Source organism: Semicossyphus pulcher, unplaced genomic scaffold, assembly GCF_022749685.1.
Source record: "Semicossyphus pulcher isolate SPU_LCO1_2020_fin unplaced genomic scaffold, fSemPul1.0.p SCAF_37, whole genome shotgun sequence".
NCBI classification, from domain to species: domain Eukaryota; kingdom Metazoa; phylum Chordata; class Actinopteri; order Labriformes; family Labridae; genus Semicossyphus; species Semicossyphus pulcher.
This window is the reverse complement of record NW_027211712.1, coordinates 249791-321049: the sequence shown is the minus strand read 5'-3', so window position 1 is coordinate 321049 and position 71259 is coordinate 249791. Positions and strand designations below refer to the sequence as shown.

General features: G+C 46.1%; 4 protein-coding genes and 1 gene segment (V, D, J or C); 3 read left to right on the top strand and 2 right to left on the bottom strand.

The window, feature by feature from the left end:
* Positions 1 to 4595, top strand: part of LOC138606789 (E3 SUMO-protein ligase ZBED1-like) — a 5099-nt gene extending 504 nt beyond the window's left edge. For both annotated transcript variants that reach the window (XM_069679239.1, XM_069679238.1), the window contains exon 3: positions 2850 to 4595. In XM_069679239.1, the coding sequence (XP_069535340.1) occupies positions 2850 to 4243 (1394 nt within the window). In that variant the 3' untranslated portion in view covers positions 4244 to 4595. The remainder of the gene's footprint in view (positions 1 to 2849) is intronic.
* Positions 4596 to 13457: 8862 nt separating this feature from the next.
* Positions 13458 to 19466, bottom strand: fam174c (family with sequence similarity 174 member C). Its single transcript, XM_069679221.1, has 3 exons — positions 18986 to 19466; positions 17372 to 17494; positions 13458 to 14772 (listed from the first exon to the last, which is right to left on the bottom strand). Exons 1-3 carry the CDS (start codon positions 19264 to 19266, stop codon positions 14769 to 14771), a joined length of 408 nt encoding a protein of 135 aa, XP_069535322.1. The 5' UTR covers positions 19267 to 19466; the 3' UTR covers positions 13458 to 14768.
* A 2502-nt stretch (positions 19467 to 21968) lies between these two features.
* LOC138606752 (calcium/calmodulin-dependent protein kinase type IV-like) lies at positions 21969 to 42646 on the top strand. The gene is made up of 11 exons (XM_069679182.1): positions 21969 to 22779; positions 26313 to 26391; positions 26997 to 27059; positions 27891 to 27973; positions 28971 to 29043; positions 31991 to 32081; positions 32766 to 32840; positions 34176 to 34251; positions 34702 to 34828; positions 38844 to 38996; positions 39249 to 42646. Exons 1-11 carry the CDS (start codon positions 22673 to 22675, stop codon positions 39750 to 39752), a joined length of 1431 nt encoding a protein of 476 aa, XP_069535283.1. The 5' UTR covers positions 21969 to 22672; the 3' UTR covers positions 39753 to 42646.
* Positions 42647 to 46396: 3750 nt separating this feature from the next.
* LOC138606792 (Ig kappa chain V region K29-213-like) lies at positions 46397 to 47497 on the bottom strand. The segment is given in 2 exon segments: positions 46397 to 46958; positions 47450 to 47497. Coding segments are annotated over 2 exon segments (456 nt in total).
* Positions 47498 to 51905: 4408 nt separating this feature from the next.
* Positions 51906 to 67404, top strand: LOC138606793 (IgA receptor). Its single transcript, XM_069679241.1, has 4 exons — positions 51906 to 52374; positions 59558 to 59654; positions 63331 to 63484; positions 64382 to 67404. The coding sequence occupies exons 1-4, from the start codon at positions 52048 to 52050 to the stop codon at positions 64572 to 64574; spliced, it is 771 nt and encodes a 256-aa protein (XP_069535342.1). The 5' UTR covers positions 51906 to 52047; the 3' UTR covers positions 64575 to 67404.
* The last annotated feature ends 3855 nt before the right edge of the window (positions 67405 to 71259 follow it).

Here is a 71259-nt window from a genome sequence, read left to right as displayed (position 1 = left end):
CTGCATACAGGATGACACAGAGAGAACACAGAGCAGCATTTATTCATTGTAACATATAATGAACATGAAGTCAGGCCGCGCTGTGAGGGATCATTGTTCAAGTAAAGCCTCATTAATCAGACTTCATACTTAACGCACATGTCTCAGTGAATACGCTTTCTGTAAATGTAGTTATATGACTACGATGTCTATCTAGGCGTTCCCTGAATATTGGTACAGAGGGTGTGACAGGTTAAAGGTCAGCAGTCCCTGATGTCTGTTCAGACTGACGCTGTCGATCAATAGTTGTTGCCATTATAATTTTCTCTCTCTCCTGTGGCTGTTTTCAACACGTCAGGTTTCAGCAGGCACACATACACTGTATGTTTGACTTGATGGCGGTTGCCATCTTGGTTTTGTGGAGCCAGAAGTGATTAAATAAATCAGTCGTCTCTTCTCGTTCCAAAGTCGAGGCTTAAAACTAAAGGTGATCGAGGCTCGCAGTGACATCTTTTATGTCTCATCTTAAAACTCACTTTTATAGACTTGCTTTATGTGAGGTCGTCTTCTGATTGGCTTTTATTTATCGTTGAAACATTTTCATTTCACTTTATTCTCTTTTCATCATCTTTTGTATTTGCTTTTAGTTCTTTTATTGTTTTATCTTTATTTTGTTGCTTTGCAGCTCTTATTTCTCTTTTTGCTTCATTTCCTCTTTTTAGAATGTTTGGTTTTATTTCTTTTTATTGTTTCTACTTCGTGTTGCTTTGTGCCCTCGGTCTCAGGCCTGGCCATGCTGTGTGGGTTCTCCTGTTGTTGGGTTTCCCTGTTGTTGGGTTCTCCTGTCGTGTGGGTTCTCCTGTCGTTGGGTTCTCCTGTTGTTGGGTTCCCCTGTCGTTGGGTTCTCCTGTCGTGTGGGTTCTCCTGTCGTTGGGTTCTCCTGTCGTTGGGTTCTCCTGTTGTTGGGTTCCCCTGTCGTTGGGTTCTCCTGTCGTTGGGTTCTGTGCTTTGCTTGTTTTATGATTTGCTTGTTTTCCTGTTGCTTTGCTTCGTTGTCAAAGCACTTTGTAAACTCTTGTGCTATATAAATAAAGTTATTATTATTATTATTATTCTCTGCGGTCCTGAGTCCCAGTGTCAGTGAGACAGCCTCCAGTGGACACTCGAGGAACTGCAGTTTATGGGACTTCGATGTTGCCCTTGTTTTTAATGTGCATCCCGTCAATCCGTCAACAGTTGACACGAGAGTAAAGGGACATGATGAGTGAAGTTATAGATCTGTCTAGAACTTAAAGTCACTCTAATGAAGGTACTCCTCCTGTGTGAAGTCATGTGACGGTACGACCTCTACAAAACTATGAAACATGTTGTAATGACCTGGGCGGCGTTCAGTCTTCTAAAACATAGCTTAACTTTAACTCAGCGAGAGCTGGGGTCCGTTTCAGAAAGCGGGTTCAGTGAAACCCCGAGTTTGTTAACCCTGAAATGAGGGAAACCTCGGGTTTTTGCCGTTTCAGAAAGAGAGGTAACTTTAACTCTGAGTTGGTTACTATGGTAACTGAGTCTGTGAACCTCACCTGGTCGCGAGCAGGTTTTCACTCAGAGTTTCGCTCTGTCTCCTCCCTCTAGAATATAAAACCCTCATTACTTCCTCATTCATTCAGCCCGTCTCACGCGTGTTTGAGCGGTTACCGAATTAAAAGAAGAAACGTTGCGTCTCTGTGCTGCTCTGACCGCTTTGCAAAAGTCTTTTATAATTATGATAAAAAAATCAAAAGACAAATCTGTGTCAAAGTCATCATTTTTAGATTTTCCACCACCACTGCCGAGAGCGCTCAGATAAGACGCCGTAAGTTATTGGATTTTTTTTTTAAACTAACACATTCAGTTTAATCAACATGAATTATAATGTATGTGAAGTCAGCATCATGTTAGGGATAAAGCTGATGCACATTAAAACAGCCACTGAATGATATTTAATCTGTTTCATATTTAAAATATGATGAAGTGAGGTTCAGCCGTGAGCCTGTTCTGCCTGAGCCGCACCTTTCAATGATGTTCTGCTGTTTTATTTTTAGCTGCTTCCATGTATGTTTTTTCTCCCGCTGCATTGCTCCTAAATTAATATACATTTTAGCTTCCGGTCGTGATGAAGTATTAAATAAACAGACCAGTTCAAACTGACGCGTTCACTCGAGCCGCTTCTCTCTCTTTTGCAGCTGCAGCCGTGTTACTTTATGTTTCTAAAAACATGCTCGTATTCGCTGAACGTCCGCGTGAGGATTTCGAGCTCCGCTGGTGTGACGTAGGAGGACCTCTTTTTGTGTACCGTTGCCATGGTGACTCTTGGTGTCGGGGCTCCATTAATGCTGGCTTTTTATAGTCAGCGTGCACGCACTTAACTCTGGCTGAACCTACTCAGAGTTGATTGAACTAACTCTGATCAGCTGTTCTGGAACCGAAAACTCAGAGTTTCTTATCTCAGAGTAGATCGACTCAGAGTTCAGGGTTAGACTCAGAGTTTGTTGAACCTGCTTTGTGAAACGGACCCCTGGTGGTGCGCTGAAAACCCTATATGTGACACAAGCTTGGTGCCTGTACGGCTGAGTTAACACGGATATCCCTGATATTTGGTTGAAACCTCTGACACACCTACCGACAGAAAGCGTACCTCAGGGCCCAGGTCAGGACACATTTGTTTGACCCAGAAACTGGTTCAAAGAACGATGTGTTCAGGATGAACGTGCCCCTGGTCATGGTAACAGTCGACATACGTACTAATATGTAGAGGTGAAGAGCCTCCAGTGATGGACCTTTTTAAAAATGACCTTAAAATGTATCATGGACTCTTTATCGTTTCCCTTCCACAGCCGGGAACCAGGAGATGTTAACAACTAAAAGACGCCTGCTGAAGATGATCGTATCGACTCCACAACGCCTGGAATCGACAGAAAGTAAAAGCTTTCGGGAGTTTGTGACAGAGCTATCGCCCTCTCTTGAAATTCCAACCAAGTCAGTGATCCGCTCACAGTTACTCAGCGTCTACAATGAAAAGGAAAAGGAGCTGCGATCCACCCTGGCCTCTGCTGATGACATCGTGCTGACATGTGAGGCTTTCAGAGCTGAAGAATCCTTCCTGGCGGTGGGCTGCCATTTTGTGGACAACCGAGGGAATCTGAAATCCTACATGCTCAACACTTCATGCCTCTTTGGAGACGAATCCGCAGCCAACATTCAAAAACAGCTCTGCGCTGTCATGGAGGCGTGGGGCCTGAAGGGAAAGGTCCACAGTGTCGTCAGAGCTGGCTTGCCACAACTGAAAAGAGTTAGAACTAAATGGACTGACATGCCTTGCTTTGCCGACACCTTAAACGTGGTGTTTAAGGATCTGATGAGTAAGGATGAGCTGTCCAGTGTTTTCAGAAAGTGTCAGAACATCGTCAGGTTCTTCAAGCTTGATTTTGATGCTGAGCAGAAGCTCAGAGAGATTCAAAACAAGCTGAAAATGGAACAAGACGAGCTGATCCTGTACCGCGGGGAGAAATGGCTTCTCTGGCTGGACATGCTTGAAGGACTGATTCAGCAGCACGAGGCCATGGTGATGGTCTTTGTCCAGAAAAAGAAGACAGATTTAATTCTGGACGAAAACGAAACAGAGAAAATCAAGAAAATCATATCGGCTCTGAAACCTCTGAAGAAAGCCACGTCCATGATGAGAACAGAAGGATTCCAGACCATTTCAGTCATGCTGCCACTGCTGAAGACACTCATGGACGGTCTTAGAGAAGAGAGACAGAAAGGGAACGATGTTGCCAACATATTACTGTTAAAATGTAAAGAGGAGTTTGGAGACGTCAACAACCATCCATTGGCTCTCATCACATTCCTCGACCCGAGATGCAAAGACAAGCTGGGGGAGCAAAACAAAAGATTGGCGATCAGTAAAGTAAAGCAGGAGCTCGCTGCAGACCCAGCATCCTGCTCTGCTGCTGAGCTGGATGTCCTCCTGAACAAGTACCTGGCCTACACACCAACTTCAGAGAGGTCCAACCCATTTGCCTGGTGGAGGCACACAGGTATGACCATGTTTCGTGAACTGAGCAAACTCGCTCTGAAGAAGCTCGGGGTTGTCTCCACTGCTGTGCCCTTAGAGAGAGCTTTCTCCAGTGCAGGTGATCGGTTCTGCAGCCAAAGGAGCTCCATCGAGCCTGAAAATCTCAACATGGTTCTGTTCCTCAACAGCAACTGGCCCATAATATCTTAGATACAAATCTGTTGGCCTCTTTGAGCTGATGAAAACACACACTGAAACTTGAGTTAGCTGGGGAATATATTGCAAATGAAATATGACAAATCCGAATTTTCAGAGTGTGCACAGCTCCATTTAAATTTATCATGACAGAAAATGTGCTCAAAAGTACAAATTAAAGGATGTTGGTGGATGCAAATGTATAACTCAGGGAAAAGGACTAAAAATTAGCAGGATGTTCAAAACTGTACAAAGTGCAAGTTAGCAAAGAGAGTTCTGCTCGAAGGTCTGACACACCGCAAACGTTTACAGCAATTTAGTAAACACCAACACATGTGCTCATTTTGGTCCCTGATCGCTCTGCGCTCATTTTGGTCCCTGATCTCTCTGCGCTCATTTTAGTCCCTGATCGTGCTTCGCTCATTTTAGTCCCTGATCACTCTGCGCTCATTTTAGTCCCTGATCGTGCTTCGCTCATTTTAGTCCCTGATCACTCTGCGCTCATTTTAGTCCCTGATCGTGCTTCGCTCATTTTAGTCCCTGATCACTCTGTGCTCATTTTGGTCCCTGATCACTCTGCGCTCATTTTGGTTCCTGATCAATCTGTGCTCGTTTTGGTCCCTGATCGCTCTGCGCTCATTTTGGTCCCTGATCGCTCTGCGCTCATTGTGGTCCCTGATCACTCTGCGCTCATTTTAGTACCTGATCGTGCTTCGCTCATTTTGGTCCCTGATCGCTCTGCGCTCATCTTGGTCTCTGATCGCTCTGCGCTCATATTAGTCCCTGGTCACTCTGCGCTCATTTTGGTCCCTGATCCTTCTGCGCTCATTTTGGTCCCTGATCGCTCTGCGCTCATATTAGTCCCTGATCACTCTGCGCTCATTTTGGTCCCTGATCCTTCTGCGCTCATTTTGGTCCCTGATCGTGCTTCACTCATTTTGGTCCCTGATCGCTCCGCGTTCATTTTGGTCCCTGATCACTCTGCGCTCATTTTGGTCCCTGATCGCTCTGTGCTCATTTTGGTCCCTGATCACTCTGCGCTCATTTTAGTCCCTGATCGTGCTTCGCTCATTTTGGTCCCTGATCGCTCTGTGCTCATTTTGGTCCCTGATCACTCTGCGCTCATTTTAGTCCCTGATCGTGCTTCGCTCATTTTGGTCCCTGATCGTGCTTCGCTCATTTTGGTCCCTGATCACTCTGCGCTCATTTTGGTCCCTGATCGCTCTGCGCTCATATTAGTCCCTGATCACTCTGCGCTCATTTTGGTCCCTGATCACTCTGCGCTCATTTTGGTCCCTGATCGCTCCGCGTTCATTTTGGTCCCTGATCGTGCTCTGTGCTCATTTTGGTCCCTGATCGCTCTGCGCTAATTTTGGTCCCTGATCACTCTGCGCTCATTTTGGTCCCTGATCGCTCTGCGCTCATTTTGGTCCCTAATCGCTCTGCGCTCATTTTGGTCCCTGATCACTCTGCAATCATTTTAGTCCCTGATCACTCTGCGCTCATTTTAGTCCCTGATTGCTCTGCGCTCATTTTGGTCCCTGATCGTGCTTCGCTCATTTTAGTCCCTGATCACTCTGCATTCATTTTGGTCCCTGATCACTCTGCGCTCATTTTGGTCCCTGATCACTCTGCATTCATTTTGGTCCCTGATCACTCTGCGCTCATTTTGGTCCCTGATCGCTCTGCGCTCATTTTGGTCCCTGATCGTGCTTCGCTCATTTTAGTCCCTGATCACTCTGCATTCATTTTGGTCCCTGATCACTCTGCGCTCATTTTGGTCCCTGATCACTCTGCATTCATTTTGGTCCCTGATCACTCTGCGATCATTTTATTTTAGTCCCTGATCACTCTGCGCTCATTTTGGTCCCTGATCACTCTGCATTCATTTTGGTCCCTGATCACTCTGCGATCATTTTATTTTGGTCCCTGATCACTCTGCGCTCATTTTGGTCCCTGATCACTCTGCGCTCATTTTAGTCCCTGATTGCTCTGCGCTCATTTTGGTCCCTGATCGTGCTTCGCTCATTTTAGTCCCTGATCACTCTGCATTCATTTTGGTCCCTGATCACTCTGCGCTCATTTTGGTCCCTGATCACTCTGCATTCATTTTGGTCCCTGATCACTCTGCGCTCATTTTGGTCCCTGATCGCTCTGCGCTCATTTTGGTCCCTGATCGTGCTTCGCTCATTTTAGTCCCTGATCACTCTGCATTCATTTTGGTCCCTGATCACTCTGCGCTCATTTTGGTCCCTGATCACTCTGCATTCATTTTGGTCCCTGATCACTCTGCGATCATTTTATTTTAGTCCCTGATCACTCTGCGCTCATTTTGGTCCCTGGTCGCTCTGCGCTCATGTTGGTCCCTGATCGCTCTGCATTCATTTTGGTCCCTGATCACTCTGCGATCATTTTATTTTAGTCCCTGATCACTCTGCGATCATTTTATTTTAGTCCCTGATCACTCTGCGCTCATTTTGGTCCCTGGTCGCTCTGCGCTCATGTTGGTCCCTGATCGCTCTGCGCTCATGTTGGTCCCTGATCGCTCTGTGCTCATGTTGGTCCCTGATCGCTCTGCATTCATTTTGGTCCCTGATCACTCTGCGATCATTTTATTTTAGTCCCTGATCACTCTGCATTCATTTTAGTCCCTGATCACTCTGCGCTCATTTTGGTCCCTGATCACTCTGCATTCATTTTGGTCCCTGATCACTCTGCGATCATTTTATTTTAGTCCCTGATCACTCTGCGCTCATTTTGGTCCCTGGTCGCTCTGCGCTCAAGTTGGTCCCTGATCGCTCTGTGCTCATGTTGGTCCCTGATCGCTCTGCGCTCATTTTGGTCCCTGATCGCTCTGCGCTCATTTTGGTCCCTGATCACTCTGCGCTCATTTTAGTCCCTGATCACTCTGCATTCATTTTGGTCCCTGATCACTCTGCGCTCATTTTGGTCCCTGATCACTCTGCGCTCATTTTGGTCCCTGATCGCTCTGCGCTCATTTTAGTCCCTGATCACTCTGCATTCATTTTGGTCCCTGATCACTCTGCGCTCATTTTGGTCCCTGATCACTCTGCGCTCATTTTGGTCCCTGATCGCTCTACGATCATTTTATTTTAGTCCCTGATCACTCTGTGCTCATTTTGGTCCCTGATCGCTCTGTGCTCATTTTGGTCCCTGATCGCTCTGTGCTCATGTTGGTCCCTGATCGCTCTGCGCTCATGTTGGTCCCTGATCGCTCTGTGCTCATTTTGGTCCCTGATCGCTCTGCGCTCATTTTGGTCCCTGATCGCTCTGCGCTCATTTTAGTCCCTGATCACTCTGCATTCATTTTGGTCCCTGATCACTCTGCGCTCATTTTGGTCCCTGATCGCTCTGCGCTCATTTTAGTCCCTGATCACTCTGCATTCATTTTGGTCCCTGATCACTCTGCGCTCATTTTGGTCCCTGATCGCTCTGCGATCATTTTATTTTAGTCCCTGATCACTCTGTGCTCATGTTGGTCCCTGATCGCTCTGTGCTCATGTTGGTCCCTGATCGCTCTGTGCTCATGTTGGTCCCTGATCGCTCTGCGCTCATTTTGGTCCCTGATCGCTCTGCGCTCATTTTAGTCCCTGATCACTCTGCATTCATTTTGGTCCCTGATCACTCTGCGCTCATTTTGGTCCCTGATCACTCTGCGCTCATTTTGGTCCCTGATCGCTCTGCGCTCATTTTAGTCCCTGATCACTCTGCATTCATTTTGGTCCCTGATCACTCTGCGCTCATTTTGGTCCCTGATCACTCTGCGCTCATTTTGGTCCCTGATCGCTCTACGATCATTTTATTTTAGTCCCTGATCACTCTGTGCTCATTTTGGTCCCTGATCACTCTGTGCTCATTTTGGTCCCTGATCGCTCTGTGCTCATCTTGGTCCCTGATCACTCTGCGCTCATTTTGGTCCCTGATCGCTCTGCGCTCATGTTGGTCCCTGATCCTTCTGCGCTCATTTTGGTCCCTGGGAAAGGACGATGAAAACGAGCCTTTTCATTGTCCTTTCCTTTTCAAGTACAAGTAATCAAATGGGGATCTGATGAAAAGTTTCTAGTTAGCAGTTAGCAGAAGCAGGGAAGGAGCAGTTTGTCCTGCAGCCAGCAGGGGGCGACACCCCAACACAGAGCTGCAGAAGTGTGCTCAGTGATTTAACTACTGATTGTTAAACATTTTAAAACTTTTTTAAACTTGAATTCTAAAACAGACGGATCTATTATTAAAGGCTGAACACAGAACGAGCAGCTGTTTAAACGCATGTAATTATGTTTTATTTCTCTCTCTTTTTTGATGTGAAGCATCTTTTCACTTTGGTTTTGAAAGCTGCTAAACACAGAAATGTTTATAAAAATTAAAAGGACTGTTTAAGTGTAAAAAATATTCTGCTGCCACCAAAGTGCTGTATTCCAAATAAATTCATCAAAGTCTTATTAATAAAAGTTAAAGTACAGATTCGCCCTGCCGCTGTAATTCTTCAGATAATGTATATTTTGTATTTAATGTGCTGCTGTTGAGTTTTGTCTGATAAAAACTGAAGTCAGATTTCTGGAAAAGGAGGATAAAGTTGAATAAAAGAAAATGCTCAGGTGATGGACAGGTGTGTTCAAACGTTCCATCAGTCACTCTTTTACAGATATACTCCACAGCTTCTCTTCAAGAAATTCAAATACATTTATATGAATATTATTTATATATTAATGTTATATATAAATATTTACATTGTATTTATATTTCTGATTACCTTCAGTAAAAGAATAAAATACATTTGAGAAACCTTTCACACTCCTGTGAACACTCCATAAAGCCCGCCTCCTCCATGTTAACAGATGGAACATGAGTCAAACTATAAAATCAAAATACACGTCAAACATGGTTTCTGTCATTATAGTTAGTTTTTATCCTGCTGATTTATGTCACAGTGTTCATTTTTCTCACGTTTACTTTTAATTAGTTGATGCTATAAAAAGGGGGTGTGGCCTCATGATTGACAGCTCTGTGGACAAATGGGGCTCCTTCGGCGTTCTGTTCCCGAGTAGCAGCTCGTCAGACTGATGAGATGAACGACAGGTGCAGAGAGGAAGACGTACATAACGAGGAGGATGAAGGCAGGAGGAGGATTTCCCGACACATAAGCACTGAACCAAAAAGAGTTCGCCATGCTACAACACACACACACACACACACACACACACACACACAAACACACAAACACACAAACACACACACACACGCACACGCACACGCACACGCACACGCACACAAACACACACACACACACACACACGCACAAACACACACACGCACACGCACACGCGCACACAAACACACACACACACACACACACACGCACACGCACAGATCACCAGTGATCACCAGAGATCATCAGAGATCACCAGTGATCACCAGAGATCATCAGAGATCACCAGAGATCACCTGTGATCACCAGAGATCATCAGTGATCACCAGAGATCATCAGTGATCACCAGAGATGATCGAAGATAATCAAAGATCACCAGAGAAAGTAATCAGAGCAACAAGCAGTTTTATTAAACTTCAAAATAAAGTTCAAACATTAAAAACACCAACAGTTCCTTTAACATCAAAGAAACTGAATCTGGTTACTGATTCTTCTGCTGACGGGCAGAACTTCTTGTCACACTCACACTCACACACACACACACACACACACACACACACACTCACACACACACACACACACTCACACACACACACACACACACACACACACACACACACACACACACACACACACACACACACACACACACACACACACACACACGTGTCTACTGCTACACTAAAGATGTCACATCTTCTTCTTCTCTAACATATAAAAACACGTCACTTCTTCTTCTATGAGAAAAAATAAAACATCAGCTGAATAAACTTCATACATTCATAACTTGTGTAATAAGTCATTAATGAACACTAAATGCTCTGTGTGAATATCACATGAACTCTGAGTCTCGTCCCAAACGTCAACATGTGTTTTTAAAGGACCAAACTGCTGTTTTCACTTTGACTGAAGGACGTCACGGGAACGCTGCCGACATGTCACGGGAACGCTGCCGACATGTCACGGGAACGCTGCAGACACGTCACGGGAACGCTGCAGACACGTCACGGGAACGCTGCCGACACGTCACGGGAACGCTGCAGACACGTCACGGGAACGCTGCCGACACGTCACGGGAACGCTGCAGACACGTCACATCAGGAAACACTGATGCTGGCTCTGACTGGGCTGGGTGTGTGTCAGGTGGAGGTGGTGCAGAGGGCCTCCACAGTCCTGCTCCTCCCCCTGCCCGTCTAAGTCTCCGTCAGCTGAACTCTCACAGCTGGAGTTTGGTGACAGCGTCCCCTGTAGCCCATCCTCCAGCTCCACACTCCCGGCTCGGCCCCTGGGAGCCCCTCTGAGGTCCTGGTCCGTCAGCACCCCGTCCAGGAAGTTGATGTACCTGAGGGCGAGGCGCAGGATCTCGTTTTTGCTGAGCTTCCTGTCGGGGGGATGCGTGGGGATGAGACGCCGCAGCTCAGCGAACGCTCCGTTCACGTTCTGCTGCCGCCAGCGTTCACGACTGTTGGTGGAGACTCGATGGATGACCTGGGGACGAGGACCTGGGGGGCGATGAGAGAGAGGAGAGGGGTCAGCTGGAGGGAGGAGAACCAGGTCATACAGGAACAGGAAGTACAAACACAGCATCTCTGGCTGAGCTCTAAAAACTGTTCAATCAGTGTTTTTTTCTGTGGGGTTTGGTCAGAAGGATTATACAAGGATTATTACAAGTCCTGTAGGGTCAGAGCGCCCCCTGCTGCTCTGTGGAATTTAACTGACCCATCCCTGATCTAATTAATAGCATTAACATAAAAACATAACACGTAAAGGAGTCTCTATCATCATGAAGGGTGACGTGATCATGTGATCCACACTGACTCAAGAAACTGGAATAAAAAGTTTTACAAATATTATTAAATCTATTTCACAATTTATTATTCCTTCATATTTTTCACAAACTGACGATCAGACGTTTGTAGCTTTAAAAACTGTTGAAACGTTTTCATTGGTTCCTAACAGCCGACTGACTTTAGACTCTTTGTTTCTCTGAATGTCTCGAATAAAAATCAACTCGTCGTACCGTCACCGAGCTTCATCGCAGTCCATCTTTGTGTCATCATCACACAGCCATCTGGATCACTGCAGACGGGCAGACAGACGGGCAGACAGACAGACAGACAGGTTAGTCAGTGTCAGAAGAGTTCCTGCAGCAGGTGGGTCTCTGTCTCTCTCTTCAGATCACTTCATCAAAACAGAGTCATTAATTTTTCACATGAAGAACAAACCAGGTGAACTACAGTATGTGACGTTTTACTGCCTCACTGCTCCAGAAAAGGTCAAAGGTCATAACATCTAATGAATGAAATTAAAGAGTTCTCAGAGAGGAGTCATTACTTAAATAAATCATATCAATATTATTGATCAGCTATCAAAAGTGACAGAATGAGTGAAAGAGGAAGTCGTAACAGGAAGTATGACTCATATTCAGCGATTGTTCCTTTAAATTATAATTAAGATAATTAATCGATCGCGCTGTGACAGTAAACACGAACCATTTGAGTTTTTCTGACTTTAACTAAATAAATGTGACGAAATACACCGTGAAAAACAGGCAGATAATCGGAGATAGTTTCTCTCACCTGTTGAAGGTGTGGAGGTGACGCGCGGCCTCGTGCAACATGTCTCGTGCAGGCGACAGAGGTCTCAGCTGGATCTTCCGCGTTCGGCTCCGGGGCACAGACAGGCGGTGGTCCGGTGGTGTGTTCACGGTCCGTCTCTGCCTCTTCTTTTATACCTGCCCGCGTGCCTCTCCCCCCACATGTCGTGACGCCTCGTTTCCATGGAGCCCGCGTTAACAATGACAGTCCTATTACAGTCAGCCGGGGTTGGGGGGTGTCCCAGGAAGCTGCACCCCAGGGACCTGCAGGGTCCAGGGCCGCCGCCCCCCGTTGTAGGAGTCGTGTTTTCCGGCGTCTCATCCCCCGTCACGACCCTCTAACGCCTGCCCCCGCCGCACACACACACACACACACACACACACACACACACACACACACACACACACACACACACCCCACCTCCCGGTCCGTTAAGAGCTCTGTTCATCTCCTTCGTTTACTTTCGGAGGCTTCTTGTAATACATGTTATAATGAGGCAGAATGTAACATGTACGTGTTTAAAGTTACTTGGATCTGTCTGTGCTCATCTATCACGTGTTTGACAGGTTACAGTTTCACTGTGTCTGCTGTTTTTAAATTAACATCTTATATCTATTAGCTACTACTATACAAGCACTCTGACCAATCAGATCACTGGAAACAGGGTCTGCCTCTCAGAGTCTCATTTCATGGACTCATCCCTCCTACAGGATCCTGACAGGGACAAAAGAGTTTAGTAACAACAGATGTTGACGCGTCTTTAAAACAGAATTTAACAAACTGTCAGAGTTTAAATAATAATAATAAAAACAATTAAAGCTGCATTCTAATAAACAGTCTTTGGTTGGTGTCTGAGTCGATGCAGATATTCAGGTAAGCAGCTGAGAGATTTACTGACGTGATGCTCCTGTGGGATCAATTACTCTGATCTGTGCTGGAGGTTCAGAGCTCAGATCAGATAAACCTGCAGACAGAGGTGAGAACTGAAGCTGCAGCATGATCACACACACACACACACACACACACACACACACACACACACACTCTCTCTCTCTAATTGAAACACGCCCCTCTCTCTCCTCTGGGACCAGTTGCTGTTGTTGTCGTCTGATTGGCTGAGATGTTTATCAGTCATCAGCTCCACGCCCACTCATCATTGGCTTGTTACAGTGACAGGCCACGCCCCCTTCTGACCTCATAACCTCCTATCAGTGTTCATGAGTGATATCAGTGATTGTGACAGACTGAACTGTGGGAAAAACACCCGGAGGACTCTCACACAGGACGAGTTACATTCATGCTTTTAATTTGAAAGGTGTCCGCCCCTTTGATGGTTGGCACTGATGTTGTTTATTTTTATGATCATCTTTTGAACTTCTTTAACTCTTGCACCAACATGAAGAGAAGCTTTTTGTTTTTCATCATTTTATTGAGAATTTTTTAAAGAGATTAACTCAAAATCATCGTCTTCATTCATCATAAAATATCAAAGTACTGAAACGCTTATAATACATTTCTTCAAACATTTAATTTAAATGTGAACGTATCTGAAGTCTTGTGGTCGGTGAAGCAGGAAAACAGCTTTCAAATAAAACAGCATCACCATGGATCAGAGAAGTGTGAACTCCGCCTGCTGGGCCCCGGGGAAACTTATTTCTGGTGTTTTTAAACCTGGACATGTTTTGGTTCTAAATGTCTTTTAGGTTAAACAGTGTGTGAGTGTGTTCAGTAGATGTGTTCATCCTGCAGCAGTGAAACAGGCTGTAATGGCTGCAACATAATCCTTGATGGGTCAAAGGTCGTCCAGTAAAAGTTCTTGTTGTTTCCACTGACAGGCTCAGATTGTTATTCTAAGTGTGTGACAACATGACAGAAAGGATCCCTACAGAGATAGACCTTTTTGTTACAGAGGAAGATGATTGTTTTAACCACACACAGACGTTACATCGCTCTCTGCACACACACCAGACTCCATTCAGAAAAACACTGATTTAAGCTCACAGGAGCTGCTGCTCTGCTGCCTCTGCCTGTTTCTGTTAGCCTGTCTTTGGTGTTCAAAGTTGGTTACTTCAGAGCTGATGCAATATTTGTGTAACACAACAACTCAAACTAATAGATCGATGACGATATTTTTGTCAATGGAATTTGGTATTTAGACCCTGAACATACAAGTAATATTACATTCCCCAGGTGTACAGAGTCCTAATTAAATTAAAGATTAACTGAAAGGAAATTTCTGCCCACTCCTCTTTCCATGAATGAGGCACAAAGTCAGAAGAGTGTTTGAGAAATACTGCAGGCTGAAGACAGCTGTAGCTTTCCTTTAAACACCATGTTTCAGCTTGGAAAGAGACTTCATAAGAGTACAGGAAGTGACACGGGCACAGAGGGGGCTGCAGGTCTGTGCCGTGTGGAGGGTCAGAGTCCTGCTCAGAAAGATCTCTGCTGCAGCTCGATCAGCTGCTCTGGAGTCAGTCTGCAGTAGTTTAGGCACACACATTGGAAAGACAAGAAGAAGAAAGTCTCTGAAATAACAAGAATAATAATACAGAGAGGAAATGACCCGCAGAAGTGTCACGTCTGCTTCTATCATCCAATACCACCTTAAAAAAATAAAGATTATCCTGCTCAGGGTCTCGAGCAGCTTTGGCTTCTCTTCAACAACCGTTTGGTCCATTTTCTCCCAGCAGTCATTGATCAGTCCTCTCTCTCCGATCCATCATCAATATCAGCTGGTATCCCCGTCTGATCCGTCAGGAGGAGACGACGCAGGCACGACTCATCTGAAGACAGAAAACACCAATCAGACCAATCAGCTGACCAATCAGGTGATCACAACACGATGACCAGTGACATCATGAGAGCAGAGGTCAGGATGAGGCAGAGACTGTAGGTCTGTTTCTGTAAGCTCCCTGCTGATCGGAGTCACAGGAGGGCCAAAACAATGTTCGTACGGAGTCACAGGAGGGCCAAAACAATGTTCGTACGGAGTCACAGGAGGGCCAAAACAATGTTTGTACGGAGTCACAGGAGGGCCAAAACAATGTTCGTACAGAGTCACAGGAGGGCCAAAACAATGTTCGTACGGAGTCACAGGAGGGCCAAAACAATGTTCGTACGGAGTCACAGGAGGGCCAAAAAAAGGACAGAATAAGGAAATGAATGTGGAAACATTAAGGGGAATAAATAATTAGAAAAACAGAAATGTCATTTGTGGATCTATTTCTGTTAACATTCATACAAAATAAACAAATGAACAGTGCATATGTTTTTGATTATTTTAATTTATTTATTCTATTATCTGTTTTTTATTTATATTTGTCATTTTGCTTTTGCCATTCTCTGAGGGGCCAAGCTGTCAGTCGACCGGCGTTGAGCGAGTCTTTTAAATCATTTTAAATTGATTAAAAAAAAATCTAAATAAAATATCCAGAAAAAAAGTCCTATTTGCATGCATAGAATAATTTAATCTATATTCAATATGCACATGTGACATTGTTTAGTTTGTCTTTATATTTCCACATTTATTTTGTTAATATTTTACAGGTTATTCTTTGGCCCTCCTGTGACTCCATCGCTCCGTTTAAGCCTCGACCAAATAAACCAGGAGACTGTCACAGGTTTTAATGACACATCTATTATCATCTTTCTAATTAGAGTTATGACGTATTCGGTAACTTACATTTTACATTAAGGGTACAACTTATATACCGAAGTAATGCTGAAGTAATGCATGACTCATGATGATTTAATGCACGAATTAATCAAGCGGCAACCTCCGGTGTTGAAAAATGAAGCCAATGCCGAAGTGCAAAAAACTGCAGTTCCTCGAGTGGCCACTTGAGGCTCCAGAAAACAAGAATTAACATTACAGCAGAAATAAACATGTTTACAGCCTGGTATGTAAAACGGTTTTGTTATAAATAGCTAATTTTATTGTTCAAGATAACTGTACGGGGGTGAATTTTTTTGCCCATCTCTGGATTAGCCGGCTCTGGCATTTCCAATATGGCGTCCCCCAGCGCCGGCGCAATTCGGGCTTCAAAAGACTTCAGAAACCAGTGGGTGACGTCACTGAGACCATTATTCATACAGTCTATGGAATCAATGCAGGATGTGTCATGAATTCCTGTTGCTCACCATTAACAAATTATGAAGTCACTGTCTAACATGCTATGCAATGTTAGCATGTAAAGCTAGCTAACGTCAACACACTATAAGCTTTAATGAAGTGTCCACCACAAATACGACACACATGACACAACACATAAGCTAACCCAGCAAAGCTAATCTGTACTGGGTTAACGTTAGCTAGCTTTACATGCTAACATTGGATAGCATGTTAGAAAACAAACTTAGCGAGTTCTGTCTGTGGTGGATGCTGTTGCATTGCTCAAAGCCTGAATTAAAGCCGAACGACCCTTCCAGTGTTTGGGCTGATTGAGGAGCGCACGGAGTACCCTTACTGCAAAGTGTTAGCACATATTCAAATATTACGTATGGCTCTTTTTTAAATTGTCTTGAACTTTAGTGAAGTTAAAATTGTTATATTCATGTTAGATTAAATGATGGGATAATCAGCATGTTCTGGAAATGTTCCAACAGTCTGGTGGTGTAAACAGGAAGTAGAATGTTCCCAGTCTCTGTGTCTCAATTTATTCATTTTTAAGATGATTTTTTGGGGCTTTTTGCCTTTTTTATACCAGACAGCTGAAGAGAGACGGGAAATATAGGGAGCAGAGAGAGGGGGAAGACATGCACCCTCTGCATCATCTGTGACCAGCTCCTGCTAGCATCATCTGTTAGCAGCTCCTGCTAGCTGCGTGATGTAGAGGATGTTTCAGTGGATCACTTTGAAACTGAAGGAAACTTAAAAACATGCAGACTCTCGGGCAGGTTCTGAAGCGTGCTTGTTCTCTGATTTCTAAGATGATTTTATTCTGGATGAACTTCAGAGGTGCAGGTATGCTGGGAAGAGGAAGTCACACTGGATCTAAAGGCAGGTGTTTCATGTGTTCAGACTCCATGATACGAGAAGGACGGTGGCTTTGGTGGGAAGTATTTTAATCAGCTCACAGTTTGAAATCCTAATTCACAAAGAACAACAATAAGATTTAAGACTTGTTAATGCTTCTCGTGACCCTTTGCGGGTTCTGGTGACCCACACTGAAATCTTTCCTGTCAGCTGAGTTTTGTTAAAAGTTTGGAGATTTTTTCTCCATCATGATTTAGTTTGTTGTTCTTTTACACTTTTAAACCTACATTCCCAACAGCTTTAGAATACCTTTACACTTAAACGTAAAATAAAAGCCCGTCTCTGAGAGAAATAATAGCCCCACAGTAACATGCAGGATCATGGGTTATTGTCTGTTGACCTCTGACCTGCGGAGGCTGCGAGCTTCATACAGCGTGTCGTCCTCCTCGCTCTCCATCCCGTCCATCTCCACAGAGTCGTCGTAGTTGGACAGCAGACCGTACTTCTTCCTCTGGGCCGGCCTCTTCAGCCTGAAAGTGATGTTTGGTGGGTCAGATACAAGCTGAACTCAAGAGTGAAAAACCACCCGAGTCACATTTTACAGTTCATGCACAGCTGCTGATAGATGATAAGGTGTTAAGTTGTGAGAGTTATGCACGGAGTTTGGTGTGGCAGATGTTTACGTGCAGGAGAAGCATCAGGGCTGTTTTTATGGTGTTGTTAGGAATAACAGATAAACTGAAATAATAAACCTTCCCTGCATTAAACTTGACGTATAAATCAATAATAACAATATGTGTTTGTTGGGCTGAACTCAGTCATAAATATGAAATCTTTAATAGGATTAGCAGAAGCAGAACTAAAGAGAGAAGCTAGCAGCTTTAGAAAAACACATGACTCATATTTTACACACTGCGTGTGCCATTTCGAATGTGGGACTGAGCATGACACTCAGGAATTCTAAATGGAATTTGGTTTGATATCTGTCCACATGCAGGAGAAACTCTGCTATTATGCTGACATTATATGCACAGCACTTAACTGTATGTTTGGGGAAGACAGTGTAACTGGTCGCTGACAGGTGGAAGAGGTATGAGTGTCTGCTAAAGCTTTACTAAAGTGCATTAACATAATATTGCAGCTTACTTATCTTGGTTGTAAAAGAGGAAGTATTAAATTGATAGATATATGAATGGGGTTTAGTTTGACAAAAGTTATTCTATAATTCGGTTTGAAGAATCTCATTGTTCAACAGTAATCCAAATATGTCCGTGGTTCTGTTCCTCCTCAAACAAACTGCCGAACATAACCCTCACAACAAACCTTCATCCTTCTATTCATTTGTATGAGGAGTGAAGCATTTACTTCTTTATTAATTGCTTGCATTTAAAAATGATGTTTGCTGTGGTGGGAGTCCATTTGAGGAAGCTGTGCTGTCAAAACGAAAATAGGATACTGGTTTTTGTCCCGGTACATGAAGCAGAGGCAGAGATCTCGCACTAACTGCTACACAACTTTAGTTGGAGTTAGTGGGTCAATCATTTCAGTATGAGATTAATGCCGAATAGAAGAGTGGACTCTAAAAATGTATGAGGCCAGAATACATTTTATAGCACACAAACATCTGCTGATACTCCAGGAAATATTAAACTTCTGGATTTTAGAATGAAGTTTGGCATGGTATCAATTAATCTATCATACTCTTGGCTCAATTTAATATCTTATTGCTTAAGCGTCCTTCCCTCTGTAGTTTTGTCCCTAACTTTATCCAACATAATCCAAGCATGCCCTTGTAACCATCTCACATCACACTGATTCTGATTCAGACATTACACCAAACTCCAAACAGAAATACAGTGATTTGATGCTTCTGTTCTTATCAGCAGTTAATAATACTTTGTAAAAATATACCGCAGAAAAGTTTTAAAGAAGGCATATTGTGTTTTGTTGATGTGTTACTTATACGCTCAGTGACTCACTTAAATCCCCGTATACCTGACTGGAGTTTGGTGTGAACTCACCGCACAGCTCGGATGAGGAAGTAGAGGACTCCGATCATGGTGATGCCGATCAGGACGTACAGGGCCCGCTGGATCATGGAGCTGTCCACGTTGAGGCTGTTGAACGGCCCTCTGGAGCTGCTTCCGCCGCTCTGAGTCGAGTTCACCCCGCTGGAGTTCGTCACCGCGGGTCTCGGCGCCGCGGTGCTGCCGTTGGCGGGTTGGGACACATCCTGCGCCACGGACACCAACAGCCAGCAGACCGGAACCAGAACCGCCGAGAGAACTCCGTGAAAAGTCATTTTAGCATTCACAAACACTTTAATGGGAACAAAAGAAGAAACAGAGGCGGGAAAGTCTCTGCTTTACAGACCTACGTCGCGTTAGCTGAACTCTGCTGCTCTGTTGACATAAAGTGAGTCTGAACTAGGAAGTTCATATCCATCTACTGCTGACGTCAGAGATTCTTATGGGGAAATATGTCCCTAAATTTGACTCGCAGGATTTCAGGTAGAGCCTGCCAACCAATCACACCGAATCCAGACACCTGCAAGACATACAGAGGGGTTAACTAAACCTCTGACTGGATAATGCATTCCTGTGACTCCAAAGTGAATCACTTAATGACTCATTGTGTAGGCAAACAAAACAACATACATCACAATCAGTAATTTAATTTCCTTGAAACATTTATTTCTTGGCAGCAGAACTGATGAGCTGTTCCTGCATATTCAGAAAAACACACCAATCACATGTGGGAAAGTCTGAATACCTTCTGATACTAGAGTAATCATTAAATTGTGACATTTTTGAATGTAATTTGGTGCCTTGTCTGTCCTTGACGTACAGGATAGAATGTCCAGCAGTTCAGAAGGTGATGTTTGTTTTAGTCACAGTTTATGGGGAGCTACAGAACTATTATAATATTACGATACTGAAATACTGAACTTTTATATATTTACATATTTATTAAATCAATATGTTTGCGATACAGTAAGTATAGGGTATGCTAAATGCAGCCATAAATGTGTTAGACAATGCAAAAGTAAAAAGTAAAAAAGTAATTTCTAGATTTAACATTTCTGGTGTGTATTTGTTTGTATGGTTAATAGAGAATTAATCAATATATGCTTGAAAATGTGATTTAAGGTTTCATTAAGTTCTCTTCAGCATGTGCACTTGTTTTTCTTTATTAAAGATGACAGTTTATTGATCCCTGGAGTAAAATCCAGCTGTTAGAGCGGCACGGAGACGCGCACAGAGGTAAGAGAACAGGTGAATAACCGTTTGACTTCACACTTATACACACACATACAGTTATTGACAAATTAGTCATACGTGTCTGACCTGTAAGACTCTGAGAGAAGTTTTATTGATCAAACAATCAAGCCAAAGTCATGTGACTCCAGTCCTCACCAAAGGTCAAAGTTCACCAACATGTAAAAGCTTGTCCCATCTAAACACCACAGACACTGGTGCCTTTAATGTAAATATCTGATTTTATCTATTGAAATGTGAAACAAACAAATGAAACAAAAAAGAAATCACAGTTGATCGTGTGTTTTACAGTCGGACAGGGGACCTTAGAGAAGGCATCCTACCTGTGAGGCCATCCTCAGGGTTACCTGCTCCCCGGATATGTTCGTTTTTAGTTTCTCACTAAATGAAGCTGCTGTTGATTCAAACCAACCACCAAAAGTTGAGCATTTTATAAGCTAATTAGAGTGTTTTAATGTCAATTTGACACATTTAAGATCAGTAAAATCATGAATAAAAACATGTTAGGTTGTAAAAGTGTAGATGTGTCAGGTCACAGCTGGATTCAGGTCTCTGAGGGAACACCTGGACAGGTGTACAGGTCCTCATGTTTGTATCTGCTGGTGATTTCTCTGTCAGCTGTGATCCTGCAGCCGCCTGAAACTTCCTGACTGATGAGCACTGAGCGTGCTCACATCTGGACCGATGACATCACTCAGTGAAGATGTTTCGTAAGTCTATTTTTGCAGACGTGGTTCACAACAAAGTTTTCCTTTTTGGACACTTAAATGTAAATTTAATCTAAAACTGAATTGAGTTGATTCTGATCAGAAACTGGTTCAGTTAACTGTCAGCAGAGCTTTTGTCCACAGGGGGCGCTGTTGTGTCTCCTTCAGTATTTATGATGAGGGTCTAAATCCCTGCAGCTGCTTTACTGACATTGTGTCAGATATATTCTTTATATTCTGATATATTTCATTTTTTCATAATTTTCAGATATTTTACTAAATAGTGTAAAAAAAAAACAGTTTTGAAATATGAATCTTGTACAGTGTGTGATACTTTTCTGATCTTTTGAGGACATCATATTCATATTTTGGGTATTTCACTGATATTTTTACTATATTGGAATATTTTTAGAGATATTTCATTTGTTTCAGGAAAGATTTACTTTTTTCTGATATGTCATGAGAATTTTAGAAAAAGCTCATAATATAAATAATATATTTTACTGATATAATTTAGAATATTTTAATAATATGTTAAATATTTCTTCATATTTCTCTTGGTGTCTGTGTGTCAGTATGAACCCTCCTCTCATCATTAAACCTGCTGTGTTTGTTTCTTTAGAAATCTCTGAGTAAACATCCGCAGCCTGTTCGGAGTCAATGTCATGAAGAATTAATGTGATGAAGAAATAGGCTGAAATGACGTTTAACGTGCACAGTCACGTGTCACAGAGGTGTGATTCTGAGGAGTATGGCACGTGTGTCGGTGTCGGAGTTGCGGGTTTGAATCCCGCAGGATCAAAGCCTCCAGATGTCACGCTAATGTACATTTATGTATTTAGGTTATTTCTGTATTTAGGTTGCTGACAGAGCTGCAGTGACTGAGAGGACCACCGACCAATGAGAGCGCGGCTTGTCTCCTGTGCAGGGCTATGATTGGTCGCCTTGGTGACAGGGGGCGGGACTGTGAGATTACAGCAGCATCTCTCTCTGCAGATCCAGCGGACATCTGGAGCAGCCCTGCCCGGGAATCAAACCTCCGAGCTCCGAGCTCCGACACCCCGCACCGAGCCGGCCGGGCTCCGCTCTCTGCTACCCGGTGACACGCTGCCGGGCACCGGGGCTGTTGTCGCGGCTCTCCGGGCTGCATCTCCCCGCAGGGAGCCAGCTGCGCTCCGGGAGACGGACGGACCGTTTCTGCCGGCAAAAACACGGAAATACGAATAAAACCCTGGAGGGATGATGGACTGAAGTGATCCGACATCTGAGAGGGTTTAGGGCCTGATGGAAGCTGCGACACATCCGGACCTGGTGTGTCTGGGTCCCGGCTCCGGCTGTAGTCTGGATTAGAGAGCCTGTCTGTCTGGGTTTTAACACATCTGCTCCTCTCCGAGTTTTCCGTCTTTATCTCTGAAACACGGTCCTGATTGAGAGTTTGAGGGCGCAGGCGGATCCTCCTCCTCCTCCGCCTCCTCCTCCGCCTCCTCCTCCTCCTTCTGCTGGTCTGGATTAAAGCCCATCAGGATCATGAATCATCCCCCCTCCGCTCCTCTAATCTGGGTTTTACCGAGCTGGATTTAAATCTGAGATCTGATCTGGATTACTCCGCTCCTGGTTCTGATCGGGTCACATCTGACCCGGTCTGAACCGGTCCCGGTCCTGCTGTGGTCTTGGACTCGGTCCTTGTCCCGTTGGTCCTGGTTTGAGGAGTTCTGCTGTCGTCATGCCGACGTCCCGGCCCGGTTCGGAGCCGGTGGAGTTCTGGGTGGATGGGTCGAGGCGGGATGGGGCGGTGGAGGAGTTCTACAACCTGAGCTCCGAGCTGGGCAGGTCTGGACCTCATTCATAGTTCACATTAGTTCACATGAGTTCACATGGATCCCCATTGGGCCAGAGCCGCCTACATGAGGGTCCGTGCAACCCTGTTCAGGTTCTGGATTTTCTTTATAATACAAACAGAACGCACATAAACATTAGTGAACCCTCAGCAGAGTGTCATGGAAGTCTTTAGACAGGTTCACAGTCTGACTTCATGTGTTCACACTCCACACAGCAGGGGGCGCTGCGGTCGATCGGCACTACACACAGATGGATTTAAAGACCTGGGCATCTTATCTCAGTTTTTGCATCCTTGATTCCTTTCCTCGCCTCCTGTCCTCGCACATGTGTTGTTTTATGACCTCTGTCCGATGAGCACAACTTTCTTTACATTTTTGTAGATATTTAGTGCACATGTGCCGACCGCGCGTGCAGCCTGTTACAGTTGCTCCTGTTCGTTTCTTTAGCCGAATTTCAGATTCTGATGCTGAGATATCATAAACTGTATAAATTATGGACATAGTCTCTGTGACATCACCCATTAGCTTGTTCGTGGCTGTTTTGAAGCCTCAAATTCTGCCATTTGGCTGCTGCCATGTTTGTTTTCTGGAGCGAGAAGTGACCATATTTGAGGGTGGAGCTGGAGAGGAGCGAGGGGTTAGCAAACACTAAGTTATCAAAGCTAAAAAGTCTGTGCCTGTGGCTAATTCATAGCTGCTAATGAGCTAGTTAACCCCCATGTTTCCCACAGAATGAGACTCTATCTGTGGTGGAAGCTGACCACAGTTTATTTATAAGAGGCTCAGAGAGAGTGGGGGCTCTGCAGACCTGTGCCAGTTCACCCACGTCTCTGCTTGGTGGGTTCACACCATAGACTGTATAAATAATGGACGTAGTCTCAGTGACGTCACCCATTGGTTTCTGAAGAAGCGTTTGGAAGCCCGAATTGCGCCGCTGCTGGGGGTCGCCATATTGGAAATGCCAGAGACGGCTAATCTAGAGACGGACAAAGAGGCGGAGCGCGACCGAGCTACAGCCTATGGCTGAGCTCGATGGGCGGGCCGCATGAATCAGTCAGCTACGGCTATGAAGCTAGGCTATATGCTCCTCAGCGTAGCTAGCGGTTATTATCCATAGACTGTATAAATCATGAATGAGCTGGTTTGACTTTGCCAGGAGGAGATTCTGTCGGTGACTGACTGCAGGTGTTTAGTTATCAGACTAAAGAAGTAGCGGACTCGCTGCTCGCTCGCCCGGTGAGAGAGCGGCGAGCCGACACGTAATGGGAAACGTAAAGGACCGGTCTCTTCATCACTACTGTCCGCTGTAATCTCTCCGGGGAAAAGCCAACAACTCCTGACTCCTATTTACTGACCGACGATTAAATAAATAAACACTGCGCAGGCTAACGAGCAGCTAAAGCGAGCACAGTATAGCTGCTACTTTGTGCTAACAATATTTCAATACAATAACACGAACATTTAACTCACCGAAAAGCTGGAGCTCAGACTTCTTGCACGGCCATAAAGTTCCATAAATCCCACAGAGAGATTATTTGTCCAAACTTTGAATGAAAAAATCCCCAAAAGTCTCCAACAACACAAACAGGTGAAGGTAAGCTCAGTGTCTGTGTCTGTGTTGAAGTCTAGCAGACAGCCAGCAGGATCCACCATCAAGTGATCCGGCCCCGATGATTTAAGGCTTAATATAATTAAAACGGGTGTGTTATAGAAACATTCACCCCCCGTACAGTTATCATGAACAATAAAATGAGCTATTTATAACAAAACCGTTTTTTGTACCAGGCTGTAAACATGTTTATTTCTGCTGTAATGTTATTTCTTGTTTTCTGGAGCCTCAAGTGGCCACTCGAGGAACTGCAGTTTTTTGCACTTCCGCATTGGCTTCATTTTTCAACACCGGAGGCTGCCGCTTGGTTCACACTGTATCCAGGTGCTAATGATGTCATAATTAACAATAATAAAGTAACATACATGTTGTAAGAGCCTCACCCATCCCGCGCTATTGTGCTATGATTAGTTGTTGTTTTGTGTACTGGCTTGTGTTCAGGAAAGGATCATTAGTTCTGCTATAATATTAAGCCAGAGTCAGTGTTAGACATGAAAACAGTGTTATGTTTAAGAGTTAGTACATCCATGTAACAGTGCTAGCAGGAGCTGCTAACAGGAGCAGCTAACAGGAGCAGCTAACAGGAGCTGCTAACAGGAGCAGCCAACAGGGGCAGCTAACAGGAGCTGCTAACAGGAGCAGCTAGCAGGGGCAGCCAACAGCTCAGCTCATTCAGCACTGATGTAAATAGAGAAGAGTAGCGACCTGTAGCAGACATAGCAACAGGCTTTTTCTAAACAGTTTTTCTCTCCTGATGACTGCAACTGTGTGTGTCATCAGGTTGATTCACAGAGAGGCCTGTTTGGTGTTAGCATGTTAGCATCTTTCAGATTAAACATTTTCACACCAAAGTGAAACACTGAGCTGATAAAATGCAGCAGAAGGAAACACTCGAGGATGTCGCTCTGAATGGCTGAGGTGGGGCTGGAAAATGTGCCCCCTGCCTCCTCCTCTACAGACACAAACAGTCTCAGTGGAGTCCAGGTGTTAGCAGCCATGCTAGCAGCTCTGTGATGCTGCACTTATACTGTACATTGAGCTACATGGTAACATCAGCATGCTAACATGCAAACAGTGAAGATGCTAACAGGCTGATGTTTAGCTGGTATAATGTTTACCATATTCACCACCTTAGTGTAGCGTGTTATCATGCTCACACGAGCTAATTAGCAGTAAAGACAGAGTCCTGCTCAGGCTGATGGGACTGTCATGGTGGTGTTGGATGTGTAATGTCAGTATGATATGTTGGAAGTGAGAGGTGTGAGAGACACACTACCGTCCTGTGCTTCACCACTAACATGTTTTTATCATAAAGAAAGAAATATATAATAAATAGTATAATTAATGCACTGTGTGTGTGTGTGTGTGTGTGTGTGTGTGTGTGTTTACAGTGTACTGTGTGTGTGTTTGTGTGTAAAGTGTGTGTTTACTCACGATGTGTGTGTAGGTGTTGTTTGTTGTTATCGCAGTAACAACAAACATCACTAACTCTGTGGAAACAGTAAAATGATGTCAGCAGGCCGCCACCAGCTCTGTAACCAGGTGTCCTGTTGCCATGGAGACCAGCCTGGACTGTGCGAGTATGTGTGGTTGTTTTTCAGATGGATCTGTTTCCTCCATCTGTCCCGGCAGAATAACAGATCCCCCCTACACACACACACACACAAACACACACACACAAATACACAGGCACATTTTATTTACACAGTCAGGAAGAATTTGTGTCAACACGACTTCTGTGTTAGAAATGGTGGCAGGATGAGTCCGAGGTGGTGAATGAGGGCTTCGTACTAACATCAAAATATATTTAAAGTACCCAAAGCAAAGCTCTCAAACCGGACAGATGTATGTGGTGTTGTTGTCAGGCAGCTTTCAGGTTAACACTGTTGTTGTTTGTTGTTGTGTTTTTGTTACAGAGGAGCGACGTCCATCGTGTATCGCTGTGAGGAGAAACAGACGCAGAAACCCTACGCCCTCAAAGTCCTCAAGAAAACGGTCAGTGGTCGATCATGTTGGAGGAACAGGAGGGCACGAGCACAGGAATGATGCAAGGAATATTTAGCCTAGCTTAGCACAAAGACTGGAAGCAGAGAAAAAACAAATAGCCTAGCTCCATCAAAGGATAACAATCCACCTTGCAACAACTCACATGGTATATGCTAGCTAACAAGTCAAAACGCAAAAGATAACCCTTTCCTAAAAGGTCCTACAGGCTAACCCAATGCTAATTATAATATAACTCTTTGTTCACAGGACCTAGTAGTTAGTTAGTTGCTAACTCTAAGCTAACAAAGTATATAATATTAAGTCAACTGGACCATGAAGCTTACTCTAGTTAACAACACCTACCTGTACTAGCTAACTTTAAGCTAGCCTAGAATCAAACTCTATGTTAATAACTCACCACTTAATTAATAGGACCTGGTAATGAACTCTAAGATAGCCTAGAAATGTCCTGGAGCTACAGTGTGTCTGTACTGATCTATAGGAGAAATGCTGTGAGGTCTCCCTTTAATGTTTGTGGATTCAGATAAAACAGAGTTTTTTTTACTTCCTGTTTGTGTTTAAACATTTTAACACAGACTTTTCGTCTGTTGCAGATCGACAAGAAAATAGTTCGCACTGAAATCGGCGTCTTGCTGCGACTCTCACACCCAAATATTGTAAGTATGTTTCTTTGATTAGACCTTATTTACAGTATGGATGAGACTTCATGTGGATTGTTTTACATTGTAGTACGTTTTACTATTAGACAGTTATTGTGTGTTGTCATAATAATATCACTGTAAATGCCCTGGATGGTTGTTTTAGAGAACGTAAGGTTGTTTCTGTGTTGATGCTTTGGTGCAGGCCTTTCTCAAGTCTCAGTTACTACTAGCTAGTTTCAAACTAGTGATTTACTTCATCAGGATGATCCATTAAAACTTAACAAATTAATTCTTAACAAATAAATAAATAGAAAAATGTAAATCTGTTCAATATGGAGCATCAATAAGTCACTTTAGCATCAAAAGCTAGCAATACATCCAAACCAAGGGACTAATCACTTGAATTTCTCCTCTGGGGATCAATAAAGGATCATCGTATCCTTCAGAGGCTAAAACATAAACCTTTGTAAATCATTTCATTACTTTTCACTCTAAACTGGTTAGATATTAGCAAGCTAACATTAGCCTCATCATGTAGTTTAGTTAGCTTCACAACAGTTTGTGGTTGTAAACATTAAGAAAGACTCTACATGAACACTAGTTTGTGAGCTGCAGCTCGATGCTCGAGATGTAAATCTATCTGGTAAACACTGACATTAGCTCAAGGCTAACTTTGAACTCGCAAAGACTTCCTGCAACAGACTCCAGGGCTGGTTATGGATCTGCAGCCCGGCTCTTCTGATTGGTGGATGAACACCAGGAGTCTGAATCTGCACGACAACCAGCAGGATGTCAGCCCTCATACAGAGATCTATAAAATATTCTGTGTTTGTTCTTCTCTGTCAGATCCAGCTGAAGGAGATCTTTGAGACAGACACTGACATCGCTCTGGTGCTGGAGCTGGTGACAGGAGGAGAGCTGTTTGACAGGTACACACACACACACACACACACACACACACACACACACACACACACACACACACACACACACACACTATCCTGAAAATTGCTTGATTACAGAGCGTCCAGAGACGTTTAATGACATCTCGTTACCTGCCATCAGCTCTAAATTGATTCTGACGTTGAGATAAGACAGACAGAGACAGCCTCCGTGTCTCTCACACCTCTCCACAGCTGGAACATCTGCAAACCTTAACTGTCTCTGAGACGACACCAGGATTTAAGTGTTAGCTGTGCGTGCTTTATGACAGCAGAGCAGCAGCAGCATCTCTCAAACTCACACTTTATTTTATAGATTTTACAAAATGTTCATTGAAAACATTTAGTCTTAAACATGTGAAGGAAGATCAGAAACACACAGTCTGACATTTCAACTGTATTACAGATCTCTGTTCACTGTCTGCACCTCCCCTTTAAATATTTAAGTTTGATAAGAAATCATACGATATGGTTTAATTTAAAATATTTAGCTTCATTCAAATATACCCTGAAATGACTTGTACTGCCCGGGCCTCTAAGGAAAATACTGTTGTATCTATTATGTTTAAAGAATATCATCAATAATCGATTCAATTCAATTTATTTTAAAGTGTTAAGCCCCCCAAAAACAACTAAAGTTATCCCATTAGCTTCCAGCTTATTCACTCATAGTGCTGCGCATAGTGACAGTAACCAGACACGTGTGCATCCTTCAATAAAATCAGATTTAGATTGAACAGTTGATTATGTTATTAGAAATTACTTCCATTGACAAAAACAACCAGAGAGGTCCTGTGGTGGAAGTCACTGAGCTGCAGACCCAGTGGACCACACGGTGATGTCTTCAGACGCCTTTTAACAAAATAAATATTATTGACGTCTTTTTCCACTTGATTTTTAAAAATATGATTTACAGTCATAATTATATTTGTAACATCCTCATAACTCACCCAGAATGATGTGTTTACGCTGTGCTTGTCTCCAGGATCGTGGAGCGCGGTTACTACAGCGAGAGAGACGCCGCTCACGTCATCAAGCAGATCCTGGAGGCTGTGGCGGTAAGAATGCTGCATTAAGTGTCCATCCTCTCTATCAGGAAAATCCAGCACTGTCTGATTTCTGGTTCTGTCACACAGTAAACACTGGTCAGAGTCAGAGGGGATCATCCATCCTTCAACTCATTAGACTACTGTTCACTTCCTCCATCCTCCAATCATTCCCCCGATTCTGGTGTTTTTATATCTGAAACCGTCACAACGGCCAACACAGTGTTTCAGTGTGAGTCTGAGTATATCTACAACGTCCTTTGTTAGCCTCCTGTTAGCTTCTTATTCTTGTTAGCTTCTAGGTCAGGTTAACTTAGTGCTGGGTCCCTGGTGTAGTTAGTTTTGTGTTGACCTAGTCTTAGCTTCGGGGCGCTGGTTTGGCTCAGTTGGTAGAGCAGGCGCCCCATGTACAGAGGCTGTCCTGTCAATCAACGCAAAAGCCAGAAAAATTATCTTTCAAAAACAAACGAACCAAAAAAACCATAGTCTTAGCTGCTAGCACCGGTTAGCTTCTACGTAGAGCTAACTTAGTCTTAGCTGCTAGCACCGGTTAGCTTCTACGTAGAGCTAACTTAGTCTTAGCTTCTAGCACCGGTTAGCTTCTACGTAGAGCTAACTTAGTCTTAGCTTCTAGCACCGCTTAGCTTCTACGTAGAGCTAACTTAGTCTTAGCTGCTAGCACCGGTTAGCTTCTACGTAGAGCTAACTTAGTCTTAGCTTCTAGCACCGGTTAGCTTCTACGTAGAGCTAACTTAGTCTTAGCTTCTAGCACCGGTTAGCTTCTACGTAGAGCTAACTTAGTCTTAGCTGCTAGCACCGGTTAGCTTCTAGGTAGAGCTAACTTAGTCTTAGCTTCTAGCACCGGTTAGCTTCCAGGTAGAGCTAACTTAGTCTTAGCTTCTGGCACCGGTTAGCTTCTACGTAGAGCTAACTTAGTCTTAGCTGCTAGCACCGGTTAGCTTCTACGTAGAGCTAACTTAGTCTTAGCTTCTAGCACCGGTTAGCTTCCAGGTAGAGCTAACTTAGTCTTAGCTTCTGGCACCGGTTAGCTTCCAGGTAGAGCTAACTTAGTCTTAGCTGCTAGCACCGGTTAGCTTCTACGTAGAGCTAACTTAGTCTTAGCTTCTGGCACCGGTTAGCTTCTAGGTAGAGCTAACTTAGTCTTAGCTTCTAGCACCGGTTAGCTTCCAGGTAGAGCTAACTTAGTCTTAGCTTCTGGCACCGGTTAGCTTCTACGTAGAGCTAACTTAGTCTTAGCTGCTAGCACCGGTTAGCTTCTACGTAGAGCTAACTTAGTCTTAGCTTCTAGCACCGGTTAGCTTCCAGGTAGAGCTAACTTAGTCTTAGCTTCTGGCACCGGTTAGCTTCCAGGTAGAGCTAACTTAGTCTTAGCTGCTAGCACCGGTTAGCTTCTACGTAGAGCTAACTTAGTCTTAGCTTCTGGCACCGGTTAGCTTCTAGGTAGAGCTAACTTAGTCTTAGCTTCTAGCACCGGTTAGCTTCCAGGTAGAGCTAACTTAGTCTTAGCTTCTAGCGTCGGTTAGCTTCTAGGTTTCAGTGACTTAGAGTTATCATTAAGATCCTGTGAGTAGATGTTGCTGTTGGTGGTTGCAGTTGTCTTACTACTTGGTTGCTACTAGTGGTAGTTTTTGTAGTTGGTTGCAGGTGTTAGCAATGGTTGCAGGTGTTAGCAATGGTTGCACGTGTTAGAAATGGTTGTAGGTGTTAGCAATGGTTGTAGGTGTTAGCAATGGTTGCAGGTGTTAGTAATGGTTGCAGGTGTTAGCAATGGTTGCAGATGGTGATGTGGCTGCAATAGTAGGCTGTAGATGTTGCAGTATTTTGTTGGCATTAATTGCTGTGGTTGGTTTCAGATTGTGTTGTAGTTGCAGCACTTAGTTGTAGATGTTGGCACTAGTTGCTGTAGAGGGTTGCAGATGTGTCTCTGGTTGCTGTAGTTGGTTGCAGGTGTTTCTGGCAGTGGCATTGCTGCACATGAAGGCAACATGTAGCAGCTGCAGGCATCTTATGCAACAGCAGCTTCCATCCTGCTGCTGAACAGATTAAAACCAGAGAGGATTAACACACACACACACACAAACACACACACACACACACACAAACACACACAAACACACACAAACAAACACAGAAACACACACTGAAAACAACTGACCTACATCCATCAAGCAGAGAAACATACGCCGCTGTATGTTTGTGTGTGTGTGTGTGTGTGTGTGTGTGTGTGTGTGTGTGTGTGTATGTGTGTGTGTGTGTGTGTGTGTGTGTGTGTGCCTGCCTGCGTGTGTGTGCGTATGTGTGTGTTAGGGTACAGAACAGTTTTATGCTATATAACATGTTTGCGTGTGTGCCGTTAATCTGCAGTGCAGAAACATCCTGCAGCCCCTGAACACATCAACATTTTATCCACCAGTTTGTCAAACTGTGGGTCGTGACCCCACCAGGTGGACGTGGAGGTGTGAACACATGAACACACTCGTCGCTCTGCAGGCGGAGGAGGACAAAAGCATAAACAGGCAGTAAAGATCAGTGTGTCGGATGTTTATGAGGCAAAAACAGATTCAAAGCGACGGATATCAAACAGCAGCTTTCAGAGTGAAACGTTTGAGAGAGACGAGAGGAAGAGACTGAAAATAGAGATGAAAAGTAAAGTCTCTATGATGCTGAGTTCTGGCTAAAGTCTCTGTGAGAGCAGGAAGTGAGTGTTCAGAGAGCAGCAGGGGATGCTGGGAGTTGGAGGAAGAGGCCATCTGTCAGTCAGACCTGCCAAATCCTCTTCAGACCCCCCCCCCCCGACACCACCTCACCTGAAGGCTTTTTACATCTCTGCCTCATTGTTCTGTTTAACACTTCTAATGGCTGTAATGAACAGTGCAGCCTGAAGAGGGCACTAACAGTGAATCCTGCAGTAAACCTTTACTGTGTGTTTGTGTTTCAGTATCTCCATGAGAACGGCGTCGTGCATCGTGACCTGAAACCAGAGAACCTGCTGTACGCCGACCTGTCGCTGGACGCTCCGCTGAAGATCGGTAACAAGAATATGACTCTGCTTTAAATTTAACAAAACAAACTGTATTTAACCTCAGCCTGTAAACCAATAACTAGGTACACGGGGACTTTTAATAACTTACTGCTGAGTAGATTTTTAATTTTATCCCTGAGGATCTTCAAAGTTTGTGTTAAAAAAAAATCATAATAACTAATTTAATTGTTAAAATATTTTTAGTGAGAGATTTAGTGGACGAAGCAGAAAGTCAGTTATATTTAACCTCCTTTCTTCTGTTGTCCGTACAAGCTCAACTTGTAATAATGATATTTGGAAAGAGCCTGAATCCGGCATCATTTTCCTGTCTCCAGTTTGAACAACACATTCAGTCTGGATGTAAAACAGAGAGGCTGCCTTAGTGTTTGGTTCTGTTATCTGTTGGAGCAGGAGAGGCTCTGTGTGTCGGCCTCCAGATGGCCGCTGGGCCTCCGGCTCACAGTCACAGATGGAAGAAGCTCTCGTTCAGCCTCCTCACTGCCAACACCTTCCTTTGGTTCAGAGACTCTCCTGCAGAGAGATGCATTCTCCTCCGCATCCACCCACAACTGCTTCACCCCCTCATGCACTTTAAATAGACACAGGAAACTGCAGAGACACATCAGGGAAACAACAGAAAACAGTTTAACAAACAATGAACAATATGTTAAAATGTCCTCTTTTATTACAGCAGACTTTGGTCTCTCCAAAATCATCGATGACCAGGTGACCATGAAGACCGTTTGTGGGACACCAGGGTACTGCGGTGAGTTTATCACCTCCTCTACACTGAAACAAAGCTGTACGAGAAGCTGGTGTAGTAGCAGCAGTAGACAGTGTAGTAGCAGCAGTAGATGGTGTAGCAGCAGCAGTAGATGGTGTAGCAGCAGCAGTAGACGGTGTAGTAGCAGCAGTAGATGTTGTAGCAGCAGCAGTAGATGGTGTAGTAGCAGCAGTAGCAGCAGTAGATGGTGTAGTAGCAGCAGTAGACGGTGTAGTAGCAGCAGTAGATGTTGTAGCAGCAGCAGTAGATGGTGTAGCAGCAGCAGTAGATGGTGTAGTAGCAGCAGTAGCAGCAGTAAATGGTGTAGTAGCAGCAGTAGATGGTGTAGTAGCAGCAGCAGTAGCAGCAGTAGATGGTGTAGTAGCAGCAGTAAATGGTGTAGTAGCAGCAGCAGTAGATGGTGTAGTAGCAGCAGTGGCAGCAGCAGTAGATGTTGTAGCAGCAGCAGTAGATGGTGTAGTAGCAGCAGTAGCAGCAGCAGTAGATGGTGTAGTAGCAGCAGTAGATGGTGTAGCAGCAGCAGTGGCAGTAGCAGTAGATGGTGTAGCAGCAGCAGTAGATGGTGTAGTAGCAGCAGCAGTAGCAGCATTAAATGGTGTAGTAGCAGCAGTAGCAGCAGTAGATGGTGTAGTAGCAGCATTAGATGGTGTAGTAGCAGCAGTAGCAGCAGTAGATGGTACAGTAGCAGCAGTAGATGGTGTAGTAGCAGCATTAGATGGTGTAGTAGCAGCAGTAGCAGCAGTAGATGGTGTAGGAGCAGCAGTAGATGGTGTAGTAGCAGCAGTAGATGGTGTAGTAGCAGCAGTAGCAGCAGTAGATGGTACAGTAGCAGCAGTAGATGGTGTAGTAGCAGCATTAGATGGTGTAGTAGCAGCAGTAGCAGCAGTAGATGGTGTAGGAGCAGCAGTAGATGGTGTAGTAGCAGCAGTAGATGGTGTAGTAGCAGCAGTAGCAGCAGTAGATGGTACAGTAGCAGCAGTAGATGGTGTAGTAGCAGCATTAGATGGTGTAGTAGCAGCAGTAGCAGCAGTAGATGGTGTAGGAGCAGCAGTAGATGGTGTAGTAGCAGCAGTAGATGGTGTTGCAGCAGCAGTAGATGGTGTTGCAGTAGTAGATGCTGTAGCAGTTTCACAGTAGTCATGGTAGATTGCATAATATTTGTAGTAGATGTTTTCAGTGACCTGTGTTGCTCTGGTATCAGGTAGTGGGCAGTGATGCGTTCACTGCAGCTGCTGCTCTGTTGGATTTCTCAGTACTCTCAGTTAGAGCTTCTGACAGCCATCTGGCGGCTAACGAGCTCCTCTGCTCTTCCTGCAGCTCCAGAGATCCTGCGGGGAAATGCCTATGGCCCTGAGGTGGACATGTGGTCAGTGGGCGTCATCCTCTACATACTGTGAGTCCATTAACACCTGCCTTCCAGTCAAACACACACACACACACACACACACATACGATGATCTGATTCAGTACTGACTCACTCCAGTCAGTATGGATCTTGGTTTTGTGTTTTAAGTTCTTCCGTCTGTCTTCTATCAGCATCTCAAAGATGACACAATGTGAACCATTGCTTCCTGTTTATCTGTTTTTCTCTTCCAATGGGTCTGATGTTTACTCATCACATGACAAATAACTGTGTTTTTTCTTTTCTACAGAGGGAGGTTTAATATTATTGTGACATTTTTAAAAGTCAGCTAGCCTCTCGAGATTATTCAACCTTCGATGATTAATATATTGGGAAAAAATGTATGAAAAAACGTCTTGTGACATTTATTTTTGTTTTCAGCTCATGAAACTTGAGTACCTTTGCCACTAACTGCGATCTGAACTGCGTTCTGTGTTTCAGACTCTGTGGGTTCGAGCCTTTCTTCGACCCGAGGGGGGATCAGTACATGTACAGCCGCATCCTCAACTGCGATTACGAGTTTGTGTCTCCGTGGTGGGACGAGGTTTCCCTCAATGCCAAGGATTTGGTGTGTTCCTCTCTTTCTCCACAGTTGTGACAAGTTATGCCTTGTTCAAAACAGTTTTCAAGCACAGTCTTAAAAATATTAAAACCTCAAACAGTACAAAAAGAAAGACTTCATCTGAGTTAATTAGATTACTTTCTTGTAATAATCTGAGACTTGACCTCTCATAGCACTCTGAAGCTTTCTAATCAAGACACGTACCATTTGAGTCCTACATGACTGGACTGACACGTCTTGAATGACCTGAACTTGTTCAGCAGGGACTTCGCCTTGTATCAAAAGACTTGACTCATCTGGAACCTGTTGATATTTCAGTTAGACCCTTCCTCAGTGGTTTGCGTTGATGCAGAACTCTGTCCAATACGTTTTAAAACTTCCAGACATGTTATGGTCCTGAATGACGTGAGACTTGACTAAGACTCCTCTCAAATGGCTTGGACTTGAATGATGGACTTATTTGAATAGAATGAGTTCTTGAATGACGTGGTAGTAGACCTGGACTTTTAAAGAATAAAGACTTAACAGAATGTGTCTTAAATAGCTTAACACTCCAGTTAAACGTACACAGTATATATGGAATGACATTAGACATGTCTCTGATAAATAATAATAAACAAAATAAAAAACTTGGAACAGTTTCAAGTTTGTTTTATAATGATTCAAGACTTCTGTCTGAAAAGGGTTGGTCTTGAATGACTTTATTTAAATGACTTGGACTTGAATATCTTGAAACTTGGTCTCATCTGAGATGAATGAAAACGTTAGCTTGATTTTGAATTTGTTGTGAAGTGACTTCGTGACTTGATTTGAACTTGTTTCAGGGCGTGTCTTCGATGTGTTTAGAGTGACTTTACACCAGTGTTGAATGAATTATTCAGATTGACTAGAACTTGGGACTTCTGAATGAATTTGGACCTGACTCAGACGTGTCTCAAATGACTTGGTTTGTCTTACATGCCATCATACTTGACTTGGACTTGTTCTTAAGGAGTTTAAACGTAGCTTGAATTTATTTGACTAGAGACTTGTGTGCAATTATTTGAGTATGACTAGAGAGTTCTGAATGACAGTCCTCAGCTCTATTGCTGCTAGATCTGTCAGTCGCCTTTGACACAGTGAACCACCAAACCCTCCTCTCCACTCTCTCTGAGCTTGGTGTCTCAGGATCTGCCCTCCTCTGGTTCATGTCCTACCTCTCAGGGAGATCTGTTAGAGTATCTTGGAAAGGAGAAGTGATCAAACCCCAGAGCTTATCCACAGGGGCGCCTCAAGGGTCAGTGCTCGGTCCCCTTCTCTTTTCAATATATACCACCTCACTTTGTGCAATCATCTGCTCCCATGGTTTCTCATACCATCGCTATGCGGACGATACCCAGCTCTTCCCGTCATTCCCACCAGATGACACTACAGTCTTGGCACGTATCTCTTCATGCCTTGCCGATATCTCTAAATGGATGAAAGAACGCCACCTTCAGCTCAACCTGTCCAAGACTGAGCTCCTTGTCATCCCAGCCAGTCCCTCTATGCAACTACAGATCAACATCCAGCTCGGACAAACTGAACTCATACCCACTAAGTCTGCCCGGAACCTGGGCGTCATAATTTACGACCAGCTAATCTTTAAGGTTCACGTGGCCTCGATTGCTCGGTCATGTTGATATGCCCTGTACAACATCAGGAAGATCAGACCCTACCTGTCAGAGCATGCAACACACCTGCTGGTAGAAGCTGAAATTCCCTCCTGGCAGGCCTTCTGCATGCACATTCAAACCCTGCAGATGATCCAGAACGCAGCAGCGCGACTGATCTTCAATCAACCCAAAATGGCACATATCCCTCCACTGTTCGTATCCCTCCACTGCTGGTATCCATCCACTGCACATATCCTTCCACTGCTGGTATCCCTCCACTGCTGGTATCCCTCCACTGCACATATCCTTCCACTGCTGGTATCCCTCCACTGCTGGTATCCCTCCACTGCACATATCCTTCCACTGCTGGTATCCCTCCACTGCTGGTATCCCTCCACTGCACATATCCCTCCACTGCACATATCCTTCCACTGCTGGTATCCCTCCACTGCTGGTATCCCTCCACTGCACATATCCCTCCACTGTTCGTATCCCTCCACTGCTGGTATCCCTCCACTGCACATATCCCTCCACTGCTGGTATCCCTCCACTGCTGGTATCCCTCCACTGCACATATCCTTCCACTGCTGGTATCCCTCCACTGCTGGTATCCCTCCACTGCACATATCCTTCCACTGCTGGTATCCCTCCACTGCTGGTATCCCTCCACTGCACATATCCCTCCACTGCACATATCCTTCCACTGCTGGTATCCCTCCACTGCTGGTATCCCTCCACTGCACGTATCCCTCCACTGCTGGTATCCCTCCACTGCTGGTATCCCTCCATTGCTGGTATCCCTCCACTGCTCATATCCCTCCACTGCTCATATCCTTCCACGGCTCATATCCCTCCACTGGCTCCCAGTCGCCGCTCACATGAAATTCAAACCCTGTTGCTCGCTTACAAAACGGCAACAAAAACGGCTCCTGCCTACCTGAACGTCCTCATCCAGGTGTACACTCCGTCCCGCCCACTACGCTCTGCCAATGAAAGGCGCCTGGTGCTCCCATCACAACAGGGCTCTAAGTCTCTAACTAGACTCTTCTCCTCTGTCGCCCCCCGGTGGTGGAACGAGCTACCAAACTCCATTCGGTCCGCAGAGTCCCTTTCACCTTTAAGAAGAAGCTACAGACCCAGCTCTTTATGACCTCTGACCTTAATGAAACTGAGGCTACTGATGATGATGACATCGAGGATGTTATTGATGTTGGTTAGGATTTTCATGATGATGATGATGATGATGATGATACTGATCTTGTTGATGTTGCTGATGATGATTATCATAAAAAAAAGCCCTATACACTTCCTGTTTGCACCAGTGTCCGATCACACCTGAAGCTGTGTGTTGGCTCTTACTGACTCCGCCCCCTCCTGTCTCGATCGTTGCTTGTGTCGTATTAACTCTTAAATTATGCGTCTGCTACATGAAACTAACATTGTAACATTGTTTGGGGACAAACTTGGACTTGGCTGGACTGACTGAACTTGGACCTGTTTGAACTAGTCTTGGGTTACTTCATAACTAAAGACTAGACTAAACTGGTTGACACTTGACTAGGACTGCTCTCAAATGTTGGATTTCTTCTTTACTCAAGACATGATCTCTATTTACAGATTCTACATAGAAATGTAAATCTGTGGGCAGCGACGTGGATTTCCGGGACGTCAACCGTTCTGGTTACTGTTTGTAGTAGGCTTTTAGTCTGAGTAATATTGACCAATCACGTATCAGCAGGCTGTGGCGTGTGCAGGAAAAACAGTTTGTGTGGAGCTTAATCCACCTTAACGACTCGGCTCCATCAGCTTCATCTGACAGTGATTTAGCTTCTTATTATTCTCTATAAACAGACGTCTGCATGCTAACAGCTAACAGCTAACAATCTGTTCTAGATCTAAAATTCTACTTGAGATAAATTCCCTGATGTGTGTCACAAAGCCGTTCAGCATTCAGATTTCCCGACTCCCTCGAATGCATCAGATGATTAAAGTCGATCACAAGAAAATTGTTTTTCTGTAACGATGCAGCACGCGGAGAAGGAAGTCGTGTATCACTAACTGTCGGCTACACGCCGCGACATGGTCAAAGAGGCTGTATCGTCGTCAGAGCCGACTGGATCATAGATTGATCAAGACATGATTCGAACCTGTTCTGAATATCTCGTCTGGAATGACTTCAAACTTTACTCTCGAACAGCTTGAGCTTTCCTTTGACTTGTCTGGAGGTCTTGGCCTCGTGTGGAGGGACTTGAGAGTCGTCTTGTAGAACTTAATAGTTAACTGCGAATAAACTCAGACTTTTCCTCTGCCACACTGAACGCTGCCTGAAGAGGATTCCTACCTGGAGAGGTCTGAACTCAGTCGTGTCCCTGTTTGTCTCTCTGCAGGTCAGTAAGCTGATCGTCCTCGACCCTCACAAGCGCCTCAGTGTGCGGGAGGCCCTGCAGCACCCCTGGGTGCTGGGCAAAGCCGCCCGCTTCTCCCACATGGACACCACCCAGAGGAAGCTACAGGAGTTCAACGCTCGACGCAAACTTAAGGTGAGGACGGCTTCTTAGTGTAGACGACTGAGGGAAAATAACAGCCAAGGGTTAATACGCACTGTCATGTCCATATGTGTGTAATCATATCACCTGTACTGGCTGTGCAGTGATCCCTGCCAGTCCTCATTATGTTTAAGATGATGTTTACAGATGATGTACAGCATCTGTGAGAAGAACTGGTAAACTATAAAACAGCAGCAACTCCATGTGTTGTGACTTTGTCTAAGTTCATGTTCAATGTGTCCACAGGCGGCCATGAAGGCCGTTGTGGCGACCAGTCGGATGCACGAGGGCTCACGCCGTCGCACCGACAGCTGTGAGATCCCAGGCTCAGGGACTTCCAGGCAGAGCAGCATGCAGCAGGACCCGCCTCCTGATTCATCAAGCCCCGCCCCCTCACACAAAGAGTCCCAACCCCGAGATCAGCAAAAGGAAGAAGAATCCAAAACCACCGAACAAAGTGCTCTCAGCCCCTCCCCTCCACGCAGCCCAAAACCCCCCACTTCTGACATCATGCCCACAGGCCCCGCCCCCACCAGACCGCCGCTGCGGGCTGACGGGCTTCGACAGGCGTCTGTTGTCCCCAAAACCATGCCGGCCCAACCCCGACTGCCGCAGAAGAGCTGCTCTGTGGTGGAGCCCGCCTCCAGGGTTGAGGCCACACCCACGCTGGCCACACCTCCAAGTCCCAACAGCCTCATCAATGGCTTCACGCCGGGGGCGGGGCCAGCCAGTAAGACCCACTGCCAGTGATCACCTGACAAACAGAGCGGAGACGCTTCACTCTGCTTCAGATTCACAGAACCATAAAAATATCAGTTCTTCAACATCCTCGATCATTTATTGGAACCAAGACGTTCACGTATCATCCAGAGCTAACGTTTAACCTGTGACACTACTTCCTGTTCTGTTGCTCTGCTGTTATGCTAACATGCTAACAGCTGATGAGGGCTTGTTGGGGATATTTGCAGCCTGGACAGTTGTTCTCAGTTGTTCAGGATATAACGACAGAAAGAATTTGTCCCAAATCAGGACTTTTTGTTTCAGATGTATTAAACACAGCAGCACGGTCCTCACATGGACAGAGGTGATGCTTTAGCTCTGCATTTTCTTTGACGGTCAGTTGTTCAGATGGATCTGTGAAAAACACACAAACAAGACGAACATCTCTGAAGCTCCACGTGTGGTTTGTAATCTGTGCACAAACACTTTTACCTGTAGGTGTACTGGTAAGGTATAGTGAAGGTGTGCTGTAGGTGTGCTGTAGGTGTGCTGTAGGTGTGCTGAAGGTGTGTTGGTTGATGATAATGATCCATCTGAATGTCTCACTGTCAAACACCTCAAAGCTCTGATCTGGGACAGACTCCGGTCTCCTCTCTGGCTCCTTCTTCTTCTTGTGGTTCTGAAGGTGAAGTTTTGATCGACGCTCTGGACGGAGCTGACTGATTGTATTTTATTAAACTTTATTAAATATGGCGCACGCCTGCATGGACATGTGAAGTACGAGAGGAGAGAGCGTCTTCGTCTCGCTCGGGTTTCTCTGCTTCTTCGTCTTCTGCATCCCTTTTAGTTTCGGAGCATGTGTGTGCTGCTTCACATGTTGTTAACTCGGACGACATTCAGGAGCTTTCTGGTTGTGTTTGCTTCACACGCAACCTGAAGAGACAATCTGCTTTGAGTTTTTTATCCTTTCTACTCTTTACTGTTGACTCCCGCTGACTTCATTACGCAGCTGTGTGAGTAGATCCAGTGTGTAGCGTGCAGGTAAGTGACGTGTTGTGTTTGTGAGCTTGTAGTAAAACGTTGTGTTGTTTACGCTCTATCAGCAGTGATGATGATCTCCTATTTGCACTGTACATAGTTTGGTTTTAGACAGATTAATGACATCTTTAGCGCTCAGCTCGACCAGAGACACGTTTGGTGTTCAGACCCCCAAAAATGTCAGATTGGACTTTTGTTGAAAATGAAACTTTATCTGATCTGAAACCACACATTCTACCTCTCTCTGTACAGGGGCTTCCAAAACGATCAACACCATGCAGACGTCTCGAGAAAGAAAAAATTATGAGTCCAGCAGGCAGACAAAATGCCCTTCAAATACAACATGCAAACCTACGGTGGCCAGGACAGTCCAAACAGGACTGCAGATTGAGAAACACATCTTGGAGTTGCTGCGTTCACAGCGCCTCAGACAGGTCGGCGTGTTGACATGATTCTGAACCTCGTGGCTTACAGCTGGCCCCGTCTGAAGCGTAGTAATAACTGCTAACAGGCCCCATATAGAAGACAGTATCGTCTGCATAAGGGAGGATATTTTAACTTCTCTGCAAGAAGGAACAGTTCTTGTATTAAAACTCATTTACATATCAATACGACAGAAATAAACAGTGTGTACCTGCATATAGAGAACGTTGTGAGACGTCTCACTCCGAATATGAGTCTGCGGTTTCTCAAAGAGCTCCTGTTTGTTTTTCTCAGGCTGTTGTACTTTTTGTTCTGTCTCAGCCACCATACTAAACAATCCTGATAGTGAAGAGGAACACGTGTCCTTTAAGGGGCTTATCTTTAAAGAGGAACCAAACCACCCGAACACAGATTCTTCTTTGACTGTCGGTGAACAAAGGCTAAAAATATCAGCTGTGAGCGGCACGCAGTAAAACCCGGTGAATACAGACCTGACGCTCGCGCTCAGTTCCATTCCTTTGGAGGGAAGTTGTGAAACATTTACTTCCTGTGGCTAACAGCTAACATCTGAAACTGGTGAAGCGTGGAACAAACAAAGACATGACCTGTTTGAGCTGCATCTCAAAAGATCCTGATTCTCTTTGTTTGGCTGAACTCGCTGATGTTTGACCTCATGACACGACCCGAGAGTGCATCTAATCTGAAGCTGTTCAGCTCAAGAGTGAAACAAATGTTTGCCTTGTGATCTTTTGAATTTATCCCCGTTTGTTTAACACAACCTGCGTCTACGTCTGTGAAGCCTTTAAACCATCACCTTCATCTGAATGCTGATCAACTCTGAGACGCAGCCTCGCAGCAGGTGAGCAGTTTGTTGCTCAGGTTGAAAAAAATCTTTGTATTCATGTCGCAGGATTTCTGTCCTCCGAGTCTTTTAGGCCGGTAAACCTTTAGTTTGAAATCCTGCAGAGAAACAAAACACAACCTCAGGTGTGTGTGTGTTTGGAGCAGCCGACAGGTGGAGGTGTGTGTGTGTTTGGAGCAGCCGACAGGTGGAGGTGTGTGTGTGTTTGGTTCCTCTTTAAATAGTGCCATTCAAACAGCGTCCTCAGCACGCTCACCTGTCCTCAGGTGTTCAGACCTTCTTGCCAAATGAACCCTGGATGCGTCTCTGTCCTGGTGAACAGCATGAACTCTGTATGTTTGATTTACATCTATACTCTTACGTGACAACATGAATATTTTCTTCTATTTATCTCGACCTCGGGGGGCGCGTGGGGCAGTCTGAGGTGGGCGGGGCTAAACTGTAAATGGTGTTTGTTTTGTGTTTGCTGAGTGACCTTGTACCTTTTTTATTTTGAAGGATGACATATAAACCGACAGCGTGACGTGTCGCTGTCGCGTGTATCTCTGCATGTATTCTTTACTTTCTGTTGATCATATCAGATTAAAGACTCTGAATCCTGCAGGACTGTGTGAGCCGCTGGTCTGAGTTCAGTCTGACTGACATTGGCATCACATGCACACAGGTGATAGAGTCAGTGCTGCGATGAACATGTCGGATCTGAGACGCTGGTTTTATTCATAACATCACTGTAACATTTAAAGCTCAGCTCACTCTGTACACATGGTTTACAGACTGGTGTTATGAGTTCACACGAACAGGAGACACACTGAATCCTTTCATTTACTGACCTGCATGTCAGAGCGTAAACACACGCACACGCACACACACACACACGCACACACGCACGCGCACACGCACGTACACACACGCACACAGCAGAAGTGAAGACAAAGGTGAGTGAAACGTGAATATAAAGAGAAACATTTTTAATGTCTTTCCTGTGACTCTGTCTCACACATGATGATATATATGTGATATGTCAGTCCTTAAACCGTCCAGCAGCACAGTGGAGCTGCTCATGTGTTTGTCCAGTCTGGGAATCGAACCTGTGACCTCTGAGTCCCACTCAGTCCCCTGAACAGAGTTTCTGTCTGTATACTCGTTCCTCCTGCATCGTCCCGCACCTGTAAGTGGATCCGGACCTCCAGTCTGCCGCCGACACCTCCCACACTGAGGTGGCACTGTAGGCCCCATCCACCTCTGACCTCGCCCACGACACCTGGGCCTCTGATGATGTCACCAGCGTGTCATCTACCCACCACAGGACGTCCTGCACAGGTGAGTTTAGTCCAGACAGGAGGCAGACCAGCAGGCGAGGAGATCCTGGATCCTGAGAGAGCCGGACGGACGAGAAGATCTGAACGGACGGAGCAGAACCTGCAGACGCACGATGACATCATCGTACGATAAAGTTGATTTAAAGAGCAGATTTAAAAACCAGCTGAAACAGGCTTCATGTAAGAAAATAAACCAATGATGACATTATGAGCTGATGCAGGTCAAATCTTCAGAAGGTAAAACATTAATGTTCATTGTTACGCAGATGATACTCAATTATACTTATCAATGTAGCCAGACGAAACCAATCAGCTATCTAAACTAGAAGCATGCCTTAAGGACATAAAGATCTGGATGACTAGAAACTTTCTGCCACTTCATTCAGACAAACTGAAGTTATTGTGCTCGGCCAAAACCACCTTAGAGACTCTTTCTCTAATGATACAGCTGCTGATGGCATCAGCCTGGCATCCAGCACTACTGTTAGGAATCTGGGAGTTCTGTTTGAGGATGTGTCCTTCATCTCCCACATAAAACAAACATCAGGGATGTTAAATGGAATGATCTTTAGTGTTTGGAGTCAACCTGTCGTCTTGTTCGGACGATGAAGAGCACCGTCGTCTTCCTCACCCTCGTCCACCAGCAGCTGAGTTCCTCTGCTGAAGGCCATGGAGAAGGAGACAGACTGTCCTCTGGGCAGAGAGCAAACACAGCAACATCTGCAGCAGGTGAAGACAGGATGACATACATGAAGAGCAAACACAGCCAGTAATCAGGGTTAAAGGAGCAGTTCACCACGTTCTGTCTCACCGCAGGAGGAGGAGGAGGGTCAGGGCTGAGTTCATCCTCAAGTCTTCTGTTCTCACCTGAAATCACAGACCTGCTGAGGATCAATTATACTGTCAATAATTATACTGTAAAAAATAATGATGGTAGTGTTAATTAGAAGCTCTTTGGTCACCAGAACAGCTGAATTCACTTTTCAATAAATGTTGCTGTTGGGAAATAATCGAGTTTTAAAGCTTAATTTGTGAAGCTGCGTCGTCGCTGCGACAGAAATGAAACGTTTAAATGTTTTCCTTCAGGTTTCCAAAAAGATGATCAAGAATGTGGTCTTCATCTTACTGCAAAGTCCAGACGATGGTTTCTACTGTGGATTAAGTCCATTTAATATAATGTAGCTTTCTTATTTAAAGTAAAAATCTGTATTTAAATAGATCTTTACCTGTGCTGTCAGTCGTGTCGCCCCTGCTGCGGTCTCTGCTCTGACTCCTGCAGGTCTCTGTGTGTTTGTGATCCTCATGAGAAACTGCCGGAGCAGAACGGCCTCAGTCCTCAGAGGACACAAACCGCTCCGGGATCACGCCGGCCGTTGGTGCAGACGGTTGGTGAACGACAGAAAAACAGGAAATTTTATCCCTTTGTTCTGTTGATTCGACTGTTGGTGCTCAAAAAAGATCACAGACTGTCACGTTTCACTCTTTAAGGAGGAATATTTATATTTATATTCATTTATCACGTGTTTTTGACATAATGAGCCTCGTACAGTTTCATGATGAGTCTGAGCTCAACATCAAGTTTAAAGTGTTGGCAGGTCCATCTACTTCAACTTCATGCTCCCACTTTGTACTCTCATTTACTCTACATTTATGTGACAGCAGGAGTTTCATGTGACTTTTCAGCTCTTCACTTTAAGAAGTTAAATAACATTTAATAATCTGATGCATTTCTCCTTCAAAGAAACATTTCTACTCTTCTCTGATATTTCTTTTAAATATATGCTTCAGCTTCACCGAGGCGACAATGAACAAGAACATTTCACTGATGTTTATCACGTACTGAAGTCAAATCAGCGTTTAAAATAAAGGCCAGAATCCCAAATAATTAAAGTGGGATTCACAATAAAAGCAAAGTTTAAACCAAAAGCAATAAACAACAATAAATCAACATACAGCCAAAAACATGTGATGCAATAATCAGTTGGATATTCCTGTAATAGGAGTTTGAAAGCAAAAGAAACACAATATCTGGGACCGTTTGCTCGAAGGATCTGAATATTTCTTCCACCAATGGAAATAAAAAGTTAAACAGATCTCAGAGATTAAGTTTCAGTTGTTAAGAACAGAGAACTATTCATACTGTCTGTACTCACATTCTCTTTTCACTAGTAGTTTTAAATTCATGTCAGTAAAGAAAAATTACGTTTGAGTCTTTATAAATGAGTGAAACAGCGCCCTCTAGACTGTAAGGGTTAAAACTCCGTCAGTCTGTGTGGTGACAGAGAGTATTGCAGTCTAATTGAAAGACGGTCAGATAAGAATGAGAAGAATCAGAAGCCATGAGAAGCTGGTTGAAAAATGATCAACTAACCACAGCTAAATCATATTTAACAATAACATGTGAAGACATGAAGCGACAGGACCCTGCAGACAGAACTAAACTGAGGTCTGTTTCTCTGCGGCTGAAAACAGGCAAGGACTTACCAGTAGAGCTAGCTTGTTTTCTTTTGTCGCTAATAATGCGGTTAGCCAGTTGGTTGGCTCGTGGGAATCGCGGGGAAGACGCGGGAAGAAGAGGAGCTCTGTCAACAAACAAAATGGCGTCGCAGCAACAGGTGCAGCAGGATTATCTGACAGGATGGAGACGGAGCGGATCAACTACAAGAGGTGGGTCAGAAACAACCTGCCCGCCTGTCTGTCTGTCTGCTGTCTGTCTGTTAGTCTGTCTGTCTGTCTGCAGCGTCAAAACGTATTATCACAAAACAGACTCATGAAATTATAAAAGGTTCGACTATATTTGTTTCCAAAGTAGAAGTATTCACCATGCTGCTCCTTTCAAAATAAAGGTCTTCCAAACTGCAGGGCTAGTTTGTCTGAGACCTGACCTCACTTCCTGTTTCTCACCAAAGTAAATCTGTTAATAATAAACACCTTCTCTCACTTCAGTCAGGAAGTTTTTTACTAATTGAAAGTCAAATGTCAGTAAAATAATCAGTTATAGACACACAGACACTTTATGAACCGAGGATTTAATGAAGCACATTACAGAAGAATTCACATCAGTGGTCAAATACTGAACAAGGTCAAATAGTACTTAAAGAAGATTAACAAAGGTCACACAGTAACAATGAAGGGATTGTGTCCATGTGAACTTGTCAAACTAAAACTGCGTCGATCTGCATCAGATCAGAGGCCCCTCCCTCTCTGTGCGTCCCCCCACCATCCGGTTCTCTCCCTGACTGATCCCGCAGTAATAAACCGCCGCGTCGCTCCGTTGTGACCCGTGAAGCCGCAGCGAGCCGTCGTCTGCTGCTGTGACTTTATCAGGACGGACACTGGAGCCGTACTTGACTTCAGAGCTGTTTGTGGACCTGATGGTGAGCAGCATCTCGGGGCTCTGGCCTGCTAACTTCCTGTACCAGCTGAGTATGTAGGGGGCCGGGCCAGGAGGGGCGGAGCCAGGCGGGGCTTCAGTAGTGCTGCTGGTGGTGTTTGAGGCGTCCAGCAGGGGGCACTGCAGGGTGACGTCCTCCCCGACTTTCACGTGTCGAGTGAAGGCTGGCAGAGTGGTGACGTGCTGCTCCCAACAGACACCTGCAATACAGCAAAGAACAGTTAAAATGAAGTTCCTGCACTTAAAGAAGATCGGTGTGTTTTTTTATCTAACATGGACCCTGAACGTTAACTAACACCAGCTTTTTGATGGTATTTGGCGGTTGGTGGGACTTTATAACATCTAACATTAAATCCAGAACACAAACTGTTTACAGCATCGTCACATGTGAGAAGCTAGAAACAGGTAACTTAAAAGTTCAAGTTGCAGCTGTAAACATTCAGAAACCCTTTAATGGTTTTTAACCTTCAGACAGGAAGCTTTATTTTGAAGGAATTTTCAGCATAACATTTCTTAACTTGGTGTAAAATGAGAAACAGCTCCACAGTCTGTCTAATAACTAGTTTAAAGATGAACTGAGCCTCATAAACAACATCTGTATCTGTGTGTGTGTGTGTGTGTGTGTGTGTGTTTGTGTGTGTGTGTTCAATGTTCAGAGATGATTAAATAAGGTAAATAAAGTCCGACTCACCGCAGAGACACATCAGGATCACACAGACCTGCTCAGACTCCATCGTCCTCTGACTGCACACACTTGTGTTGTTTTTCTGCTTCTAACCAGCCGAGCGTTTCCACCAATCGGAGCCACAGTGCAGCCTCCTGCTCACCAGTCTGTCACTCAGAGCATGCCACATGGATCTGACTGCAGGTCGTTGAAACATGAATATTAGAGTGTGCAGCTGCTCAGTGAGCAGATTGTGACAGTTAATGTGACCACAGAACACCTGCAGGACTCACACTTTAAAATAACAAGGTGTAAGTTCATGAGCCGAAACAGATGAAAGTGTTTTTATATTTAATCAACATTGATGTAGATTTCAGCTGTTTATCGTAAAGAAACTGACAAACAGTCTCTGACTGAAGCTTCGTGATTGTGTGGGAATATCAGGCACAGCGTTAGATTGGTTCACATCATCTCTTGCTGACAGATCTTTTACTGTCTCTATTGGGGAATTTGTGTGTGACTCCTCTCCCCTATCTTGTGGGGTACCACAGGGCTCAGTCCTGGGGCCGTTGCTATTTTCCCTCTACTTGCTGCCCCTTGGTCAGATTCTAAAACGTTCTAATGGAGCATATCATTTATATGCAGATGATATTCAGCTCCACTTCTCATTATAACCCAGCGAGGCCTTCAGGTTGGCTACACTCCTAGACTGCCTAAACGCTATTCAGGACTGGACAACAAAAAATTATCTACAACTCAATGACGACAAAACTGAGGTTCTGGTTTTGCCCAAGATAAAGTAGTTCCCTTAATTATGCAAAGCATTGGGCCCCTCTCCTCTGCAGCTCACTCTAAGCTCTCCGATTTGGGAATAGTTTTTGATCACTCCACATTGTTTGACAATAATGTAAAGCAGCTAACAGGATCATGTTTTCACCACTTACATGGTGCAATCTCAGAAATGTAGTCTCAACAGCTGAGCTAGAGATGCTCTTACATGCCCTCATCTCATCGCGTATTGACTAATGTTACGCTCTTCTCACCTCACTCAGCACGCCCGCCCTCAACCGGCTAAAACAAGACTTCTCACCGGATCAAGCAAACGGTCCCACATCACTCCCGTACTGAAGTCTCTTCACTGGCTCCCTGTTGCTTATAGGATCAAGTTTAAAGTTCTCACCCTCACCTACAGAGCCCTACAAGGTCAGGCCCCAGAATATTTGGCAGAACTCATCCACCCATACTCATCAGCCCGTGCCCTAAGGTCAAACACACTTCACCTTCTGACCGTTCCTAGGACACGCCTTAAGACTTGTGATGATCGTGCTTTTGAGGCCGTAGCTCTAAGCCTGTGGAACGCCCTGCCTACATCGCTACGTTCTGCTGAGTCTTTGAGAAACCAGGTAAAAACATACCTGTTCGTACAGGCATTCGGGTTACCATGTTTCACCCAGTTATCTACCTCATGTCCTCTCCTCTTGTCCTCTACCTCGTCATCTACCTCTCCTCATGTCCTCTCCTCACGTCCTCTACCTCGTCATCTACCTCTCCTCATGTCCTCTCCTCTTGTCCTCTACCTCGTCATCTACCTCTCCTCATGTCCTCTCCTCACGTCCTCTACCTCATCATCTACCTCTCCTCATGTCCTCTCCTCACGTCCTCTACCTCGTCATCTACCTCTCCTCATGTCCTCTCCTCTTGTCCTCTACCTCGTCATCTACCTCTCCTCATGTCCTCTCCTCACGTCCTCTACCTCGTCATCTACCTCTCCTCATGTCCTCTCCTCTTGTCCTCTAACTCGTCTCATCTGTGAGAAAGAAAACTGATCATTTGTAGTTCCTCTCAAAGTGTCCTGTATTTAAAACTGTGTCTGTGATGAGCTCCTGACTGTCATGATGAGCAGACAGAACAGTGTGTGTGGTGTGCCAGCAGGGGGCGGTGTGACACACGTCTCTGCTCTGACTTCAGTCTAAAGATGAAATGCTGATGTGTAATGAAGCGTTCCTGCCTGGTGGAGGCGCTGTTGAGGCTGCAGACAGAAATATCCTTCCGAAGTGTATTTTCTGTGGCTGTGGTGTAAATCATCAGACACACCCTGCAGAGGTTTCATCTGCTGATCCCTGTGACTCTCTGAGGAAACACACGAGTCAAAATAATCTAATGATAGAAAATCAAACAGTCACAAGGGACATTTAGACTTTGTGTTTTCCCTCGTTGTTTTAGTGCTCTCACTGCAGCGAGGGATCTACCTCCTCTATCGCTGTGTAAAGACGGGCTCACCGAGTTAAAGCACAGACACTGATTAGCATGTTAGCTTGTGTAGCTAATTCTGCCAGTGCTATCCTTCCTTAATGTCGTCTCAGCCTGAGGACACTTCGGCTCTGACCTAACCTTCACCCACAGCACTTCCTGTGTTTGGACAGAGGAAGCAGGGTCAAAGGTCAGCCTGCTGCTGGTGTTCAGTCTTCAGAGGTGTGAGGATTTTATAAGTGATGATGCTGATGAAGCTTCCTGCTTGTTGAGCGTTTGGGTCTTCTCTCTCTGCAGCAGTTTTCTGTTTGTGTGCAGCTTTTCAGCAGCGCTGCACATTCTTCATGCAGGTTGATCGTACACAGCTGAGTCTCATCAGAGTTACTGTGTTTCAGCCAACTGTGTGCACCCTTAAGGGCTTCATGCAACAGGCAGTCAGAGCGATATGTGAGGTCACACGCCGTTTCCATCACCTGGTTTAATGTGAACTTTAAATATGTGCATAAAAGAAATACGAGAAACCAAGCAGCCTCCATCAGGGCTGCGAAATGAAGCCGAAGCTGGAGTCCCAAAGCTGCAGTTCCTCTGGTGTCCACTTGAGGCTGCCTCCAGCAGTGAGTCAGTCCCCATAGAGCCCCATGTTAAACTTTACAGCAGAAATAAACATGTTTACAGCCTGGTACAAAAAACAGTTTGGGTCTCTATAGCTCATTTCTCTCTTCATGACAACTGTACGGGGAGAGTCTTTATACAGCTCACCTGTTTACATTATATTAAGGCTTAAAGTGATGCAGCATTAGGGGTGTGGCCTCTTTGAGTGACAGGTGGGAGCTGCTAGCTGTCTGCTAGGTGTCCCCTCAACAGTTGTACTCTGTCGAGTATATGGTTTTTCAGCAGGGTGAAGAACGAGGAAGACGCCACCATCTTTGTTAGTTTGCAGAAAAATTGTTGCTCACCTGCATAAGATCCACTTCCTTTGTGCCCCATTGGCCGGTTTGATTTTGAGTTTGGGTTTTTAGTGAAATATTGTCCATCCGAAGCTGGGTTCCCACTGCAGCAACCTTTCCCAGGGACCAGGAACCTTTGGAGGTAGTCAGTTCATTTGCACTGCATGGACCAGGGTCTAAATAAAGGGTAAGGGAACTTTATTTAACCCCCAGTCACCCCATCATAAACCCAGCTGGAGAGTAGTACTTTGTAAAGGTACAGGGACTCTGAGGGTGGAGCCTAAAGCACAGCTCATGATCCTTATTTTTACAGGCCTCTATACCTCTATGAGAACTAAGCAACAGGTGGAGGAAAATGCTACTCCGTCTGTTTAAGAAAAACACTGTAACTGCTTCTGTGTCTCTGTGTTGTGTTGCAGCGTTGGTGTTCTGATTCTTTGATGCAACTCTCCAACATGTCCAGGTTATATTTCCACTGTAAAACTCCTGCCTGTTGGGGTGTGGAGGGGTGTGTGGCTGGGAGGACACAGGGGGTGTGGCCTGGGAAGGAGGTGGGTGTGGCCTTTAGGAGGTTGGTGTTAACCCTGCGTGAGTCAGGGGCCCAGAGCTGGACTGTGGCCCTGGCTGCCTGCAGGAATTCAAATGTTTATAGAGATGTTGTTTGGTTGTTTCCAGGAGTCCAAAGACTGTATCTGGCTCTGCCTCTGAACATGCTCTGAGCCAATCACAGCTCAGTCAGACTGGCAAGGGGCGGGGCCTGTGCCCGCTGTGTGCCAGCCGCTGGCAGGAGGTCAGGAAAGAGTGAGAGCTGAAGGAGGGACTCTACTTCTCCTTTTTCTCTCCTTTCTGTTTCTGTTTCTGAGTTTCATTTCTTTCCTCCCACAGCCTGAAACGACTTCTGCTGCCAAACGTCACATTTACTGTTCACAGGTCATCCAGGTTCACGGCTGAGAGGTTGGGAAACAGAAACAGACAGCCTCAGTGTTCACACACACACACACACGCACACACACACGCACACACACAGTTCACACATAAACGAAACATTCCAATGTGAATTCTGTGTGTGTGTGTGTGTGTGTGTGCGTGTGCGTGTGCGTGTGTGTGTGTGCGTGTGCGTGTGTGTGTGTGTGTGTGAGAGAGTGTGTGCTGGCTTCCCTCTGGTGTTGTGACTTTCCTGTTGATCACGGCGTCCTCTGTGGGCTCGATAACAGCCACATGCAGGGAGGAGGAGGAGGAGGAGGAGGAGGAGGAGGAGGGTGCAGTGGGTGAGGCAGGGGGTGTGGCCGAGGTTTGCCGTCCTCCTGTCACCCCTCCCTGCGTTCCCGCCTGCAGGGAAACTCCAGCTCACTCCGACCTGAGAGACTCACTGAGAGCAGCTCGTCTTCATCGTCCTCCATCCTCTCCATCTTCACCTCCGCCCTCCTCATGGCTGACCCCTCCAAGTCCTCCCAGACGGCCAAGAACGTGGTCATTGCGCTGCTGTTGCTGTGGTCCATCATCTCGCTCATCGTCATCGTGGTGTGGTCGACGTCTCCGGACCTGAAGAGCTCGGCTCAGTGCCGCGCCGAGCTGCAGGACAAGACTGAGAAGCTGGAGGGCGTGAAGGTGGTGTGCAGGAAGGACAAGGTGGCGCTGGAAGAGCAGGTGGAGGCCGAGCGGGAGGAGCAGGCCAAGCAGAGAGCCGAGATCCTGCTGCTGCTGGGACACCTCAACGCCACCAACGTCACGCTGGAGGAGTGCCGGCAGGAAAACGTGAGTGAAGAGTTTATGATGTGGTTAGAGTACACTGTAAAAAACAACCGGACGTCAGCGCTCAAGGACAGAGTCCGTTTGTTTGACGAAAACACACGAAAGCCAGAGAAATGTTTGTGCGCATGCAAACATGAGCCCGCAGATCACACTGATAAATAAGTCATGGGAGGGTTGTTTGTAGAAAGATGAAGGACGAAGGCTGACGTTCTGGTTTCTTCTTGAATCTTTGCCATCGTGTTCGCGTGTGAAACACACGGGGGGGGGGGCACAGATTTGTGTCGTCTGGTGCATTTAAGGACACCACTCTGTAATTACCAGCCTGTTCTGACTGAGCAGGACGTAGGTTGTGATCGCAGGGATTCATTCATTCATTCATTCATTCAACACATAAACATCTAAATGACAACGCTGCACTTTTATTGGCTGTTTGGGCTCCAGTCACACTCTGATCTCACATCAGAATCAGTTTCATTTTAAAACTAACTCACCCTGAGTTTCACAAATAATCTGACTCATACTAACACACCTGAAAACACGGATCACATGACCCTCCAGGTGCACTGAGCATGTGTGTAGGTGTTCTCTCTGATAATGCAGCATGTTAGCTCTGTCTTAAACGCTGCTAGTCATGGCTGATGTTTGTTTTTGTTAAGGGTCACATGATCGGGTCTGGGTAAATCAGAGCAGGACATGTGTGAACGTGTCCTAGTTTCATCAGTCTCTATCTTTTGTACGTACACAATAAAACACGTTTTCAGACTAAATTGAGCTCAGCAGAGTTTCTAAACTTTCTGTTGACGGTTCTTTAAAAAGCGTCGCGTGGACGCTCGGTGTGAACGTAACCAACGTTTCATCTGTCTTCAGATGGACGTAGCCTTTAATGCTAACTGCTGCTAACATTGTTCTCTCTCTGTGTCAGAAATGAAATGTATGTCTTGTGTCATCAATCGTTTTTATAATCTTGGTCCAACACTAAAACACCACCTGAGAGGACACACCCTCTGAGCTGACACACACACGCGACACACACAGACAGCATCTCTGCCATCATGTTGGCGTTGTTGTGAAGCTGAGGCGAGGCGTCTCTATGAGGCTCTTCAGCAGGTCTTTGGGTCTGTGAGCTCAGCAGTTGCTAACTTTAGCTCGTAAGCTAACTAAAATCCTGTGAAATGTTGGAGTTAAAAATGGCCGAAAACTGATGAACACGACTGAGAGGCTGACAGGAGTTTGAAGTTTAAAAACAGTTAAAGCTTCATATTGAACAGACGGATCTTCCTCTGATCAGAACCCGACTCGGGTTCAGAGTTAGCACACCGACATGAAGCAGGGGGAGACCGGTCGCTGAGTCCAGAGTTCAGGAATACACCCACAGGCTGGTCCAACAAGCACAAATAAAACCTTCTGTGTGTTTAATGTGGACACAAACAGCAGGTCTGACAGCGTCACAGAGACAGGAAGTGAAGAGTGAACGTCACAATAAAAGACCCGTTAAGTCTATCTGCCCGTGTGTTACCAACTCAGCACCAAACTGATTCTGAAAATAGACTCTGTTTGAGTCCAGAGCGGCCCCACCCTCCTCACCAAAACACTAACCGCTTCCATCTGTGTCCCAAACAGCCAATAACTACGATTATTGAACCCACAGCGTCCCTGCTCTGTGCATGTGTGTGTGTGCGTGTGTGTGCGTGTGATCACAGGCCATTCTCTGTTTCCACGCTGGGACACTTCAGACTTTCCTGTTCAAACTGTAAAACTTTCTTCCAACATGTCCAGCTTCTGATTCTCAGAGCTGTTGGGTGGAAAAAGTGAGTGTTTGCCTTCTCTCCCTCCTCCCCTGACTCATTCCTGCTCTCCTCCTTCACCTCTGCTCCTCCTTCTCCCTGCTCCTCCTTCTCTCTGCTCCCTTATTTTTTCCTCTCGTGACTTTACTGTGAAGCATCCTGTGGAGCGTCAGTCTTCACTCACTGAAGGAAACTCTGAACTACTCGATTATTAATAGGAACAGAAAGTGTGCGGATACAGGAAAGTCTGCTCACAGGAATGTAGCACACTGACTGTTTGCCAACTGGTACCACATTACCCAGAATTCACTGCAATCACTGATGTGTCACTGTGCGGTTATTATGAAATCAGGAGGGAACAGAAGCTGCTCTCAGAGAGCTCTCGACATGAAGTCCTGTGAAACATCGTGTTTCGAAAGACAAATGAGCTGTCAGTCAAACACCTTCATCCTGAGGAGACGGAGACAGACAGGTGGAGAGGGAGACAGACAGACAGGTGGAGGGGGACACAGACGGACAGACAGGTGGAGGGGGACACAGACAGACAGACAGGTGGAGAGGGACACAGACAGACAGACAGGTGGAGGGGGACACAGACAGACAGACAGGTGGAGGGGGACACAGACAGACAGACAGGTGGAGAGGGACACAGACAGACAGACAGGTGGAGGGGGACACAGACAGACAGACAGACAGGTGGAGAGGGACACAGACAGACAGGTGGAGGGGGACAAAGACAGACAGACAGGTGGAGGGGGACAAAGACAGACTGACAGGTGGAGGGGGACACAGACAGACAGACAGGTGGAGAGGGACACAGACAGACAAGTGGAGAGGGAGACAGACAGACAGACAGGTGAGGGGGACACAGACAGACAGACAGGTGGAGAAGGACACAAACAGACAGACAGGTGGAAAGGGACACAGGCAGACAGACAGGTGGAGAGAGACACAGACAGGTGGAGAGGGAGACAGACAGACAGACAGACAGGTTGAAAGGGACACAGACAGACAAGTGGAGAGGGAGACAGACAGACAGACAGGTGAGGGGGACACAGACAGACAGACAGGTGGAGAGGGACACAGACAGACAGACAGGTGGAAAGGGACACAGGCAGACAGACAGGTGGAGAGAGACACAGACAGGTGGAGAGGGAGACAGACAGACAGACAGACAGACAGGTTGAAAGGGACACAGACAGACAGGTGGAGAGGGAGACAGACAGACAGTCAGGTGGAGAGGGAGACAGACAGACAGACAGGTGAGGGGGACACAGACAGACAGACAGGTGGAGAGGGACACAGACAGACAGACAGGTGGAGAGGGAGACAGACAGACAGACAGACAGACAGGTTGAAAGGGACACAGACAGACAGGTGGAGAGGGAGACAGACAGACAGTCAGGTGGAGAGGGAGACAGACGGACACAGACAGACAGGTGGAGAGGGACACAGACAGACAGACAGGTGGAAAGGGACACAGGCAGACAGACAGGTGGTAAGGGACACAGGCAGACAGACAGGTGGAGAGGGACACAGACAGACAGACAGACAGGTGGAGGGGGACACAGACAGACAGACAGGTGGAGAGGGACACAGACAGACAGGTGGAGGGGGACACAGACAGACAGACAGGTGGAGAGGGACACAGACAGACAGGTGGAGAGGGAGACAGACAGACAGGTGGAAAGGGACACAGACAGACAGGTGGAGAGGGAGACAGACAGACAGACAGATGGAGAGGGACACAGACAGACAGGTGGAGAGGGAGACAAACAGACAGACAGGTGGAGAGGGACACAGACAGACAGACAGGTGGAGAGGGACACAGACAGACAGGTGGAGGGGGACACAGACAGACAGACAGGTGGAGGGGGACACAGACAGACAGACAGGTGGAGAGGGACACAGACAGACAGGTGGAGGGGGACACAGACAGACAGACAGGTGGAGAGGGAGACAGACAGACAGACAGACAGACAGACAGACAGACAGACAGGTGGAAAGGGACACAGACAGACAGGTGGAGAGGGACACAGACAGACAGACAGGTGGAGAGGGACACAGACAGACAGGTGGAAAGGGACACAGACAGACAGACAGGTGGAGAGGGAGACAGACAGACAGGTGGAAAGGGACACAGACAGACAGGTGGAGAGGGAGACAGACAGACAGGTGGAAAGGGACACAGACAGACAGGTGGAGAGGGAGACAGACAGACAGACAGGTGGAGAAGGACACAGACAGACAGACAGGTGGAGAGGGACACAGACAGACAGGTGGAAAGGGACACAGACAGACAGACAGGTGGAGAGGGAGACAGACAGACAGGTGGAAAGGGACACAGACAGACAGGTGGAGAGGGAGACAGACAGACAGGTGGAAAGGGACACAGACAGACAGGTGGAGAGGGAGACAGACAGACAGACAGGTGGAGAAGGACACAGACAGACAGACAGGTGGAGTGGGACACAGACAGACAGGTGGACAGACGACCCCTTCAGCTCACACCTCATGATCAGTGTATGTGCGGTCATGTGATCTCCCACACCGCTGCATTCCTACAAAATAAAAGCCTTATCTGTGAGCTCTTTAACTGCTTCCACCTGCCGTTTTGACTGAATCCACCTGAGCTCAGACTCGGCTCCCGTTAACCCGTTGCATGCTGGGTAAATATGTCTCACCTTTAACGCAGCGGCCCTCCTTCTGTCAGCTGTGAAACTCCTGAAGCTCGTGTGATATTTGCAGGAGCTGTGCGACATTTTCAGGGAGGGGATTCACTCCTTTGATGTGTCTCTGTTTCGTTGAAGATGATAATTAGTGTCCACATACTTTTGTCCTTTTGTCCGTGCGCTTATGTCTTTATTTGTTCCAGGTGTCCTTGAGTCCACATTTTTAAAGTTTCCCTGATATTCTTGTCTCTGTTCGGTCCGGGAAAATCGGATTTTCGTGAGTGTTTATTCACATTTATTAGTCAAAGGCTGAGTGGCAGTTTCACTGTATCTATCAGGTCACACGTGGGCTGAGATCTGTCTCACTACAGCGCTATGAAGCCAAAACAAACAGATGTTACTGAGATTTAATGACAATAAACAGGCTGAAAGGATGCTGAGAGAACTACATCAGGATGAGTTCATGCTCTGTCAGGTCTGTCTGTGAGACCACAAGAACACTACTTTAAAATTACTGTTTTTTTAATGGAGTTTGGTGTGAGCATTTCTAATGCAGAATCTTTTTTTATGTATTCTATATTCCTCTCAAGACTCTGTGTGTGTGTCATTACTCCACCCTGTGCTCATATCGGTGTGAGGCGTTCAGGTGCAGTCGGGTTGTGTGAGGAGAAGAGTTCTGCGTGGGCAGGAAGTGTGTGTGCGTGTGTTTGTGCAAATACCGAGAACACAAAGTGATAATCTTGATGAAAATGAGCTTCACCGCTGCTTCCTGTGCATCACTTCCTGTTCAGCATCTCCAGGTGTTTGTTCAGACTCGAATCTGCAGCCAGGAAATCTAAAATGACATCAGAGTAAAAAACTACTTTCAGATTCTCAAAGACTGTATTTGTCAAGAAAATGAGTCGAGATTGTTTCAGTGATCAAACAGACACGACCTCACCTCGTCGAACATGTCCCTGAGGTCCTGGAGGAGGTTTCAGCTCGCTTTAAAAGGGCTCTGCTCCTTGAGGATGTTTGTCCAGAGGTTTGATTGGTCCTTGTTATGGTCCTAGTGGTCAAATAAGATGTTCCAGGTTTTTTTTAAGGGTTTCCCAGGAGTCCGTTTCCAAGTGTCCTTCAGGAGGTTTCAGCAGTTCAGTGGTCCTTGACAATGTTCCAGTCGCCCTTTGAGCGATTACAGAGTGAAAAGGTTTAAACATCCTTTGATTGGGTCTGAGTGATTTTGACAATGTTCCAGTTCTCCTTCAGAAGACGACAGGAGTCACTGAAGAGGTTAAATGATTTTATTCCTATAATATTTTCCACATGACGTCCAAGAGTCCTGGAGGAAAATTCGAGGAATACTTGGGGACTGAAAAGGGCTTCTTGGTTTGGTCCAATAGGTCCTGGGGGCATGTTGGGGGATGCTAGTGGATGTTCCAGGGGGTTCTTGAGGAGGTTCTCATTTATGTTCTAGAGGACGTTTTTAGGGGCTCCTATAGAAGATTTGTGTTCCTGTGGTTCTTGAATAAGTTATAGGTGTCCTGAGGCTCCTTGAGAGGGTGGTTCAGGAAGCATCAGAAGACCCTGAGATGATGTAAGGAATCCTTAGCTCTGTCCCAATCCAGCAGCCGCAGCCGTCGAAGGCCGTATTTGAAGGCCGATTGTGTCACAGCAGCGCGTCGAAGGCTCTCCCAAGTTAAAGGCTCATTCAGATGCGGCTGACAAACACGTCCTGCGTTTCCCGGGTCGCGAAGGATCCATCGGGTGCGTCTTTCGTTGCCCACCGAATCCCCGCATTGTGCGCCAATTCACACGAAATGGTGGACTTTGACGTGGCCGAGGAATAAACGTTTAACGTTTCAGCTCAGTCGAATAGCTGTGTTACACATGTCCAAGAAAAATAAAGGGGCCTTGAAACAAATGATCTCATAGGTATATAATACCTAATAACAGCTTAACTAACTCGACGTTAGTTAAGCTAGCTAGTTAGCCCACTAGCTACCTGTTGCTAGGCGACAGGTTCTCAGCTCGAGTAGGTTCTCGTGGTCCCTCAGGGAGTCGTGGAGGTTATTTGTCCGAGAGTCAAACAGAGAACCTGAAAACTAAACAGGTGTTTGAAGACGAAGATGTTTGTTTCTCAGCAGGTCGAGTCGATGTGATCCTGATCAAATCTGTGTCACAGAAGCAAAGATAGCGTTCTATTATCAGACTCTAATCTGTATTATAATGTGTGTGTGAACACTGTACACTGTTGTCACTGAACGCCCCTCAGGCATGTGTTTAAAGAGCTGTTCTAACTATAACTGCTGCGTTCAATGAAAGGAATGTTTCTAAACGTTCTCAGCGTTCAGTCTGTCCTGCTTTCAATCAGCTCTGAGAGCAGACAGTCTGGCCCGGTCTGGCACAGCACGGCCCAGCTGAGGGTCCTTCAGAGCAGGTTCATCATGCACATGTTGGTCCACATGTTGGTCCACATGTGTTCAGGCTGGAGGTTTCCTGTAGGCTGACGGGTTCATACCACAGGAGAGATAGAAGATGAACCTGGTCTGTTCATGTATTGAAGATTTCACTGTTTTTCATTTTTCCAACATCCCTGAATGCACCATGCTCCTGTGGTGACATCACAGGAAAATGACTGAAATATAAACAATAAAAACACTTTAACAGCAGAAAGAATCTCACATCATCTCATTTCTGTTAGGATGAAACTGTGATCCTCTGAGTACCGTGTGTTTGTTTGCCCTGCAGCTCGTCTTGAAGGGGAACGTCAGCGTCCTGCAGGAGGACATCGAGCAGCTGCGTCTGACGGAGGCGAACCTCACGGCTCAGCTCAGGCTGCAGGAAGGTAGGAAAAACTCCATCAGGGCCATGAAAGGAGACTTTCTCAGCGACGGTATTCTTAGCTGCATTTTCCCCCCGTTACCATGACGACCTGTGAGTCACCGTAAATAAACAACACACGCCACTGGTCAGAGAGAGAGAGAGAGAGAGAGAGAGAGAGAGTCTCCTTTTAATTATGTCAGAGGAGGAGACCACACATAAAATCTGCTCCTCACTTAAACTAAAATATGAGCTGGAAAAATAACTCCGTCCACATGTTGGGAATTCATATAATGTGATCAAATCTAATGATTGGACCACGTCTAAGAGAAGAACGTAAGAAGATAATTTCACGATAAAAGAATAAAGGTTATAAAACGAGGACAGAAAGTCAAAAGTAATTAAGGAAGCGGGAAACAAAGGCAGCAAGGAAAGGAAAGGACATATTTACTTGTTTAAAGAAAGAAAATGTAGAAAATATTTCTTAAAATAAGTAAATTCATCTGCACAGAAATCTAGAAATCTAGTCTGTCTGTCTGTCTGTCTGTCTGTCTATGAAACAGGTACGTTTGTGTGGATGTAAAGAAAAGATTTAAGAATGAATTTCCTGACACAAAGGAAAACGTGCTAAACTTTAGCCAGTGCTAGCTCTATTGTCTTGACATATAAGTGTAAAAAAAACAGCAGGTTTACGGACGGTCAAAGTCTCCTCACTAAGTGTTATAACTGTAAACTGACTTGTTACAAACACCAGGTAACAACACAAAGTAAAATACTACATACTACATACTACATACTACATACTACATACTATATACTACATGCTATATGCTATGTACTACATGCTATATACTACATGCTATATACTACATGCTATATACTACATGCTACATACTATATACTACATGCTATATACTACATGCTATATGCTATATACTACATGCTACATACTATATACTACATGCTATATACTACATGCTATATACTACATGCTACATACTATATACTACATGCTATATACTACATGCTATATGCTATATACTACATGCTACATACTATATACTACATGCTATATGCTATATACTACATGCTATATACTACATACTATATACTACATGCTACATACTATATACTACATGCTATATACTACATACTATATACTACATACTACATGCTATATACTACATGCTATATACTACATACTACATACTATATACTATATCCTATATACTATATACTACATGCTATATGCTATATACTACATGCTATATACTACATACTATATACTACATACTATATACTACATGCTATATACTACATACTATATACTACATGCTATATGCTATATACTACATGCTATATACTACATGCTATATACTACATACTATATACTACATGCTATATACTACATACTATATACTACATGCTATATACTACATGCTATATACTACATACTATATACTACATGCTATATACTACATGCTACATACTATATACTACATGCTATATACTACATGCTATATGCTATATACTACATGCTACATACTATATACTACATGCTATATGCTATATACTACATGCTATATACTACATACTATATACTACATGCTACATACTATATACTACATGCTATATACTACATACTATATACTACATACTACATGCTATATACTACATGCTATATACTGCATGCTATTTACTACATGCTATATACTAAATACTATATATTACATACTATATACTACATGCTATATACTACATGCTACATACTACATACTATATACTACATGCTATATACTGCGTTCGGCTGTAGTCTGTAGTATGGAGGAGCTTTTCAAATTCATTTTGCAGTATGCTACGCCAGGCGGAAATAAACAATAACCGCTGCTTCTTTAGCTATAGCGCCCCCTTCTGCTGGATTGCTGCTGCTGTCCATCATTTTAACTGCCGCTGTGACGTTCCAGCGCTTTGCATTGTGGGATACAGCAGGCGAGGTAGACTGGTCTGATGCACACTGGAGATTTTCTCCGAATCAGTACGACATGCGGGCATGTTTGGCATACTGCACATTTAGCTTTTGTTTGCATACTACAGACTACATTTAGGCCACATCAGGACGCACTGCATTTCAACACAGCACCTGTGATAATGTCAGGATGGCAGTGCTAGGCTAACATTAACAGCTTGCTCCACAACATGTAAACAAACTGTAGCTGGAAACGTTTGTTTTAATGTTGTTTTAACTCCTTGATTGTTCCTGAAGAGGAGCAGTTTATAAAACGAGGGAATGAAGTGAGATGATGTAAAGTGTATTTTTCTGCCTCGTTCACACAGAAGCTGTTTAAATCAGTCTGAGCTGTAGCTGTTGGAGGGAACAGGAGCCTTTGTTACATTTAAGGCGGTATTTTCCCTGACTCATCCTCTCCAGCAGCAGCAGCAGGGCGGGAACAGGAGCCTGATGGGAAGTGGAGAAAGCCTTTAATGAAGGTGACTTCCTGCCCTGAGCGCTGGGAGGGAAGAGATGACTCCCTGTGTGAGGCAGATATGAGAGAAGCATTGTGTTAAAGTGGAGCTGCTGATAAACAGCCCTCACTGTTTAATGAGAAACGGCTGGAACAGAGTCACACCTTCACAGCACACAGGTTTCTATCTGAGGAAACACTCAGGATATTACATTTAACATTATATATAACACAGAGCAGAGCCTCGACGAGCTGCTGCAGCAGGAGCACCACATGTTACAGACGGCACCAGGAGAGACCGAGCGCTGCAGAGCGCGGCATGTTACATCGATATTAGACTCCATGATCTGGGTCAATACCCGATTCTGATTGGCTGCAGAGTGTTCATTGATCCCTGACCTGGCTGAGTAAAATGAATTGGAGTCAGTGCTGAAACACCTTTACCTTATGTTTTCAGTCCTCACCTGGGAGTCAGACTCAGGATCTGTCCCCTCTCTCTGGCAGTGACCTCCCTGAGTCTGACTCTGATCCAGGAACTGATCCAGGATCTGCTCACAGCCCGCTGAGGAACAGAAAACACGAGAGCTGCAGCTGAGCTCATTCCTCTCATAACAAACAGATAAGACCCAACGCTGCCTTATAAGTTAATACATCTGAACCAAACCCTGTTCATATTCTGCTCGATTTAGTGTGCTTACCCTCCAGTGTTTTCTCAGACCTCCGGCTCAGATCACATGGTGTTCCCGCCCTCTCTTAGTTACTGTTGCTGTGTTGGAGAACTTTCAGACAACATTATCACTGCATCATATCAGGAGGTCACAGGACAACATGGCCGTTACCCAAACAGAACAAGGGTCCTTTTAATTCAGAGCATGAAACTAATGATTGGCAAAAATACTCTGAAGGAGAGTTCACTCAGCTTGTTTAACTAAACACTTTTTAAACCATAGACTGTCTGTTAAAGTGGACGTAGTCTTTAGTCTTTATAATGCTCCTCCTTCCCTCCTGATTTATCTCCTCAGTAAACATTCTCCTCATGAGTTTATGGTCTCAAGCTCAAGTCTTCTTCAACACAGCATGATGTTCATTTAGTCCGTGATGCTCACAGTCACACAGACCATGATCTCTATTTTCAGAATCTACAGAATCTACATGTAGAATCTGAAACCTGAAGCATCAGGACCGGATTAAAACAGGTTAAAGATCTGAATGTGACTCACTGTTTCTCTGTGTCTTCAGATCACATCGACACCCTGCAGGAGAACGTGACCCAGGCCACCCATCAGACCGAGGCCTGCGTCAGTCTGAGGGCGGCCGCTGAGAGCCAGATGTTAGCCGCTCAGAGTCAGAAGCGAGCCTGCGAGTCCGGACAGCAGTACCTGAAGAAACAGCTGTGAGTTCAATCTGTATTTATTCACTCTGCACACAGAGCTCCTGTCAGGATTTAGGCACAGAGTGAGAAGATGTTAATCATCTGTCAGCAGTGATTTCTGCTCAGCGACATGGAGGGGGGGTAGGCCCAGCAGCTCAGAGAGAGACCACCACAGATCCCAGTGTAGTTTTCCAGTATGGGTCATCAGTCTATCCTGACAACACGTTCATTTATTTACCTGGAACAGCAGCTGTGAACAGGGTTTCTTAAATTAGGTGTTTGTTGAATGGGGTTTGGTCTGTGTTTACTTTCATCAGCGTGGTTAGTAAAGTGATGTTACTTAGTTGTTTTGATGCAGGACAACAATTTGACCCTCTGAAACAGAGTCACATCTTTTCCACGACCACAGGATGTCTTGTGACTGCTTGTTTAAGAAATGAGAAGCTCCTCGCTGCATCAGTTAGGGTTAAAGACCTGCAACATATTAATCACTGCAGTAAACATCCAATGGACGGCTCTTACCTATCTGCAACACTGGGACAGCCTGCCTGGCTAGTCGACTGTTTAAATAATGGACCCTTAGTTTGTGGACAACCGTGTGAAAGTCTCGAGTTTGGCATTCTGGCCGTGTGACCATATTTGGACATGAGGGTGGAGCTGGACAGGAACAAGGAGTTAGCAAAGTTATTAGCTAACGTTAGCATTAACTTGTGATGTTAATTATGATGCTAATTTCTGCTAAAAACATCCAGACTCCTCAGAGTCTTTAAGAACAACCTGATGCTGAACAACACTTCTTTCTGGTAGCACCTTTTCAGTCAGGTGGCCCCGTCCTAAATCCTTCCCTGATGCACATTCCTCTCTGACTGTGTGTGTGTGTGTGTGTGTGTGTGTGTGTGTGTGTGTGTGTGTTTACAGTCTGAAGTGTAAAGTGGAGGACTCAGAGGCTCCTGAGCAGACGCAGCAGGACCCCCCCATACCGACCTCCACCTCGGCTGCCTCGCCCCTCTCTGGTATTCCTGCGCTGACGCTGCTCGTCTGCAGCGCTCTGCGTCTGATAACCTGTGAGTACCAACGCCTGCTGCTCATAATCACTCACACAGCACTGTAAATCAACACGGCGACAACCAGCAGAAACCACGGACCCTGAACGCATCGTCACACCCCAAATATTCAACATTTCATCACTTCTGACTCTAACTGAAAACATAAAAGTGTGTTCATTAGGACGCATGGAGAGGAGCCACAGTTACTCACACGACTATCTCTGAATGAAACTTTAGAAACGGATCAAACGAGACGTTTGTTTTTAAACCGTTTGCATCACAATATTTCTTCACTTGTTTCTCTAAGGTGTAAAATCACAGACAGAACGTGTTTCTGGTGGTCTGTAATTATAAACAATGAAGAGTTGAGTTAGTATGAGGAGTTAATAACAGTGAAAGATGAACAAAGTTTACAGGTTTAAAAAGGTTTGCAGAGCGCTTCAGTCTGCAGCTTCTTTAAACCAGTGAATTTACTTCAGATGTTTGTGTTGGAGTGTCCTCGAGCAGCACGCTGAGTCATCATCACCGAGTGAGCTGTGTGAGCGATCATTACATTAAGAACATATAAAACATAAAAACGGTTTGAGTCATGGAGGGACAAACAGGAAGTGACAGCGTCTCTGCATTAATGTCTTATTTCATTATAACATGAAATATATAAAATAAAAACCGTCTCTGAGATTTGATCCACATGAAACAGAACCTGGTTCAGGTGTGTTGGAGCGTCTGAGCAGCTCCACCTGCTGGTCAGAGCGGCTCACTGCAGGAGTGATGACGACAAATAAGACGAGGTGATGAAAGAGCTTCACAGGCCAGAGACAGGAGAGGACAGGAGAGGACAGGAGAGGACAAGAGAGGACACCAGAGACAGGAGAGGACAAGAGGGGACAAGAGAGGACAGGAGGGGTCAGGAGAGGACAAGAGAGGACAAGAGAGGACAGGAGGGGACAGGAGAGGACAAGAGAGGACAAAAGGGGACAGGAGAGGACAGGAGGGGACAGGAGAGGACAAGAGAGGACAAGAGAGGACAGGAGAGGACACCAGAGACAGGAGAGGACAAGAGGGGACAAGAGAGGACAAGAGAGGACAAAAGGGGACGAAAAGGGGACAAGAGAGGACAGGAGAGGACACCAGAGACAGGATAGGACAAGAGGGGACAAGAGAGGACAAAAGAGGACAAAAGGGGACAGGAGAGGACAAGAGAGGACAGGAGAGGACAAGAGAGGACAGGAGAGGACAAGAGAGGACACCAGAGACAGGAGAGGACAAGAGAGGACAGGAGAGGACAAAAGGGGACAGGAGAGGACAATAGAGGACAGGAGAGGACAGGAGAGGACACCAGAGACAGGAGAGGACAAGAGAGGACAGGAGAGGACACCAGAGACAAGAGAGGACAGGAGAGGACACCAGAGACAGGAGAGGACAGGAGAGGACAAGAGAGGACAGGAGAGGACACCAGAGACAGGAGAGGACAAGAGGGGACGAAAAGGGGACAAGAGAGGACAGGAGAGGACACCAGAGACAGGATAGGACAAGAGGGGACAAGAGAGGACAAAAGAGGACAAAAGGGGACAGGAGAGGACAATAGAGGACAGGAGAGGACAAGAGAGGACAGGAGAGGACAAGAGAGGACACCAGAGACAGGAGAGGACAAGAGAGGACAGGAGAGGACAAAAGGGGACAGGAGAGGACAATAGAGGACAGGAGAGGACAGGAGAGGACACCAGAGACAGGAGAGGACAAGAGAGGACAGGAGAGGACACCAGAGACAAGAGAGGACAGGAGAGGACACCAGAGACAGGAGAGGACAGGAGAGGACAAGAGAGGACAGGAGAGGACACCAGAGACAGGAGAGGACAAGAGGGGACAAGAGAGGACAGGAGAGGACAAGAGAGGACAAGAGAGGACACCAGAGACAGGAGAGGACAGGAGAGGACAAGAGAGGACACCAGAGACAGGAGAGAACAACGGGGGACAAGAGAGGACAGGAGAGGACAGGAGGGGACAGGAGAGGACAAGAGAGGACAAAAGGGGACAGGAGAGGACAAGAGAGGACAGGAGAGGACACCAGAGACAGGAGAGGACAAGAGGGGACAAGAGAGGACAAAAGGGGACAGGAGAGGACAATAGAGGACAGGAGAGGACAAGAGAGGACAGGAGAGGACAAGAGAGGACACCAGAGACAGGAGAGGACAAGAGAGGACAAGAGAGGACAAAAGGGGACGAAAAGGGGACAAGAGAGGACAGGAGAGGACACCAGAGACAGGATAGGACAAGAGGGGACAAGAGAGGACAAAAGAGGACAAAAGGGGACAGGAGAGGACAATAGAGGACAGGAGAGGACAAGAGAGGACAGGAGAGGACAAGAGAGGACACCAGAGACAGGAGAGGACAAGAGAGGACAGGAGAGGACAAAAGGGGACAGGAGAGGACAATAGAGGACAGGAGAGGACAGGAGAGGACACCAGAGACAGGAGAGGACAAGAGAGGACAGGAGAGGACACCAGAGACAAGAGAGGACAGGAGAGGACACCAGAGACAGGAGAGGACAGGAGAGGACAAGAGAGGACAGGAGAGGACACCAGAGACAGGAGAGGACAAGAGGGGACAAGAGAGGACAGGAGAGGACAAGAGAGGACAAGAGAGGACACCAGAGACAGGAGAGGACAGGAGAGGACAAGAGAGGACACCAGAGACAGGAGAGAACAACGGGGGACAAGAGAGGACAGGAGAGGACAAAAGGGGACAGGAGAGGACAATAGAGGACAGGAGAGGACACCAGAGACAGGAGAGGACAAGAGAGGACAGGAGAGGACAGGAGAGGACACCAGAGACAAGAGAGGACAGGAGAGGACACCAGAGACAGGAGAGGACAAAAGAGGACAGGAGAGGACACCAGAGACAGGAGAGGACAAGAGAGGACAAGAGGGGACAGGAGGGGACAGGAGAGGACAAGAGAGGACAGGAGAGGACACCAGAGACAGGAGAGGACAAGAGGGGACAAGAGAGGACAGGAGAGGACAGGAGGGGACAGGAGAGGAAAAGAGAGGACAAGAGAGGACAAGAGAGGACACCAGAGACAGGAGAGAACAAGAGGGGACAAGAGAGGACAAGAGAGGACAGGAGGGGACAGGAGAGGACAAGAGAGGACAAGAGAGGACAAAAGGGGACAGGAGAGGACAGGAGGGGACAGGAGAGGACAAGAGAGGACAGGAGAGGACACCAGAGACAGGATAGGACAAGAGGGGACAAGAGAGGACAAGAGAGGACAAAAGGGGACAGGAGAGGACAATAGAGGACAGGAGAGGACAAGAGAGGACAGGAGAGGACAATAGAGGACAGGAGAGGACAAGAGAGGACAAAAGGGGACAGGAGAGGACACCAGAGACAGGAGGGGACAAGAGAGGACAGGAGAGGACACCAGAGACAAGAGAGGACAAGAGGGGACAGGAGAGGACAGGAGGGGACAAGAGAGGACAGGAGAGGACAGGAGAGGACAAGAGAGGACACCAGAGACAAGAGGGGACAAGAGAGGACAAGAGAGGACAGGAGGGGACAGGAGAGGACAAGAGAGGACAAGAGAGGACAGGAGAGGACACCAGAGACAGGAGACGACAAGAGAGGACAAGAGGGGATGAGAGGACAGGAGAGGACACCAGAGACAGGAGAGGACAAGAGAGGACAGGAGAGGACACCAGAGACAGGAGAGAACAGGAGAGGACAAGAGAGGACAAGAGAGGACAGGAGGGGACAAGAGAGGACAGGAGAGGACACCAGAGACAGGAGAGGACAAGAGAGGACAAGAGAGGACAGGAGAGGACACCAGAGACAGGAGAGGACAGGAGAGGACAATAGAGGACAGGAGAGGACAAGAGAGGACAAAAGGGGACAGGAGAGGACACCAGAGACAGGAGAGGACAAGAGAGGACAGGAGAGGACAAGAGGGGACAGGAGAGGACAGGAGGGGACAAGAGAGGACAGGAGAGGACAGGAGGGGACAGGAGAGGACAAGAGAGGACAGGAGAGGACAAGAGAGGACACCAGAGACAAGAGGGGACAAGAGAGGACAGGAGGGGACAGGAGAGGACAAGAGAGGACAAGAGAGGACAGGAGAGGACAAGAGAGGACAGGAGAGGACACCAGAGACAGGAGAGAACAGGAGAGGACAAGAGAGGACAAGAGAGGACAGGAGGGGACAAGAGAGGACAGGAGAGGACACCAGAGACAGGAGAGGACAAGAGAGGACAAGAGAGGACAGGAGAGGACACCAGAGACAGGAGAGGACAGGAGAGGACAAGAGAGGACACCAGAGACAGGAGAGGACAATAGAGGACAAGAGAGGACAAAAGGGGACAGGAGAGGACACCAGAGACAGGAGAGGACAAGAGAGGACAGGAGAGGACACCAGAGACAAGAGAGGACAAGAGGGGACAGGAGAGGACAGGAGGGGACAAGAGAGGACAGGAGGGGACAAGAGAGGACAGGAGAGGACACCAGAGACAGGAGAGGACAAGAGAGGACAAGAGGGGACAGGAGAGGACAGGAGGGGACAAGAGAGGACAGGAGAGGACAGGAGGGGACAGGAGAGGACAAGAGAGGACAGGAGAGGACAGGAGAGGACACCAGAGACAAGAGAGGACAAGAGGGGACAGGAGAGGACAAGAGAGGACACCAGAGACAGGAGAGGACAAGAGAGGACAAGAGAGACAGGAGAGGACAAGAGAGGACACCAGAGACAGGATAGGACAAGAGGGGACAAGAGAGGACAAGAGAGGACACCAGAGACAGGAGAGGACAGGAGAGGACAAGAGGGGACAAGAGAGGACAGGAGAGGACAAGAGAGGACACCAGAGACAGGAGAGGACAGGAGAGGACAAGAGGGGACAAGAGAGGATAAGAGAGGACACCAGAGACAGGAGAGAACAGGAGAGGACAAGAGAGGACAGGAGAGGACACCAGCGACAGGAGAGGACAGGAGAGGACAAGAGAGGATACCAGAGGACAGGAGAGGACACCAGAGACAGGAGAGGACAGGAGAGGACAGGAGGGGACACCAGAGGACAGGAGAGGACAGGAGAGGACAAGAGAGGACAAGAGAGGACAGGAGGGGACAGGAGGGGACAGGAGAGGACAAGAGGGGACAAGAGGGGACAGGAGAGGACAAGAGGGGACAAGAGAGGACAGGAGAGGACAAGAGAGGACACCAGAGACAGGAGAGGACAAGAGAGGACAGGAGAGGACAAAAGGGGACAGGAGAGGACACCAGAGACAGGAGAGGACAAGAGAGGACAGGAGAGGACAGGAGAGGACACCAGAGACAAGAGAGGACAAGAGGGGACAGGAGAGGACAGGAGGGGACAAGAGAGGACAGGAGAGGACACCAGAGACAGGAGAGGACAAGAGGGGACAAGAGAGGACAGGAGAGGACAGGAGGGGACAGGAGAGGACAAGAGAGGACAGGAGAGGACAAGAGAGGACACCAGAGACAAGAGGGGACAAGAGAGGACAGGAGGGGACAGGAGAGGACAAGAGAGGACAAGAGAGGACAGGAGAGGACACCAGAGACAGGAGAGGACAAGAGGAGACAAGAGGGGACAGGAGAGGACAGGAGGGGACAGGAGAGGACAAGAGAGGATGAGAGGACAGGAGAGGACACCAGAGACAGGAGAGGACAAGAGAGGACAGGAGAGGACACCAGAGACAGGAGAGAACAGGAGAGGACAAGAGAGGACAAGAGAGGACAGGAGGGGACAAGAGAGGACAGGAGAGGACACCAGAGACAGGAGAGGACAAGAGAGGACAAGAGAGGACAGGAGAGGACACCAGAGACAGGAGAGGACAGGAGAGGACAAGAGAGGACAAGAGGGGACAGGAGAGGACAGGAGGGGACAGGAGAGGACAAGAGAGGACAGGAGAGGACAGGAGAGGACACCAGAGACAGGAGAGGACAAGAGAGGACAGGAGAGGACAGGAGGGGACAGGAGAGGACAAGAGAGGACAAGAGAGGACAAGAGGGGATGAGAGGACAGGAGAGGACACCAGAGACAGGAGAGGACAAGAGGGGACAAGAGAGGACAGGAGAGGACAGGAGGGGACAGGAGAGGACAAGAGAGGACAAGAGAGGACAAGAGGGGATGAGAGGACAGGAGAGGACACCAGAGACAGGAGAGGACAAGAGAGGACAGGAGAGGACAGGAGGGGACAGGAGAGGACAAGAGAGGACAAGAGAGGACAAGAGGGGATGAGAGGACAGGAGAGGACACCAGAGACAGGAGAGGACAAGAGAGGACAGGAGAGGACACCAGAGACAGGAGAGGACAAGAGAGGACACCAGAGACAGGAGAGGACAAGAGAGACAGGAGAGGACAAGAGAGGACACCAGAGACAGGAGAGGACAAGAGGGGACAAGAGAGGACAAGAGAGGACACCAGAGACAGGAGAGGACAGGAGAGGACAAGAGGGGACAAGAGGGGACAGGAGAGGACAGGAGAGGACAAGAGAGGACAAGAGAGGACACCAGCGACAGGAGAGGACAGGAGAGGACAAGAGAGGATACCAGAGGACAGGAGAGGACACCAGAGACAGGAGAGGACAGGAGAGGACAGGAGGGGACACCAGAGGACAGGAGAGGACAGGAGGGGACAGGAGAGGACAGGAGAGGACAAGAGAGGACAAGAGAGGACAGGAGGGGACAGGAGGGGACAGGAGAGGACAAGAGGGGACAAGAGGGGACAAGAGGGGACAGGAGAG

Coding starts and splice junctions, on each gene's coding strand:
- LOC138606752 (XM_069679182.1), top strand. CDS start 22,673: ATGCCGACGTCCCGGCCCGGTTCGGAGCCGGTGGAGTTCTGGGTGGAT. Junction 27,060..27,890: donor GACTCTCACACCCAAATATT/GTAAGTATGTTT, acceptor CTTCTCTGTCAG/ATCCAGCTGAAGGAGATCTT. Junction 38,997..39,248: donor ACGCTCGACGCAAACTTAAG/GTGAGGACGGCT, acceptor ATGTGTCCACAG/GCGGCCATGAAGGCCGTTGT.
- fam174c (XM_069679221.1), bottom strand. CDS start 19,266: ATGACTTTTCACGGAGTTCTCTCGGCGGTTCTGGTTCCGGTCTGCTGG. Junction 17,495..18,985: donor TTCCTCATCCGAGCTGTGCG/GTGAGTTCACAC, acceptor CATCACTTTCAG/GCTGAAGAGGCCGGCCCAGA.
- LOC138606793 (XM_069679241.1), top strand. CDS start 52,048: ATGGCTGACCCCTCCAAGTCCTCCCAGACGGCCAAGAACGTGGTCATT. Junction 52,375..59,557: donor AGGAGTGCCGGCAGGAAAAC/GTGAGTGAAGAG, acceptor TTTGCCCTGCAG/CTCGTCTTGAAGGGGAACGT. Junction 63,485..64,381: donor CAGTACCTGAAGAAACAGCT/GTGAGTTCAATC, acceptor GTGTGTTTACAG/TCTGAAGTGTAAAGTGGAGG.